Here is a 72,089-nt window from a genome sequence, read left to right as displayed (position 1 = left end):
GGGGGCTAACATTTTGTGGAAGATCCCTGATACAGATTCACTAGGTAGGAACGAAAGGGAAGATCCTGCACTGCAGTCTTATATATCAATTCCCCTGCTTTGGGGTATTTAATTTCAATATGAATTGCTACAAATATTCAGCATTTTTTCTGTTGAACCCCTAAGGATTATAAAGTTTTCTTTTTTTGAATTGATAGTTGAGGTTCATAAGAAGCTAATCATTTTAATACAGTACCATATTATGTGGCATGTCTGGACTTCTGGCCCTTTCCCAATTATTTAGTTAAAGTGCTATCCACCTGATCTTACACTGACATAGAATAAAGCTGGTACAAAGTTTGCTATTCCAGTTGCCAATCCCTGTCCTGCTTCTACTGTGTCTGTTCTGTCTCGCTGCTGATTTGTGAGTGTGCTACTTGTTATAGGCAAACTGAATAGGTTTCTGCTCTGGCTTTGCTGTTATCCTGTTTCAGCACATCACCAACCAGCAGGAAGGATACCGACCAATCAGGGCACTGTAGTGGTACCGAGGAAGACCTAACTTCAGGATTCTCATTGGGTTTCTCTAAGTGGTCTTGTCTGCCCCTTCTGTCCACACCTAATTTGGGCATCTTCAAAACTAAATAATGTGCAGAAGTAACCTCAGAGGGGAAGGAGGCAAACCCTACCATGATTATCCTACTAGTTAGATTTTGGAGAGTGGGAGAACTGAAACTATCTAGCTGCTGGACAACTACCTTTCCTGCTTCACATAAAGTGATTGCAGCAACAAATACAAAGAAACTGGCAAATACTGTAAGCACCAATATTCCCTGCTCTTCCTCAAAGGAAATAAGCCTGCCCCCCTCTCATTTATCTTGCTAGAGATTTGTCAAAAATAAGGGAGTGGGTATAAAAAGAGTTTAGAAACAGAAGTGCTAATGGAATGGGCAAACAGCAGGAAAGAAATGGCTTGGTGGCCAAAGGTAACAGATTTTGCACACCTTGAGGCTGTTGTTGGGCAGGGTTGGACTAAAAGAGAACATATTACTTTTATACCTGTACAGGTAGTGATGCATTAGGGCTCTCTTACTCGTGGGATGAGGATGAGATAAGGGGAAAATCATGGGGCATAAAAACCACACTGCAGTCTTAAGCGCAAGGGGAGATTTTGACAGAATCATGACAAAGAAACTTCATAGCTTGGCATTTGTGCAGCTGAACAGAACACAACTTCTTTCAAAGTTTTCCAGAAAGTATTATTTCTGCTCTTGGCTGGCAACCAGGTACCCTCCAGATGTTTTGTATAAATTCCCAAATCAAAAACTATAGTTGAAAGACTTTTGGAGGACATTATGTTGCCAGCACCATTTGCATTCTTCCATATAAAATATATATTTCCTATATAGAGGTTCATTCTCTTTCAGATAGTAAGCCTTCCTTTGAACTCCCCAGCTGACATATAAGATTTACATAATTGCCCTTGCATAGAAACAATCTCACCCCCCCGCACTGCCAGTTTTCTACAACAGAAAACAAGCATATCCAGGACATTACTAGGCTCAATTCCTTTTTCCCTGTTTACTTTTTGTTATTCCAGATTGCTTTGTAATGTAGTAGTACTGAGAAAATGCAGACTGTACATGATCAGAAATACTTCATTTACAATTATTTCATAGTTCCAGCTCTTACAATGAATTAGGTTGCTGCTGACCTTTTGAGTTTTGCATCTTATTTACCCTGAAAAATTTTAAAGGACAAAGTACAGCATATACATGCATAGTACACAATCTCATTTAAGACTAACTACTGTACACTTTTAGCATACTTCATGACAGTTCAGCCTAGCCCTCAGTGAAGACAGACAGAAGCACCAAGCCACTATTCAAAGCTGGCATTTGCCAACTGGGCTTCAATACAAGTTTCTGCCATCAGGCAGAGATTGGCTAAGGCACCTGCAGCCCCACTCCCCACCCTTTGCTAAATCCACTCACCACCCAGCAGGTATTTATGACTGCTTTAAAGAGGAGTGACAAGGCCTTTTAATAACCCTGACAGGCCTGTATGTTTTAATAGATTGGGGAGATGGAGAAGAGGGAGGCAAGCTGAATTGTCAAAGCCCACTTTCCTTTACAGTTCCCCCCATCGACAATATGACACGATAAAAGATGGGACATGATCCTTTCTTTTCTCCTTCACTTTGATGGACAGCCTGTCATCTTTCACTGCTAAATAAGCTCCTTGACCACCAAGTGCTACTTACCTCTTCTGGCCAAATGACAGATGCCCAAGGCTTAGAATGGGGGATTCCTTTTGCACGCAAATTCATTTCTTTCGTATGGGAGTTTCTAACCTTGGTCTAAAGCCTTGTAGGTAAGAGCTGGAATGTACCACAAACAAATAGGACATTTGGGATAAATAGCTCTACCTGTATCTTTCATGTGTTTTACATAAGGCTGTGTCAAAACTATCCTCAGAGGATCAGTTCATTTTTGTCTCTTAGTGAAACTGTTTTTTTCCAGTGGCTTTTCACTCACTCCTGTCAGCAGTTTTGGCAGGTTTTAAAAGACCCACCAACCATTACATAATGACATGGCTGTGCTCCCCAGCAATGTACAGCATAGGTTCTGACACATAGCATATGTCAACATACTGATAGCATTTGTGGAAGGAACACATGCTCCTTAGAAAAGTTCTCCTGTGCCCACCCCACTGAAACCAATGGAAGCACAGGAAAGTGCAAATTTGAGGCAGCTTCCTTAAACAAGAAAAGACAGGAGTTTTTTAGATTTTTTTTTAATCCCGCCTTTATTATTTTTATAAATAACTCAAGGTGGGGAACATACCTAATCCTCCTGCATCCTCCTATTTTCCCCACAACAACAACCATGTGAGGTGAGTTGGGCTGAGAGAGAGTGACTGGTCCAAGATCACCCAGCCGGCTTTCAGGCCTAAAGGAGGTCTAGTCCTCACAGTCGTCTGGTTTCTAGTCTGTTGCCTTAACCACTAGATCAAACTGGCTCTTTGGTTTGTTCTTTGGTTTATTGTCAGTGTGCCTAGTTCTCATAAAATTTAGTAAACTTGTATCTGTCTGGGCTATATCCTTTTAAGTTGCAGGCAGAACCTGTAGCTTTCTCCACTTAGAAAATGTAATGAACCTCCCAGAGAAAGGAGCCTGACATGCTATTTATTGTATTAAATTAGTGTTTTTCAAATTTGGCAACTTTAAGATGTGTGGACTTCAACTCCCAGAATTCCCCAGCCAGTCTTGCTGGCTGGGGAATTCTGGGAGTTGAAGTCCACACATCTTAAAGTTGCCAAGTTTGGAAAACACTGCATTAAATCCATCATACAATGTCAAAATTGGAGGGAAGCTCTGCACGTGGGTCCTGGGCAGCTGGGCTGGAGGCACTGCATATTGGCCTTGTACCCAGGACATAAACAATCCAGACTTCTTGTTTCCCAGTCAGTTGATTCCCCTTTGCACGTCAGCAGTACATCATACGCAATGGTTGGGTCTTTTGTAGGGCAGCCATTTTTACAGTGGTCCCTGCTGCCATTTCCTGAACCACTTCTCTTTCTCTTTTGTTTTTTCCTGCTAGAGTGAAAAGCAAACCCCCGGAGACAACATAATTGGGGTCTACCATGGATAGGTACACAGGGGAATACCCCACCCCATCCTTTCTGACATTTTTCACTACCATCCTCATGTGGCCATCAGGAGTGTACTGAAGAGTGGTGATAGGTAGTACATTCCCTACGTTTCTCCAGTCCTCTCTAGGATATTTTCTCAATCTCAGAGGGCAGTTAGTTAACTTCCTGGGCAGCTGTTTGCCCAACATTGCTGATGGGGGCATTATTTTAACATCCAAGATCAGATCTATTTGGAGATAAATCTAACTACCACAGGATTAAAAAGCTGGGTCAGTGAACTCTTTTTTTCCTGCTTGTATGATACATTAGCCATCTTCCTATGACACAGTTGACCTAATAGTACTTATTTGCCCATCTGTGGTTCCTCCTGAGGCTTGATTTAAAAATGATTCCTGAGAAGTTGAAAACACATATGCACACATCACAGTCTTGCCCATAGGGTTACCTAGGTTTTGTAATAACTTCCAGAAATATGCCATCAAATGAAAGCCAAGATAATACTTTTAGGTTACAGACGGTAGAACTCAGGGATTGAGCTCAGTGTGATTTGGATAGGATTGCCCTCCCCCTGAAGGAGCAAGATTGTAATCAAGGAGTATTCCTTAGTACTCAACTATCACTGGACTCGAAGTGGGTGGCTGTGACAAGGAGTACTTTTGCAGTTATGCTTAGTCTGTTAACTGAGGTTCTTTCAGAGCTGGTCAAGTTTTGTGATGGTTCTCCATGTCCTGGTTATATCCCATGAGGACTACTTCAACATGCTCAGCATGGGACTACCTTTGAAAAGTGTGTGGAAGTTGCAGATGCTACAAAATGCAGGGATTAGATTGCTAACTGAGGCAAGATAATGGATCTTTTTATGTCTGTAGTGAAAGAACTGCTCCACTTGCCATTTCATTGACAGAGACATTTTAAGGGGTTGATACCGATCTTTAAAGTCCTACATGGCTTAGGGTCAGACTATCTAAGGCAGGCTTTCTCATCCTTAGCAACTTTAAGATGTGTGAACTTCAACTCCATGCTGGCTGGGGAATTCTGGGAATTGAAGTCCACATATCTTAAAGTTGCCAGGGCTGAGAAACACTGATTACTTCTTCCATTTTAAACTTCTCCAGCTTGATAAAATCTGTAGGAGATTGGATATGCCTCCAGTATCAGGTGCTGTCTTTCTAGCATCTCTTATGTTGCTCCTAGTTTATGGAACATACTCCCTTAGTTCCCATTTTATCAGTTAAACATGAATCACTTCTGCCAGGTGTTTAATTGTCAGAATATTTTAAAAACGATTTTATCACTTATTGTTCATGTTCATTTGTCTTTTTTAACATGTCATGTTCTGATTTTGCTTTTTAAGTTTTCATGGCTGCCTTGAATACTAGCCAGCAAAATTATCAGCAATTACTGTATGTGGCATGGTTCATTTTGCTTACATTTAAGCTTTTGTCATCATAGATAGTATTTTTCTTATCTTTTGGCTATTTTACCCCACTATTCTTCTTTAAATAAACTGTGTATATAATTATATTTATCTGTATTAAACTCCTCCAAACTAGTGCCTCAAGGAGTGCTGAATTTCAGCTCCTGTAATTCCTATCCAGAACACTAACGCTGATTTATACTTGTATTTGTGAAATCTGGAGATACACATCATGCATCTAATGAAATAGGCTCTAGTCTACAAACGGTTATTTGTAACAGGCCTCAAGACTTCTTATTATGGGTGTGCATGATGTGACAATAAAAATGTGTGCTTTTCCATGCTGCCTTTAGCATGCTAAAAATTCAAGATCAGAAGTTTTCCTCTCTAGCATGCTACCAACAAAATAAAAACTGCTGCATCTTGCTACTGAATGGATTAATCTACGTTCCCCCTTATATAAATAGAAATAGAAATGTTATTTCTGTTATTCCAGGTTGACATAGGGCATGCTGGCTGAGGATTATGGAAGTGGAATCAAACACATTTTGAAGACACCACATAGGGGAAAACTTACCCTCACCACCACAAAGGATTTGGGGAAGAACTGAGACTGCAGCATGACAGGAAATATATATTTTATTTTTAACAGTTTAATTACAGCTCTGATTTTACAGTAGCTTTGTCTAAGAGAGAGAGAGAGAAACAGATTAAAGGAAACAGTAGGTAAAATGTAAACTAAATTAAATTTAAAAAGCAAAAAGAAATTAGCACTCATATAGCACATGTTTAAATATTTCATATTTAAACATTTCATATAGCTTATATCCCTATAAAGTGAACTGTTCTCTTTATGCTGCAAATGGAGAACTGATATGCTGGCCATGTATAAAGCTGGCCATGTATTTTACCTACAGACAGTCGTCTAAAGGCAATCTCTCTTTGAAAGTGGAAGTCCAAGTTCAAAGATAAATCATAAAAAACAGAGCAGAGGTCCGTGAGCATTTACCTGGACAGTAATTTATTTTCCTATTAACATTTGTTACATATAAATTAGCATATACACATTTTATGTAGATGTGTGCTTTCTATCATTCCTTCTTTACTGATGCATGAATAGCTACTCTGGTTGATAATCAGAGAGAGAACAGAAGCTCATTTCAGTAAAAATGTTGTTACTGAAGTTAAGAAGGACTTAAGGCAAAGTTTACCCCAGTTTAGCCCCTCAAGAAAATTGGCTTGAGCTGAAACAGGTCTTTGAATTTATTTGCTTGTTTGTTTGTTGGTTTGTTTGTATTTCAAGTTTCTATCACCGCCCCTCTCTCCTGAAAAGGGGACTCTGAATTCCCCTTTCATGGTTCTTTGAATTCCATTCTGAGGAGGCTGATGTCAATATTCATGGCACAATTTTTAATTATTCGAATTGTCACTGCATATCTGAGTGTTGTCACTGAATGCAATGTATTCATTTTATTTCTGTATCTGGTGTTCAGCATCAATTCTTTGTTTTTCTCCCATCTTTAAGCATTTGTAGTATTAGATCAGAATGGAAGTAGATGCTGCTCTGCTTGCTGACCTTTGAAAGCCATTGAGTGGCAACAGGATAACATTATGACTTTTGTGGGCCCTTGGCACTTTTGCCTTTGTGGGCCCTTCCCTCCATAAAAACAATAGTATTAAGGATTATATTTCAAATGATTTTCAATATTTTCAATATTTTTACAGAGAAATAGGGAATGTATGTATTTATTTTGTAATAATAATCAGTTGTTGCTGATTAATTATGTCTGACACATATCATCAGTTATTAAATTTTAGTATTCACACTACTCCTATGGGTTAAAAATAAGAGCATAGGTTTGATGTTCAAATTTTGTTCATTTCTTGCCAGCTTTTTATTAAAAGGCATGACAATACATAAATATATATTTAAAGGCAGGAAAATAAATAACTTCTATTTCATTTTTATTCTTTCTGATTTAAAACAAATTAAAACATTTTTGTGGGTCCTAGGCACTGAGCCTATTGTGCCTAATAAGTAAGTTCGTCCTGAGTGGAGATGGGAGTTTGGAGTGTGGGAAAGTGTCTTGAATCATTCCTATATAGTTGAGGAGCAGATCTTTTTAATGTTAAAGCTGCCCCCTCCTATCATTAAGCCATTAGGGCTTCAACAGGTTAAAGGATGTCTTCCTCCCTTCAAAAATCTGCTGGCTGGGGAATTCTGGGAGTTGAGGTCCACACATCTTAAAGTTACCAAGTTTGAAAAACACTGATACTGTATAAATCATTAAGGTGATGTGTCCAGTCCCACTCAGTGGCTGACTCAGCAGTCACTTGGAAGACGGTAGTCTTTCAGGGGAACAATTGGAGTCCAGCAGATCTCCTCTGTAGGATCTCCTCCTCCATGCACTCCAGAATGTCTTCATGGGAGATCTGTTGGCATAAGATGAAGAAAGCTTATGCAGAATGGGGGGCAAAATGTTAGCCCAATTTCATCAGGCTGGTGAGGCTCCGTTGTGAGGACATGCTGTTGGCAAACAATCAACAGGATGTCTTCAAGCAATGACAAGCAGGCTATGCGGATGAGCCCTTATAAGTGGAACTGCCACAAAATATGACAATTTATTTTTTCTATCCTGACCTTATTATTTTTATAAATAACTCAAGGCAGCAAACATACCTAATACTCCTTCCTCCTCCTGTTTTCCCCCACAACCACCACCCTGTGAGGTGAGTTGGGCTGACAGAGTGACTGGCCCAAGGTCACCCAGCTGGCTTTCATGCCTAGAGCGGGACTAGAATTCACAGACTCCTGGTTTCTAGCCCGTTGCCTTAACCACTAGACCAAACTGGGTCTATTATCTTTTAGCAGCAGTGCTCATGTTCAGGGATACTGACAGGCTGCCATGCTCCTCTTCAGCGTATCAGAGCAAAAGCAAACTAAATCAGCTTACCACATCACTTCCTCAGTTTTCCATTTTTATTTTCCAGTTGACATTCATCACTGTGTGTTTATAGAATATGCTCAATCCTCATTTCCCTGTTTATTAAAGTGAATTACCTTCCCTGTAGACAGTGGGAATGAAATTCACTTTAAAAAATAAGTATACTTCTGCAAAGCTAACTTTTCCTGCAAGCATATTTCCCCCTTTCTTCTCAGTGTCCTGTTTTGACCCCATTTCTGTGGGCATTTATTACCTGATCTTGCAGTTTGAGGGACAGATGATGAGGTGTGATGCTCATTCATCCACTTGAGCTGTTCCTCGATCGGGTGGTCATCAGGTAATAAACTGCGATATGTGACATTGCCTTTGATGGATGGCATCTGAACCTTCTCTTTGGGATACATTAGGCCAGGAATAGGCAATATTTTTGGACCAGTGGGTATATTTTGGAATTTTGAGAACATGTCATGGGCATTCTCACAAAATGACCAGTCACAAAACACACATTGACCAGGAGGCAAATTAGTAAGGTTGTTCCCTGCTACCCTCTTTTGCTCCTCAGAATGTTTTCTTCCACCCATGCTTAGCTTGGCCTTTTTTTGCTCTGGTGGACACATTTCCAAACAAAGCACTGCAGCCACCCACCATTTTATTTTCCAAGAATGCCTATGAGGCCTATGTGAATCACAGAAGCATTATTGTAAATAAAGATGATGCTTCAGCTTGGTGCTTTGCTTTGCACATACCAGCTTCCCATTGTTTTTTAAATTGAAATATTCTAAAAATAACTGAAGTCTGGCAGGGAGGCTGCAGGTACCAAAGAAGAAGGCTGTGGAATGTTGGTATCGACCTCCATTAGCTCAGTCAGGCACCTCTTATCCTTAAAGACAACAGGAATATAGAAAGGCTGTGCTTTTAGCTCCATTCCTGAATTTGTACATTTGTTCCTAGTTTCTCACATTTGTACAAGGCACTTCTGCAGCAGGAAATGTTTTACATTTATGGATGCCACCATGTGATTAAGAATATTGGAGAAATTAGGCTTTCTAAATTGTACAAGCAGAAAAATCTTGCAGGGGCAAAGTTAGACATTTAGCCATGCTACATCAGTGCTGACATTAAGGATAGAATCCCAGCATATATCCTTGATATGGAACGTCCTTACTTGAAGAGTTAGCTCTATGGTGGCCATTCACACATTCAAGTAACAATGTATAAAATCCATCACCTCTTCCTTATCCAATGGTTGGATTCATACAACATGCTGAACCTTAAGCCACTAGTTCATATAACATGCTATGCTGAAATGAATGAACTGTATTATAGGGTTTAACATGATGATCTGGTTCACATAACATGTCCCACAGCACACTGAAGCACAAACTATCCATCTCCAGTTCAGACTAGTTTTGTGCAGTGTATAAACCCTTGACAGCCTTAGTGAAAACCACATCCTACTCACAGCGGCAGGCTGGAAAAAGTGGTTCAACTCTTGCTTGAAGGCAGAATATGTGAGCCTTCCCTAAGCAGTGCTTGTGTCCAAAGCAGTGTGAGGACAGGCCTTTCGTAAAAGATGCATAGTTCTGTGTGGTGCATCTTGTGGCAAGTAAAGAAAGCGTTAAAGGTGCTGCTTAATTCATCCGTTAATCACAGTTAAGAGGAGTGATGAGTAGCTCTCTGGAGCCTGGGTGTTTCTCCACAGATTAAGCACCAATTTACATACTGCTTTTATTCATGTTCACCTTCCCCTGCAGCGGCACCGTGTCCTTTCAGACACAGCCAAGCAGAGCTCACGGGAATGTTTGACAAATGGCTTTGCGGTACTAAAGCTTTTTTTCTTTTTTTCTTTCTTTCCTTCTTTTCTTCTTCTTCTTCTTTTTCTTTTTTTTTTTTGCCAGGAAGCAGGGGGAAGTACAGAAGTGTGGGTGGTACATTTGCAAGAAATGGGACATTTCAGAGTTATTGTATGTTAATGAATAGCTGAAGGTGGTAAATTGGAATAACTTTTCCTCATTTTTTTTCTTTGGCTAAGTTATTCTGCATTCAAACGAAGTAGTGCTCCATCTCACATTACAATATAAACAGTGGAGAGGAGAAAACCCATTGCTTTGTTTATCAATATGAATGTGGCGATGACACACAGCTGCAGTGGGACTGACAAGGAAGAATATGAAGAGAAAGAGAAGTATCTGAATAACATTTCCATGTATTCTAATGATTTCAGTACTGCATTATCTAGTTATAGTCTTTACAACAATCTTATAAGTCAGAGGTGGGCACCCATAAGCCATATGGACACACAAAGCACCTTGTTTTGTATGTTTTGTCTTGTTAAAAAGTATGGGTTGGAACAAAAGGCCCCTGGATGGCAAATAGCTTACTTCCCTCCAAAAAAACCTTGAAAAAGCCTGACATTGTGCCACCCAAATTCAGCCATTCTGGCCAAATTGTTCTTGAATTTTGATGGCACAATTTCAGGCCATTTGGAGATGGTTTAGGAATAGAAATGGGAATCAATGTACTGTACCTTCCAGAGGATTTCCATACATATTCCCATCCTCCCATCCCATTCCCCCCAAATCAGTTAAAATTCAGCTCAGCCTCTTCAGATGATGCCACTATGTCTCCAGAAGGCTTCTTGGAAGGTTAGAGGCCTCTGACTCTTTGCAGATTTCCCTTCCTGCTTTGGGGACAAAAGGATTATTCCAGATGCAAAGCCTGCAAAAGTTGATCTGTCACATGGTCGTGAACAGGCAGAGTGACGGGGTACATTCATACACACATACACACACAGGATCCTTTGCAATTGCATGCATCCACAGCTACTTGAGAAGCATAACTGAATGTTATTAACACCTCAAACCCATATTTACACTTCACATTTTAGGTCTGCAAATGTATTAGAAATCCATCTATGTTTACTTAGAAGTCACAGTATGGTAATTTTTTAAATTAAGAGCAATCAAAACGATGCAAGCAAGCTGGTCCAGTGGAAGCAACTTTCTTGCTGCACTTTCTGGATTCTCCTGGGTTGGAAGACACAGTTATGTAAATGACAGAGCTGTCTGTGGTCCTCTTACTCATCTGCTGTCTTCAGATAAAATAAAGAATGTTACTTAGTTGTTGAAGCCCAGCCAACACTGCATAGGGATTGGGCACCACACTGAAGTTTGCCTGTGCTTCCAAGATGAGCATGATGTTATTGCCCCAAATGTGTAGTTTATGATAATCTGAAGATGAAGTGCTAGAGAAGATATGAAGACCTCACACATCCTCCAGCTTTTCATCTTGCTAGAAACTGACATGTCCAACATGCCCCATAGGTTTTTATTTTATTTTATTATTCCATTTCTTCTACTCTCTCCTCTATTTCCACTACCTCTTCCTGGTTTTCGCTTGACATCCATTTTGATGAAAAGTCTAAGTGAAATCAAACCCTTGCATAGTACTTTGGAGTGGGTAAGTGAGAAGGATATTTTTTTTTTCTTTTAAAGAACCTTTCTTTAAGTTAAAAAAACTGCTAAGGCAATCTGGGGTGAAGATTATAATTGCTTAGCAATGTCAAGATAATGAATAAGGCTATAATCCTGTATTCATTTACCTTGGAGTAAGCCTCATTAAACTCAGGGTTTCTGCTATATATGGGACTGCACTGCATATGGATAACAAGGAATATAACTCCACAGGAGAGTTCTCATGCAAAACCTAATTGAAATTAATGAATTAACTAAGTTAACTGGGGTGTACAAAAATATAAGATGAGGCTGATACAGGTGAATTACAACTAATAATTAAGTACAACAAAATAAAATATCAGAGTGTATTATTAATCTGGAAACAAGTTGTTATGAACATACCACAGGAAGTGTTTGATTTCCAGTTTGAATGATACAAAGTGTGGCTTTTTATGAAGTTTGTTTGTCTTCTCTTCATCTGGAGTCCTCAGTGTGATGGGTCTATGGGTGCTTCTTTTAACATCAGGCAGGTTCTGTGCTCCAACTCAGCTTTTTTCAAGCCTGTTTCTAGCATGCTGTTTAGCTCCCAATTTCAGTCTAGGGTTTTGTTTGGCACCTGTATCCATCATAAGAAAAAAAAGAGAAGGGAAGGGAAGGGATGGTTGCGGTGATCATATGGAGCATCCTCACAAGTTTGCCTGCTAGTAAAATGGATACTTTGTGACTGAGTCTTTCATGGCAGCCATTTTGTGAAAGTGCCCACAATACACTATCAAACTTCTATTTGTGCCTATTTGCCCAGAAAGATCAGGTGACCTCTGCTGCATATAATAATATAAAATAGTGGAGGGTCCCAACTTTGGCAGATAGTTCCTCTCACAAAATAGTTGCTATGGTGGACTTCACTAATTCTAAAACATCCAATCATCAAAAAGCACTGGTGAATTTGTTCTCTAAAATCCCCTCTCATCTCCCAGGACATTTGCTACTTCCTTAGTTTACCTTTGTCTTTTGTTTTTTCTGGACAGGTGGGCATAATTTTAAACCAAACAATAGGGTGCAACCACCACATCACAGTTTTTTTTTTAAATGCCTGAGTCTACATGGACCCAGAGAGACACTGTTGGAAATATTGTTATGTTTAAAGCTGTGCTTTGTTTTTCAATATATTAAATTCTGATTTTTTTAAAAAAAACTAAAAATACTGTGAACAAACTATCAGTGAAGACAGAGTGCTTCCTGGACATCTATAGAAATGTCTGTGGGGATATTGGTGCCCAAAGGCATCATTTGGAACACCAACTAATGTGAATATACATGTAGCTTTTATAAAACATAGTTTAAAATTGATTTTTTTGAAAAGAGCAAAGGTGGAGGGTAGTGTCTGTATCCTCTCTGTCTCAAAACACAGGAACTTAACAGTATGTTGATCCCATAAAACTTCCAGGAGCAATGGAAGGAGAAGCACAACTCATTGCCATCAAGATGAGGTCACGCTCTCTCGCTTGAAAAGGGTTAGACCAATTTACAGAGGATAAATAATACTTTATGTATACCTATATACCATTTGATTACTCTGCATCTGTGATTTTTATTCGGTGGGAAGGAAATTTAGCTCAGTGGTAGTCCAGATGTTCTTCCATGCAAAATATTTTGAGTTCAGTCTTTGATATCTTCAGTTAAAGCTTTGGCAAACTAGATTATACTAGGTTTGATGGACAAATAATTTATCCTGGAATAATAAAACTACCTAATTATGAGAACACTCTTCCTCACAGAAGTGTTTTGTGCTTGAATTATGTGAGGTCTATGTTCTATCTGTAAGGTGGTTAACCAGTAATAGGTCTTTCACACAAGCACACATACTTAGAAAATGAGGCAAACTTTTGCATCTTGCTATCTTCCTGAACTATTGGGCTGCAGTCCAGCTCCCACATCTTCCAACCAACAGGCTACCAAGTGGTTGGAGAATGATGGAAGATACAGCTCAACTTATCGGAGGGAACCAGGATGCAGAAAGCTGAACTGGAATTTTTGAGAGCCCTCAAATATTTTATCTATAAAAATAAAAACACCTCACATGTGTCATTTTATGTGGGGTATAAAGTGACAGATATGAATTCACACTTTTGAAATGGAAAAACTCAAAGAAGATTCCTTATTCTTTAAATCTTACTTTTATAATTAGGAAGAATTTTTAAAATATCATACTTGGGTGAATCTCCTACCATGCCTTATTAGCAATTCTGAATATTAGTCCAGAGGGTGCTAATTACTCTAGATTAATTAATTCTGAATAAAGGTATGGTAATTAATACATTTCCTCAGGTCACTGCTTTTGTTCAAGCAGGGCAACAGATGTCTGTTGAGCATATGAATGTGAGAATAGGATAGATGTGTGAATGTGCTTTGGAAATTATCACAGCTTCTGCTCATTCTTAACATTTTCCACTTAGTAGTATCAGGGCATATGAAGTCCTGCCAATAATTCTATGTAGAAGCATGTTCAGTAGATGCTCTATTTTTGGAAATACCCTTCCTATGGACACCTTCCTCCAAAACAGCAGTGGGATATCTTTCCAAAATTGCACTAGGCACACAAACACACACACAATCAATCAATCAATCAGTGCACCATATTTCATCGTGAACAATTTCCAAAAGGCAGCTTCCATAAGCCATTAAAAAGAGATCTTGAGAAAAAGCAAGTCAAATAATGGCAAAAACAAAAATATAAAATACAATGAAATCTGTAAAAATGACTGCCGCTTTTTGATATCTAAAGTAAAATAGAACATTGATATACTCATGTAGTTTTCCTGGTAATAATATAGAAGAGGTTTTCTATTGTCTTTTTCCAGGATGTTTTTGAAATTCTCAGATTTGCCTGATACTCTTTGGCAGTCTTCCATCCAAATATCAACCGGGCCTGGCACTGCCTAACTTCTGAATTCTAGAGAAGATCAGCCAGATTTTGCCACCTTCTAAGACACCTAAATCATGGAGAAAATCTATCTATGTGGTTGCTAAGAGATGACAATGACTTGATGGCACATAATCGATCGATCGATCGGTCAATCAAGACACCTAAAATAAGCAAAGCAACTAGGCAAAGCTACAAACCAAAGGACTTGTGGGCATTCATACTGTCTGCTGTACAAGTGGGAGAGACTGGCAAAATGGTGGCCTAGGTGGGGGATCTGTTCATTCAATCCATGCACCCAATTGGGCCTTCTGTTGATTCTGTAGCAGTTCCCATTGTTTGCACTGAATCCTGCCCTACTTTCCCTTATGACACATTCTCAGACGGCATCTTAAAGGATAGTACAAAATTAAATTAAGTAACGAAAGAGTGATGGAAATGGGGTCCCACTCTGACATAACATGTTAGCTAAGAGATTGATTTACAAAACTTCCAAGTATTTTGTAAGTAACATGGGAAAGAGCCTTATTGTTGGCACCTTAATGGCATTTATTATGGCATAAGCCCCTATGGATTACTGTCTTTTATCACTTGAAGGGATTTCAGGTCATGAAAGTTTATATCACACAAAAAAGTCACAAAAATGTCCATCTTCACTGTGTTTTTTTTTCAGTAAACTAACATGCCTCCAGGGATCTTTGCAAATAAAGCACATTTCAAGTATTTCTTGAGTTCCTCAGGATGCATCTGATTTACTGACATCTGAATTAACTGAGGACCAGAAGACTCTGCAGATTATTGAAAGGGCTACTTTTGTGGGGTATTCTCTAGTATTACCCAGTCTGAGTCTATAAGCAGCTCATCTCACACACTCTCTCCCCTCAAGAGGTTCTGGAACTAGACTTGCCAGATGGCAAGGACCTGAAGAAAACTACTATACCTACTATATAGAACAGTATCCGTACATGCATTTTATCTGGATACCATCTGAGAGAGAGAGGGAGGAGGAAGACCTGTACTTTCTTTGACTGTAAGCTTACCAACAGAGACTGTGTCATTTTTTTAACCTCTGTACAGATACTTGGAAGTTGTGAATGCTAAATAGGTATTTAGCTCATAACTCCTCCCCCTAGTGTTCTAGCTATTGCCCCAACCACCCACTTCATTCACCTCCAGTAGCTCAGCAGATGTTGATGATGAGCCAGACAGATTCTATTCAGTGGAAAAGAGTGCACAGGAACAATTTTTTTTTTACCATCTAGGATTGGGAAATGTGAAAAGAGCCTTGGATAATGACACCATCCATGCCACAAAAAAACTTTCCATCCTTAGAATTCTATCAGAATCCTGGAGTCTCTATGTGATGGACTATTTTAAATTGCTTTATTCCCCCTACAGAGGGACAATGTCACTCTAGAGCACAGTAATTATGACCCAATTTAAAAGGTTGTCAAAAGAAATGTAAGACATTGTGTGTGAAATACTCTGAAAGTGTGATATAAAAATATACAAAGTGTTAAGCAATTATCATTGATCTGGTTTTCCAGCACAACCATTTATCAAGGTTTTCCCTTGACTCTTCCTCTTTTTCAGATCACTTTGCATTTGATAAGTAATACAGGTTTATAGAATTACTACTGGTGTACTTCTATATCTGTCCCTGATTACAGGAGTAAGAACAAAATATAGTAATAGGATTAAAGCAAGAGTATTGTGATATATTTTAGAAGGGAAAACAGCCACTGTGTAAATTTGCAGGTAAAGGTAGTTTCATTTGGAATCTCCACATCAGTTTAGAATAAGCTCTGAACCCATACAATTTAACATTAGCTGTGTTCAACACAAGCATGAATATTTCACAGCACAGCAAAGGAGGCCTTTATGTTTATATCACTGCACCTTTATAAAACCTGTAGGTAGGCTGATTGCTGGTTGATGGGAAATATTATTTCAGCCACCTCCTGGCTGTATTTCACAGGGCCTTTTCAATGCAACAGGGTACTGGTGGGTTAGCAGCTCCCTTCGTTGCAACTGCTCAGATTTTCTGTGTATAACCAGAGAAATGCATATGACATGAACGAAAATGTGGAGAAAGAGTGGGAGCAATAACAATGTACTGTCTTTCACTTTTGTTTGAAATGTGCATAAGAGAAGTTTTGTTACTCCGGGACTGCAGTAATTCATTAGCAAAGCACTAACTGAATGCTGTTCTTTGCACTTTCCTATTGATCAGCTGGAGGGAGCAGTGATTACCTCTTGATGTTCTAAACATTTTAAGGCTGGCACACATGAAGGTGAACACAGGTTGGCTTCTGAAAGATTTGGGAGTAAATTGGGGGTGGTGTGGAACTGGTCAAAAGAGGGAGAAGAATTAAAGATTTTTAAAAAAAACATCCTACTATTTGTTAAAATAAAGCATTCTGGACCAGAGCTAAGAGAAATTACAGGATCAATATTGATAAATTAATACATCTGGTGAAAATAAGAGCACTGATGGAACAACTCTGAAATCACAGGATTACTGTTTAATGTTTGGAATAATTTTTTTGCCTTCCACAAACAATAACAATTTGTAGAAACAGAAGAAACTGAATAATAGTATTAGTGACGCCCATACAATATTTTGTTATATATGGTTAATAAATATATATTTTAATAATAACAGTGACACATTTCAAATTGTGACATGTTTTAAGGCAGCTGCCCTTGTTAGACACACAAGAACTTGGTGATACAATTTAAATTTTGGAGCTCTGTTGCACTGGAGATTGAACAGGGTTTTTCTATCTCTGCCTGAACACTTAGGAAATATATTTTTGTTAAGTCTTAAATGCATAGCCCTATTTGGACTTCTAAGTCTGTTGTCTGCTGAAGGCTTTAGTTTTTGTAATGGTGTCATTTTAGAACCAAATTAGATGTGACTTTAAACATTTTGCTGTCTACTACATTCCAATTAATTTCAATGCACTCCACCAAATATGTAATTATTGAATGATGCAATTTTAGTGTCTCTCCCTTAATCTGGGATTTTTGAGTGATGCATTTAGGGTTATGTCTGTGGTATTACCTACCACCTTTTTAACAGCTTTTACAGTTTATATTATTCTCTGCGTCTCCACATCAAGACATTAAGCCACTGACATGTGTCACAAAACCCCAAAGTATAAATAGTAAATTCAATTAAAATTCCAGGAGCATTAAAAAAAAAAAGTATAGCAAGTCTTTTGCAGGAATGTGGGTACACAAAAGCACCCTAGGCCTAGCTAATGCAAGCCAGAGAGCCACGTTGTGTTCAATAGGCTTCCATCTTAAATACAATATATACCAATACAGTGAAATATGTATATAAGAAGGTATATAGGAATATATATAAGATATAGGAATCATTCCATCTTATGCAGGAAATCCATTTGTAGCTGGGAATTCTGGGAGTTGTCCTCGAACATATTTGGAGGTCAGCAGATTGGGCAAGGCTGAAATACATGAACCAGGAGGTGAATCATAAACGTTCCTTACAATCTCCCAAGAGGTAGAAAGTGTCTGCAGTGGCCAATGGATTTAGAGAGGAGGTGTGTCAGCAAAGAGAGGGCTTGGACCCCCAATAAGGAGGGAAAACAGAACCTTTTCCTTTTGGGTGGCCATAGCTGTGGCAATCCGATTATAAGGTTTGGCTAAACAACCCAGAAGGCAACTGAGCTTTGATAGAAGACAGCTAGGGCTTTGCTCAGTTTCCAGCTGATGGTCCAAAAGGGTAGAGCCCCCGTTTGCTTTTCCTCTCTCACTCCCCCCCCACCGCCCTAAGACAGCCACCTCTGTAACCATAAGAGGGTGAAAGCAGAGAATGAAGGAGGGGCCAGAGAATCCCACTTGACGTTAATGGATTGTAGCGGCTGTTGGTGCCTTATCTCTCTCTCCTTCTCTGCTGGGTAGCGTGTGTCCACCAGAGTCCGCAGGGTCGGTGATTAATAGGGCCCATCACTCACTGTCCAGGATGGCTGAAAGGCGGCGTGGGGGGGAGGGGCCAGCCCTCCCCCCCGCTGCTGAGATAACAAGCAGCAGGAATAATGAACGCTGTCATTCCACTTTTCATTTTGATGGGAAGTCATTACGAGAGTCAACACCACCGACAAAGAGCAATGAATCAACTGCTCTCCTATGAAATTAAAATCGAATCACCTCCCCCCCACACCCCAAAACGATCTCACTCTCTTCACCCCCACCCCTACCAAATAAGAGGGAAAAAGGGGTGGTACTGGTACTCTTCTCCTATCATCTGCCAGGAGAAGAGACAATGGGCACAGATTTGAGGCCACTCACACAGCTACTTGCTGGCACCACAGCTACTTGCTGGCATCCACAGCTTAGGGATGACTTGATTTAGCCTCTTCTAGGATGCCAACTTTGAGTGGAAGGGAGGGAAGGGCTGATTCACTATGTGTCTGGCTACTGTACCATTTAGTTATCATTCAAAGCTGAATCACAGATGGACAACACGGAAATGGGAGGCTTAAGAGAAATACATCCATTGATCTCCCTCTCTGATGCAAATATTTCAGAGAAAAAGCAGGAATAGAAGGAATGCAACTAGGGCTTCTCTTGTCCCACAGTTTAGGGCAGACTCTGTATTCCAGGTGCATTATGTATGAACAGGTGCTATTTGGAGTTAGGTGTGCACCCAGAAACATGAAGTATAAAATGCAGCAAATCAAACTGGCCATGTAAAAGGTTTGCTTCCTAGGCAGAAGTGGAAGTCTCTTGAAAAGTGGACGTGGCTTGCATAGTAGCCAGAATCTTTTCCACAGTCAAAACCGGAACCATAAAATTAGAAGTTACAGCTGAAAGCAGGCTGAATCCAAGCTCCTTCATACCTTCTGTGAAGCCACTGAAATAAGTGGCAGATCCGTTAGTTATAACAGTGTAGAGGACAATGACAGTAGCATTACTAGCAGATGTTTCTTCCTTAGGAAGGCTGCAAGTTGAATAAGTATCACACAGATAGAGACAGGCAGACTTATTTCCTCGAGATATTATGCAAGAGAAATAGCAGATGACTCAATAAACATGGGTACAGCATTCCCCCTTGGTTCTTTGGTCAGGCCAAAACTAATCACTCACCGGCATTCACAGAATATTCCCCGCTACCAAGTAGCGGGTGGAGAGAATTTCCTCAGGAAGCAGGGAAAAATTAAAGATGCGATTAGTACTCCAGAGAAACAACAAGAGGGAGCCCCTTTTTGCCTGCCTCAACCAAAGGATATGTATGATGAACAAGGAATTTAGCATGGCAGCAGCAGCTTTATTGACCCATCAGAAATCTATTAAGAAGTGCTTACAGCTCATGCAGAATGGGATCACAGGATCTTTTCCACTAGCGGTCCCAAACTCCTGGAGCTTGGCCAGTGGCAACCCTTGTCCTTGGTTCTTACTCTCTTTAATAGTACTCCTTTTTCCTCACTTTTCCTTCTTCTGGCTGAGGAGATGGTTAACACTTTGCTGCTCGAAAGGCTGTCTCTGGCATGTTTGAGGGGGAGGAATCAAAGGGAGGCACCCATCAAGTTTACAGGCCGGCCGCTATACCTCTTAGAGATGTCGGCTTCTATCTGAAACACAGAATGTTTACTGTCAGGTCTATTCGGAATCCAAACAACAAAGGCTTCTACCACTTATGATCTATAAATATCCTACTTTTCAAAAAATGCAAATTGTATACTTATTTTTACTGAACTAAACAAGGCCAATCCTTCATAAAATTATGGCAGCCATAATGAGATTAGTGAAGTAGCGCAAGTTTTCTTTCACCAATCATCACCTTTTAGTCTCTAACTTGTATGTTCCACCCTTGCTTTCAACCATGCAACATTTTTCTGTAGCAGTTCCCATTGTCTGCACTGAATCCTGCCCTATGTTGCTCTAAACCAGAGGTCTCAAACTCAAATAATCATAAGAGCCATATGAGATTTGGCAAGCAGAGCTAAATGGAAGATGGGCTTCAGAATCGGAACAGAGCTGCCTGCAGTTGCACAATCCTGGAAAACAACATGGCTGCTTTAATGGGTCTCAAAGAGGCACTGCCTTAACACTCCCACACGTTCTGATTCACCTCTTATGAATCAAATCCAAACACTGCACAGCCCTAATGGCCACCATAATCCTACATATATTAATAATTATCTTCAGCAATAATGGACAAGTTTGCATAACCAAAATCAGCAAAATCTATACAGAGAAGGGAAATATTAGCAGACTTAGTGGAGTCTTGAATATTGCCATAATTAAAATACTTATATGTTCAGTAAAAACTCAGGAAGGGGGAAAAAGCAACATAAGAATGAATATCCAAATGACAACTTACAAACTCTTATTTTTGTGGAAAATGGATTAGTACAAGTATACATCAGTAACTCTCAGACATGCTACTAATGTAAACGTTTATCATTTCAAGTTTGTATATTAAATAGGCCCAGAAGAGGCTGGTCAGTGTGATGATTTAAATTGTTCACTGCAGTACAAGCATTCATTTGTAGTTTCTGAAAATCTTAGCCTTGATATTTAATAAATAAGGTGAGCTTCTAGCTATTGTGGCTTGGAACGTAAGGTTGAAAATGTATGGATAATATCTGCTTAACGTCTCAGAAGTTGAGTATTTACCTTTATCAGTAATTTATTAAGGTTTTGTAATGTCAGTACTGGTGTGGCTCCCTTTTTGTGTATACTGTTGTGACATCAACAATTTGAATAGGACTTTTTTCTTCCCCAGGGACTAACTGAAGCAGAATGAATTGTGTAACATAAAATACTGTGCACACTTATAGCAGTATTACAGGGATACACATGGCACTCATGGTGCAGTTTTATAGTGGTCAGTATTCCCACTTTGATTTCAGACCACACTATTTCGTTTCCTTCTTTTTTCCCTCCAATCAGCCATCTCTAGCCACCGAGCAGATTTGATCCTCCTGGGAATACTTTGTTTACTCCTTATGTTGGGTTTTTCCCTAAGGCTATTCTTGTACTTCTGAAAGCCCAGGATTCTCCCAAGCCTGCATAATCTACCTCTTGCGCTTAGGTAGTGCTGTTTGGGCTGCACAGTTGGAGAACTGATTTCAGCCTAAGGATTTTCACTGTATCTTGTCTCCCAAAATTGTCCTTCCCCTCCTGAGAACTCTGCTGAAGGAAAAACAAACGTTTGCTACAGATGAGGGTCATGAAAATGTCTGGCAGAACTTGTGTGCAAAAGGGGAGATCAGAGGAGTAAATGAACATGTGGTCTTGCAGCCTGCCATCAATTCCTTAACCATGATTAAATACATTTTCTCCAGAGGCAACAGCAGTTGCTCAGAGGGGGTCAATCTTCAGTAATAAATATGTACATAAATAAACGAATAAATTATGAAGGGAAGGAGGATTAAGGTATCCTAATTCAAATTAACCCAGTTAATTTCTTCAGAGAAAAAGAAATAAAAAACTATTTTAATTTTCTTAATGTCATTTCATCCCAATTATTTCGTCTTTTAGATTTAAGGCAAAACTGCCCTCAGACTGATATTACACTTCCCAGATTCTTAGCTTCACATTTACTGACTTGCTAGTCTAACACTAGCATCCCCAATTATTGCATTCCAAACTTCTGTTCTTCATGGCCTAACAGAACACCTTTTGTTTGCAGAGCTTTCCTGAAAATGTCATGTGATGTTGATTTATATTTTCTTTCACATTTCTCATGGGTATTACGCCACAGGAGGAAGATGCAATTTATGGCAGAAATGTAAGATACGCTGAGTCAAGAAATAAGCCATATGCTGGAGTACACACAAAATACGAACTATCTAAAGATCTTAACACTTGAAAGACTGGGCAAGTGACTTCCTTGGTACTCACCAGTTTCTGCAAATCTCTGGTTTTCTCCACAAGCAAGTCAAGCTTTGGTTCCAGGTTAGCCTGCTCTTCCAATGCCTCCTTCTGCTTCTGCACCATCACCTCCTTCTTCAGGAGCAATAGATCTGCTTGCTTCAATTTTTGGTGGAGGAGCTCAGTCACACGGTCCACATACCTGAACCATAAGGGCATCCATGTAATACCTACAAACCAATTCTTATCTGCTGTATCCCTAACCACTTATACAATGAAATGCCAATTTAACAGACCCTTATTTAGCAGACTTTGGATTCAGTGGACCAAATGTCTGTCCTGACATCATCCAGATTACAGACAACTTTTAATCTGAAATGGTCTGAATAAAGCAGTTAAATTTACACTATTTTTATATTAATACAATATTCACATGATGATATTACATATATAACATACAATAATGCAGCTGACACAGTGTGCAATTAATGGACATTTGGGAGTAGTAGACAACCCCCCTCCCAATGAAATCAAGGTTCCATTGTATCATTCTGGTATCTCATAATCATAGCATTAGACAAGACCGGCTGATCTGTCCCACAATAAGACTCTCTATCACTAGTAATTAAAGCATTCAGTTTAACTGTGGGAACCATATCATGTTTTTGTTTTCTTCCATAGAAGCTGCGAAAATAAATAATTTGATAGCTGAAAAAAAGGCAGGAGATGGCCTTAGAAGTGAACTACTCTGGAATAATCTCTTTTGAAGACAAAGTAGCTATGGGAGCATAAGAGGAGGAGAAGGACAGGAGATGCATTAAATGTTTGGCTTAGTATTTGAAATGGAGTCACATGTTTTAATCTATTGATTGAGGTAATCCAGTTAACTAATAGCTTGACCTTAAAAATGTTTACACCAAAATGAGATCTACTTGGTTCAACAGAACGAATTTCTAGCCAAGTATATTTTAATGCTGAATAACTGGCAGCACAGGTTGCTTCCAGTTTGTGACTTGGCACAGGCTCCAGATGCAGGCAGCTCTCCCAAGAAAAAGAGAGTACATATGGTGAAAGGATTGTCGCACATGTACTGCGGTTTGTTATCTCAAACAAAACACACAGCAATGCACACAACTAGAAGATTGCGGCCGACTGTTTACTAATGCTTTATTTGTCTAAGTGGCACTTTGGTGTTCCACACCCACCAGAAAAAAATCCCCCTGCCATAAAGAGGACATTAAAAAATCTAAGTCTGAAGCATTAAGCCATGTAAGTCACAACTCAGCTCCATAACACAGGACTCTTCTAAGTACCCTTGTATGCTTTTCCAATAATATCAATGGATACTAGAAAGTTGTTTTTTTCCCTCCTATCAGAACAATAATTCTCCAGAAATCCAAATTTCAGATTCTAGAAATCTCTGATCTGCAATAATCCATTATGTCAACTCAAGTTTAACTGAGAGAATATTAATTTGGCCAAGCGCAGTTAACTAATACCAACCATTATCATCAGGACTGGAGAGAAAACATTAGTTTACCCACCTTGGAGAGGCAAGGATCATAAAAAGATGTTGCATTCTCAGGTTGGTTAGCCGTCCTATAAGATTCTGGATGTCCGCCATCATGGCTTCTAACTTCTCTTTGGTCTGGTCTTGCAAGATAGGTGGTGCTCGTTGGAACTGACTCACAGATAGGATATCTGCCTCCTCACTCATCTCAGCAATGCGCTGGGAAAGGAAGATCTCCAGCTGGGGAAAGCAAAAGAGAAGCAGGAAATTAAAAATGACACTGCCACTATAAGGAGCTTCTCACATTTGGTTCAGTACTCAGAAATAGGGGCACACAGTGTGACTGAGGTGGACAGAAGTGGAGGATGACACTCTCTTTCACTGCTGTCCCCATTTCTTTCCCCGTCTCTGGAGGTGGCAAGGGCAGAGAAAGAATGCTCTTGCCAGATGTTAGAACTGATGGTCTCCAAGGACATCTGATATTAAGCAAACATGTGGCTTGCCTTAAGTGGCCACCCCCAAATCATGTTCTATGAGGGTGGGCATTGCTTTGTTCAAAAGAATTGAACCACTGCAGACACCCTCACAAAGACTGATGGGAAAAGGAAAAGGTAAAGGTGAACCTTTAATTTTGTCAGTCTGCCTATTGGCAAACTGGGAATTTAACTGAGATGTCAAGTACCTGACTGCATGTTCAAATCAATTCATTTGGACTTTAAAAGTCAAGATTTTATGCATGGATTCCCAAGGCCTCATTTACACTGACTGGCAGGTAAAAACATATCTCAGCTGTTTTTGTATATGTCACTGTAGGTCGAAACACAAATGCTCTTCTGCATTAGGTGAAACACAGGTCTTCACTTCAGTGACAACTACAGCCACATTTAAAACAAGAAAAAACAAAAACAAAATGAAACAAAAATGAAAGGATTTTTCAGCGGCTAACACAGAAGGAATTGGGAAACAGGATTTCTGAATTTCCTTCAAAACTCTGAACCAAAGGGGACCTTCATGCTCCGTGCTTTACCCAAGGATCAACAACATTTTCAGATATCCTCAGCTATTGTGCAACATCACACAGTGCATCAAAATATCACAACGGGTGACATCTTGCAAGAAATCAGCCCCCTGGCTTTTCATAACTTACGTGGTCTTTTTGGAAATCCAGTGAGATATTGTATGAAAACCATAGATTTCACTGGATTTGGACATATTGTGAGATTGCAGCTACTTTTAAAAAAATTAATTGGGGGTCTCAGAAATACTATCTTGGGGCATCTTGGACATCACATATGTTATCTTGAAAGGCAAGGAAGTCTAAGAAACTGACAGAGTGAACTTCTCAGATCTCTGCCGATGGAAAAGAAAAGCACAGAATGATTTTAGGGCATTAGAAGAACGGAGACAAAAGGATTAAAGTAAAAGTAGCAACCATCACCTCCATGAGCTCATCAATGAACTGATTACGGGTCTCTGGTGTTTCCAGAAGGGTGAGAGCATCAGGACCTTGTGCAACTCCCTCAGGGGCTAGAGAGGAATAACAGGGGACACGGGTAAAAGAGAAAAACACCATTTGGGGTTTTTTTTACAAAATTCTAAAAGCTATGAGGCAAAGGCTTAGTTTCCTTATCTTTCAACTTTCCCACAATCAAACAAATCCAGAAGGAATTCATTCTAAAAGGCTCTGAATAACTTCAGTATTCTACCTGGCTCCATGCCTCTATATTGTCAATGGAAGTAGCAGACAGGAAGTGCTGTACAAAGATGGGAGTTAATATGAGCACAGAATTATTCTGTCTGAGCTTACTGGTATATATAAAACCAAGTGTCTAACTCCCATGAGAGTAAGCCCTAACTTATACATCTGCTTAAAGACTCTAGTGAATATCAGAAACCACAATGGTAAGAGTCAGTGGATTATGAAGCTTTTCCCATTCTCATTAGCAAAGAGAAATGCAGCAAACACATAACATTTGCTTAATTCTGTATCATAAGGGTTACAGATTCCAGCTTTTCTTGGTGTGGGGCCTGAATTAACAATTCCCAATTTTAATATTGTGTATTCTTTAAGGAACACAATTTCAGATTATCATAAAGAGAATGCACAAGGAAATCCAATTTCTACATAGTAACTGGGAAGGATTTTGTACAGATTTGAGATTTTCTCTGCAAGCTGTTATTAACTCAGATAGAAACGTACATAAATACCTTTCGCAATGGGTATGAGAGCTGATACCAATAGGGTATCTGTTGTCATTTCCAACCTACAGAGCTTTTCTCCCTCCCTCCCTCCCTCCCATGTTGCCTATGTCAGGGGTCCATCTGCGAAATTCTGGCCTAGAAAAACAGAAAGTGTTCCATTCTCAGAGTGTGAGAAAAAGCTGATGCCAACTCAGCTTGGCTCCAAGTAGTAGGCTTGGGCATCTCTTCCACATTTTCTTTGGGGAAAGCCAGTATCTTAATAAAAAGTTATGCATTTTTTGGCAAGTCTTCTGTGACTGCAAATTAGCTAGTATAAGGAACATTGACCCCTATTTGATTTCTTGGTTTCAAATGACGTTTTGAATTCATTTGAATTCAAATTTATTTCTCAGGCTGCTGTCTTAAGAGGCAAATTAGCAGCCCAACAGAAAATCAATCTACATATGACTGGGAACCTACCCTGTTCTTACTGAATCAGCAGTCTCCACATGCTGCCCTTCAGATGTGTTGGACTCTGAATCTATCATCCCCAGCCACCACAGTCAAAGGCAAGTAGAATTATATCATAGCCCCGTATACTATGAGTGATGGCTTCCATGTAATAAATCCAGCATTGAAACAAGCAGCCCCCAAACAACTCCATTTCCTTAAAAAAATAGATGTTTCTAGCTCATACGTTGGCAACAGAAAATCCACTTTTGATGAGTCAAGGTGCTACCACCTGCAATTTCAAAGCCACTAGCAAGAATCCTAGTGCTGACAGTTTCATTTATGCATCACCAATGGACAAAGCAAGGAATGACCAACACAACTTGAAAGGAAACAGGAGAAATCCAAAAAGGGAGTAATATCAAATACAGCCTGATCTCTGGATAGGGATCCCACTATAGGAACAAGAATCACATATCCAACACCGCCCTCTGGTGTCTAATTTCTCCACCTCTCTTTCAAATCAGGCCATTGTTAATTTGACCTGGAGTAAAACTTCATGGTATATTTGCTGGAATAGTTTTTCTGTGAAAGCCGAAGTGCCTCAAGAAAGGACAAATTGTTCAAGGAAGCAGCTCTAAATCCCCCCCATGTCTGCCAATTCTCACTTCAAATGCCCGGGGTTTTGAACTATTTTTTCCTCATTGAGGCCAATTCTGGCCGGGGGAAGACTTTTTCAGCTTATTCCCCAATGAGTTTCACTCCAGCTCATACTGTGAACACATATTGCTCTCCTCCTGGCAGTGGCGAAACAGCACTTACCCTCACTTACGATTTGAGCCACATCATCCTTCCTGTCTCCCCAGTCAATGCCTGAAGAGCTGCTCTCCTATGGGAAGGAAGGCATAGACTATTTCAGTGGACTGGGGTCTGCAAAGATGGCAGAAGCAGGTGATGGTGACATGTGGCAACAATACACAAGGCTAACAGATTCATAATCCAAAATGTTAGTTAACGTTCCATGCACATTAGTGTATGGATTCATACACTGTCTTTAGTTATAAAGTGCATGAAATGTGGGCTGGTTCACACATAATAACAAGGCCTATTGGGATCATTTATATTTCACTAAACAAGAAGTGTGAACTTAGTTCAACGAAGAAATGATGGTTTGTTTTTGGCAACAAACCACTTGAAATCTATTGTCTTTTATCAGTTTACAAATCTTGATCCAATTTTAAATATGGCTTATGTTTGTTACATTCTGGCTTAATTCTGGCTTGTTTTTATATTTCACCCATTTCTTCTGGGTCCCAGCAAAAGAAATTGAGTAAATATATTGGTAGTCACAATTAATTTGACTGTCCCAAAGGATATTTTCAGCTTGTTTAAAAAACATGTTTAAAATAAATCCCAGCCTAGTGTTATATTTGAATACACTCCCTCTTAAAATTGTCTGGCTATGAACCAACAGCACTCACGTATAATGCAAAGTCAGCACATTTTGACATATTTTTCAGATTTAGTGTACTATGTGAACCCAGCTATGGTTTATTACTAAGTGTGGGACAGTATGTCCAGGCAGTGGTTTATTCAGTGAGCCGTGATTAAGCAAACTATGACTTAGCTTGATGAATGAACCAGATGAGAACCCTTTTTTATTAAACCAAGAGATTCCACAAAGGAAAGTTGCACATATACCAACTGAATATACAAGCAGGCAGATATGGAAGACACCCACTTGAACTTCTGGCTCCAAAGAAATTCCCCAATCTATTTCCTCACTTGCTCCTTCAACTGAGATACCATAATCAGTTGCCTCAGAGAAAGATGCCGACTCTGTTCTGAAGTCACCCCAGTCAATCTGCAATGAGAAAACAAAGCACAGGCCCCCTAACTAAGTAATTCTGGAGATATCACATGACTTTAAGGTATTTTTTTCCCTTTCAAATCAATTCTCATGTTTTAAACTCTTACGTGTCTTCTATTTTTACAGTTACATGGTCATGAATTTCATGCTTTCTTATGGTTGGTTGTTTAAAGAATATGAAAGTACAAAATACATTCCCTTAACATTTGAAAACTTGAGACCTTCTGCACTGACCACTTAGAATGTTGATTATTTGGGCACCTATCTGGCCAATAAAATGAGACAAATTTCAGATATATGAGGACAATGTGGGAGTATTTTAGGATAATTATTTCTACAGATGCTGCATTTCTGTCACAGTAAGGACTCTTCTTTGTAAAATACCTTCCCCTTAGAGATTAAACTCTGTACCAACTTTATTACAATTCTGGCACATATTTTTATTCACTTCAGCATCTGATACCTCATGATGGTAATCCTCTGTTAGTCATAACTACTGATTTATATTGTTTGTGTATTTTAATATATTTTAATCTCTCTAATGCTTTATGAGTTTTATGACATTTTAAATTATGTAACAGTTAGTATAAATACCTTTTTTTTGTACAAAAATGTTTTAATATTTAATAGTGCCTGGAATTGTACGGCTGGCCATATCATATATAACCGTGGCTGGGATGAAGTCCTGCATTTTCCTTCTTTTCTCCATTAGTGGATGTATATAAATCAATACAAATGTGCAAAAGTTTCCATTTATATTTCATCCAAGCATAGATCTGAAACATGCAGGCATTACGGGATGGGGAGACCAGGAATAAAGGGCAGGTCAGCAGAGATCGCAGCTAAAGGGGCAGAGGGAGAATTGGAAGATGGGAGTTGGGGCAGCCAATGGGGCATGCAACATCTGACTTCAAGTGCTGGGGTGGGGGGGGCAGACAAGGGCCCTGTGGAGGAGAGGGGGGGGGGCGAGGTGTACCAGCTTTCTTCTACTCAACTCTAAGACCCTTCCGGATTTGTCATCACCAAAGCCCAGAACAACAAAGATGTGTCAGGTTTAAGTTTGGCCAGACTGCCACCCCGCTCAGAATGGTCTGGCCAAACTTCTGAGCCCCATTACATTTATTCTGTCCTATGGACAGACCCCCTTTTCATATTTATTTATTTTATTTATCAAATTTGTCACCGCCCATCCCCTCTCACCAGGGGGACTTGCAGGCACACCCCCACAAATCATACACTGTATTTAGTGAAAAGGAAGAGAACCTTGCATTTGAGATAGACCCTCAAAATGGAACAGAAAATAATTGTATGTTTCCATTACCGTATTCTTAGAGAATCTAAGATAAGGCTCTTGAAAGAGAAAAAAAACAGTCCTTTTTCTCAGATAGATTCAATATATTCTGTTGTACCCCTTTGGGTCCCCTTCAGACGTACCGCCTCCTCATTGACTGTTTCCTTCCCTTCCTCTGTCTTTGGCCGTTCCACCAATACTGGTTTGACTCCTCGCCTCCACTCGTACACAGTGGTGTTGCTCTGAGCCTGCACATGTCTCAGCAATGGGACTACTTGTTCTGTAGAACTAGAATGCACCAAAGAAGCCTCAGAATGCACTTTGTTGCAGTTTGTAGAAGCAAAGACGATCTGCACCCTCTTGGAAATATATCTAAGTTTACAAACTGAAAGTAGCTGTAAAAAGAATTGGTGGGGGGGGAGGGGGGCTTGCAAACTTCATTCCAGGATCTTTAACTGGGTTCAAATAAATGGAGCAGCACAATCTCTTTAAGGAAAAAAAACCTCCAACTAATCCATATTTATCCATCTAGTTAGTAATATGTCAACCCATGTCAGCATCTCCCAGGGTTTCAGACAAGGGCTTTTCTAGCCCAACTTGAAGATGCACATATTCTTCTTCTGAGATATGGCTTCTCTCTTCAACCACATACATCACATCATACAACCTGACCTATTTGCGTTGGACCATTTGGCTACCTAAACCTATGTGGTCTTTTCTAGCCAGCAGTGGCTCTAGATAAGGATCTTTTGCAGTTCTCTTAATTCAGGTTACTTTTCACATGGAGACTGTAAAAACAGTACTTCCCACCTTTGGCATATGAACTCCATGTTGCAGCACAAAGCTACTGTCCCTCTCCAGTTGCATCAGCAGATTTTAAATAGTGGGGAGGAATATATACACCCCCAAAATTAATTCTAGACCATTTTTAGCTTACAAGCACCTACCCATCACACACAAATTGCACACAAGCTTGGTACAGGTCGATGGCTTCCAAAAGTCCCTTGGCACCAGCTCCAATCTCATCCAGTTGTGATGGCAAGTCTTTCACTAAGGCCAGGAGCTCCCGGCGTATATCGTCCCCCTGGGAAGGGAGAAATGGAACACATAAGAATGAATGCACAATGTTCAGGAGAAGGTCTGCCAAGACCTTGCAGGTTTAGGAGCTTAATTTTGAAGCTGTGTGTGATTAACCCCCTGACCATTATTCTCTGGAGAGGGATAAATGCAATGCATGAACTTTCCTTCATTATCTCTGATTTTTTATGGGAAGGGCACCTGAAGAAAGGTGACTGTGTGATCATGGCACATGTGTCTGCAGTGAGTTCTGAGTTTCCAATCAGTCCCATATTCTAAGTATAATTTACTTATTTTTTAAACTGTAATCTGTCCCACCTTCAACACACCTAGATGCATCACAAATCCCAGAAGATGCAATCAAATGAAAAAATCCATCAAGAGCCATTTTTCTCTACTGCAGAAAAACAACCACAAGATTAGCTGAGGTGGGGACACTTCCAGGATCTTAAACAGCCTCCGCCTTCTGCCAAAATGTTCAAGGGAGACTATTTGTACCGCAATTCCGTACTGCTTGCAGGAGCTGCAGAAGCGCTCCCTCATCTCGGCAGCTGCCAGCTGACACTCCTCCTCCTTACGGCTGTATTCTTGCTGCAGTTGCTGGCATTTGCTGATCTGCTTCTTGAGGGAGGGGATCTCATAGCTGACATTTCGCACCAGAAGGCTGGCCAGTTCCACTGCAGGAGAAAAGAAACAGGAGTGGGGCTGTGTGTTTTACCTTGTTTCTGCGTCTGAGCAAAGGCCTCATGACGTTGTGGTAGACAAGCTGTACACACCCTTCAAAGCAATATACCATATGCAGGGATGGGCAACTTTTCATTGGCAAGGAAACATACTTGTGAAAAGCACAATGTTTTTCACCTGAGGGCCACAGCAGGTGGAGTGCAGACATACCATATTCACCAAAAAGGAAGACCACTCTGATGTTAAGACCACCACCACTCCAAAAAAGGAAGAGTGTAGGAAAAAAAAGATAAACAGGAAAAAGTGCAGGCCAATGCCCAGCTTCCCTACCCTGTCAAAGTTGGATTGCCAATGCTAAAGGGAACTAATAGTAGAGATTTCCTCTTTCTAATAAAAGTGTGCATTTGTATACAGATATTCATATATGCATGCGTGTACATGCCAAAAGTCACGTTCCAAAAAAGGGCAAAGCCAGACCAACCTGCACACGTACCTTCCCACGCACATGAATTAATAACTACCAATTAAAATTAATTGCCTATAAATAACATACTCCCTTTATAGAACTAACTGCTCTCCATCTGTATATCCCAACCTGCTCTCACAGTGCACTCACATAGCTATGCACAAGGACACCCCCTCCTTCTAGCATAAGGAGCAATAAAAGGAATGGATAGTCGCACCAAGACAGGAAAGAAAGAGGTTGTGGGAATGGAGATGAGGCAAGGGAAGCGTAACTGGACTGGGAGAAAGGAACAGGGAGAAAAGCCCTGTCTTGAATTTCTTTTGTACCATAAATTCAAATTCACAGCATAATCATTCCCTGCCAAGCAAGGACTGATCTTCAAGGGAGTCATGCTTTTCAGTACTGGTCACTTGAACCTCCTATCCACAACAGTCGGCTAATATAAGCAACTTTTTGCATATATCACTTAACACTAATATGGAAGTAGCCTTTTGGTAAGAGTCAATCATAGGCTGCTTTAACTTCCAGGACAAGGCGTACCGATGTCAGAGTAAGAATTGAGGTGGGATAATCTAAGTCTGCCTATCTTTTCTTCCAGGAGGAAACAAACTTGCCAATGAGAATTGGGGGGAGGGAGCTAGCCTTTCATAATGCCTAGTTTTAACCAACATCTTAAACGACAAATTCCCAACTATACCTCTAGAAAGGAAAAGTCACCTTCTAGACACAAGAGAGCATTTGATACATACCATGATACCCAAAGTATAGCTCTTGTAAATTTACACTGAGTTGTTTCTAAGGCTTTTAAGTCCTTGTACACACACAACTGTGTGCCATAAAGCAAAAAGCTCAGTACCTTGGCCTTCAAAGAGCTTTACTGCTGCAGGGAGAAAATTATTGCCTCTGCAAACTGCTGGACGTCTCTGAGGCTTGAATGATGATATATCATCATTCCTCATCCTATGGGGTGGATATATCATCATTCCTCATATGATCATACCTCACCCTACGGGGTGAGGTATCATCAATATGCAGATGATACCCAATTATACATCTCCATCCCGGGTGAAGTAAGTGATGCTGTGGCCACCCTTTCCGAGTGCCTGGGGGCTGTGGGGGCCTGGATGGGGGACAACAGGGTGCGGGAAGATGGAGTGGCTGTGGATTAATGGCTCCTCAATTTCTGGGAAATTGTCTTTAATTCTGGATGGGGTTGCACTGCCCCAAACAGACCCGGTGCGTAACTTGGGGGTCCTCCTGGAGTCACGGCTCCTGCTCGAAGAGCAGGTGGCAGCCGTGGCTAGGAAGGCCTTTCTGCAACTTCGTGTTGTGCGCCAGTTACGCCCCTTCCTGGAGCGAGAGTCCCTTCGAACGGTCACTCATGCCCTGGTTATCTCCCATATAGACTACTGCAATGCGCTCTACATGGGGCTATCCTTGAAGAGTATCCGGAAGCTACAGCTGGTGCAAAATGCAGCTGCGCAGGCGATCTTGGGTTTCCCAAGATCAGCACACGTCACTCCTTTGCTCTGCGAGCTGCATTGGTTGCCAGTATGCTTCCGGGTCCAATTCAAGGTGTTGGTTATCACCTTTAAAGCCCTGCATGGCACTGGTCCAGGTTACCTAAGGGACCGTCTCCTCCCCATCACATCAGCCCGTCCCACCCGTCGTGTAGAGAGGGCATGCTATGGACCCCGTCTGCAAGAGAATTCCATCTGGCGGGGTCCAGGAGGCAGGCCTTCTCTGCAATAGCACCTGCCCTTTGGAATATCCTTCCCCCGGAAGTGAGATTAGCTCCCTCCCTCCTGGACTTTAGGAAACAGCTAAAGACCTGGCTCTGTAATTATGCCTGGGGCGGGAGGGAGAGTAGCCATTTTGGGGGATGGTTAGTTTCTTAAAAGGACCCAGTTCTGCCTGCAAATCATAAAGAACTTTTAACCATCGAGGTTTTTATTATATTTATTCTATCTGTATTATAGGGTTTTATAGTTTTATATTTTTATCTATCTTTTATTGTAAACCGCCCAGAGTCCCTTTTGGGAGATGGGCGGTGATAAATTTGATTAATAAATAATAAATAAATAAATTTTGTTTGGTTCTTCCATATTAAGGAAGGTTGGAAGATAACTCCCAAATATTTGAATCTTTTACTCATTAAATACTGATACAATTATCTTCCAATTATGTTTACAATTATCCTTGGCAGCAGAATTGTGAACAACTTTTTTAGTTCTGGCATAATTAATGTCCAATTTTCCTTTGCTGCAATAAGCTGGTAGTGCTGGCAAACTCTGGCTTAGGCCTATCTGAGTCAGAAATAAAACAGCTGCATTATCAGGATATAAAAATACTGAAAGGGTTAGAAGTTGGTTTTTTGATAGTCTGTGTCAGTTTTTCTCAACCTTGGCAGCTTGAAGATGTGTGGACTTCAACTCCCAGAATCCCCCAGCCAGCCATACTGACTACCCATACTGGCTAGGGAATTCTGGAAGTTGAAGTCCACACATCTTCAAGCTGCCAAGGTTGAGAAACGCTGGTCTGTGTGATGGAATTAGTATAGCAATTAGTGCTAATTACTGTACTAATTAGTACAGTAATAAGGAGCAAGTATCCATCCTTATTTAAATTTTTTGGGATGAGTACTGGATTGGACAAGCTTCCAGGAGAGCCACATCTAATGGCAGCTGGGATATGTTTGAGGATTAGCTACTGGATTTGATGTCAAGAAATCTAAATTCCAAATTAATCCCTACTGGTGAATTTAACACCAGAATTATGCTCTTCACTCCTTCTATTATAATAAGTTGCCTCTCTTGATCAACCCATCCCTTAGGCAAAGACAATGAAATTAACAAAGAGTGGAATTTGGCCTAGATGACTGTGAAATTTGGCCTCCATATCTTAAATAGGTAGGTTGCTTGTGGTGCTGAAGGGGAACACGCAGAGCAAATCAGTGAGAAGAGGGCACAAAGGACTGACAGAGGGAAATGAATTTTCTATATATTTTATGCACCACCTCCATATCATGACTGAAACATCAACTACAACTTCCCATGTAGGGCTTACCATGTATAAAATCTTTTCATATTAATTAACACATGCCTCCAGCTACATTTGGTGTTGCTTAGAAAATCTCCAGCCTTTTTCAACTGCTACCCCACCAGAGGTATTGGAGCAGTACTCATAGTTCTCAATCAATATGGCTGAAGGCTGTTCCAGATGATCCAACATACCTAGGGAACACCACGTTGGGGAAAGCTTCCTCAGAAATCAAAAGAATCCATCTAACAGCGATGCAGCTAGGCTACTGAATAGTTCACTTAAGGAAGATATTCCCTATGGAGAAACCATCTTTCACATGTAAACTGCACAACTTGTAGAATCCCAGCCCCTGCCAGTATGACAAATGGTGAAGGAAGTTAAAACATGTAGTTCAGCGACATAAAGAATGCCACAGAATTGCCCTACTCCGATGCAGAACTTTAGCAATAAGAATCAGAGGCTTGAAGCTAAGGAAAATATTCTGGAGATATGCAGATTTACAACATTATAGAAATCCAGTTATCCCTATCAAAGATACATTCCTACTCTGGCTAGGGAACCCAAGGAAGCCACTTAGGACTGGTTACTAACAAAGCATATAAGACATGCAAACAGATCTCAAGCCTGGGAAATTTAGTGCAGGAAGTTTATAGGCTGAGTTAACAACACTCAAGAAAAAGCTATTGGTCCAGCATGGGTCTGTGATCCAGGGAAGCTTTCAATTAGGGTAGAAGGGTTCCTGCCTGCTGCTGACTCTAGAACAGCCTTGTCCAGTCTGGGCTCCTTCCAGACATGTGGATTCCCAATCCAGGGTAAACATGGGTGAGAATTTGGAGAGCTGAAGTCTAATAGCTGGCAGGCACCCAGACAGGGAAGGGCTGCTCTACAGCCCTTGCACCTTTCTGAAGCCTCAAACTCCTTTGTGCTCGGAGACTGCAGACAATAAGGAAAACCCTACTAAGGGAGAGGGTATATCTAGGCTAAGAAAGGACACCTTGGGTGCTGAAGGCTTTTCCTAAGTTGGAGTGATCTGGCTTATTCATAGTTTAAACCTTCTGATCTATGAAGATGCTTCTGGAAAGGGGAAATGTGATTTCCACTGCTGGTATGTGGTGGGACAAGCAGTGTAAACACTGAATTTATATAGCCCTAATTGCAGAATACTGTCCGGAGAAATAAGTCCTCTTAGTCTCATTATGAGAATTGTGTAGTGTTTCTTTGTGACACCGGGAGGCAGCCTTACCCAAGTAAGTGTTATCCTTTTCATACAGGGCTACAATTTCCTGCCAATCCTGTAAAAAAGCAACAGGAAAAAGAATGAGTGGAGGAGAACGCTGCTGGGCTAACCAGTCTGCAACACTTTTTCCAATCATTCCAAGGATCAGAATGCCATCTCTCAGAGATGAGGAGGTCTTGCACGTTACCTTTATTTTTAAAACTACAGAAACAAAAAAAGCAGAAGATGCTTAAATAGAAAATAAACCAGGAAGAAAAACTTAATTTACTGAATGAATAAATGAAAATCCATCAAAATTATTTTTATTATTATTATTTTTTATTTATCGTATTTCTTTACCGCCCACCTCGTACTGCGATGACTCTGGGGGTTTACAAGTAAAGTTAGACATAAAATATTAAAATATCATTAAAACAAATACAGTATAAAATACCAATACACATAAATATAAGAAATAGGAAATAGGAAGTCCAGGATGGTAGAATAACGGTATCACCACTGGCCCCCTCAAAGTGCCGACCACCCCCGTGATTGACTATCCCCCCTCCCTCCCCAGGCGAGGTGGCACCACCAGGTCTTGACCCCCTTTCGGAAGGCCGGGAGAAGCGGGGCCTGCCTTAGCTCTGGGGGTAACTTATTCCAGAGGGTGGGGGTCACAGCAGAGAAGGCCATCTTCCTGGACCCTGCCAACTGACAATCTCTCCTGGACTAGGATCCATAACATGCCCTCTCTGCCTGACTGGGTGGGACAAGTCGATGTAACGGGGATGACTTCTTAAAATTGTAAGAAGAAGATTGGGCTAGCCCTTCAAAGATTTCCCAGAGAAGCAATACTGAACCAAGCAATCACTGTTCCATCTCAGCAGGCTGAGACTCATCTGAACTACTTTACTTCCTCCTCTTCCAAGATCATTCAAATGTTTTAAGCTTGTCTGTTATCTATGGCACAGAGGGCACTACGCCAGTCCACATCCATCTCAGCGTAACTTGGTTATACACAGCACTCATCCATGATTCACCTAATAACGGTTTGTTGAACCAAACGTAGTGATCTGATTCACATACAAAGCTTAACTATAACCCATGTTTTACACACTATACTGACTGTATGTTCACACTATTCTACACAAAAACTATGTAACTGGGTGTGGGTTTTAGCCCCCCCCCCCCATTTAGAGGTGTGCCATCTTTAAGTCTGGTAGGAGTTACACTCTCCCAGTCAGAGATGGTGCACAATGTGGGGGTTCTCCTGGACTCACAGCTCCTGCCAAAAGAGCAGGTGGTAGTTGTGGCTAGAGGGCCTTCGCACAAATACACTTTGAGCACCAGTTGCGCTCTTTCTTGGTTGGGAGGTACTGCTCAGTCATTCATGCTTTGGTCACCTCTGGACTAGGCTAATGCTCTACATGGGGCTGCCATCGAAGAGCATTCAGAAGCTGCAGCTGGGCCAGAATGCAGTGGCACAGGCAATAGTGGGCACATTGCAGCATGCCCACATAACACCACTGTTGCATGAGCTGTAGTGGCTCCCAGTATGTTTCCAGGTGCAATTCAAGGTGTTGATCATCACCTTTAAAGCCTTACATGGTATGAGGCCAGGTTAACTGTGAGACTGCTTATCCCTAGTGGTTTATGCTTGTCCCACTAAATCTGGCAGGGTTGGCATGCTCCAAGTCCCCTTGGTGACACAGCATCATCTGATGGGGCCTTGCAAGCACGCCTTCTCTGTCACAGCACGTGCCTCATGGAACAGCCTCCCTGCAAAGCCACAGATGGCTCCAACCCTGTTGGCCTTTAGGAAAGCAGCGAAGACCTGGCTTTTTTCCCAGACACTGGGGCCAGGATATTGGTGGAGCCAAGACAGTATGGTTAATGAATAGATGCAAATTTTATTGGGGCCCCAGTGTTGTTTTCGTTTGTTTCAAATGTTCTTTTGTTCTAATTATATTGGGTTTCTTTCTCTTTTTCACCACCCAGAGTAGATGGGTAGCCATATAAGTTGGCTTTATGTTTATACAATGCAACAATGTTTATACAATACAAAAGTTCTCCACGCTGTGTTCTGAAAGGCAAGAGATTTAGGAGATGTCCAGTTTTGGTGTGCTATCTTCTGGGACAGTCTTCTACAGGGTGGTTCTATCTGGATTTACTGGATTACAATGCCTCTCATCTCCTATTCAGCATAACCAACATTTTTTCTGGAAGTGGGCAGGAACTTGGAAACTTGGTGTTCTTGATTCAACTGTTGGAAACCCAGGGATTAGTGAATTGCTCATTTATCGAGGGACCCTTTGGGAGGCTTCTTGTAGCCCCCAGCAATGCCTGAGATATGCCTGAAGCAGCCAGGGACAGGGGCTTTTGGGTGGTTGTGTCTAAGTAGTGCAATTTCCTTCTAATGGAAGCCTTTCTTATTTCATCATTAACAACTTTATAATCATCATGAAAAATGTAATTTTTAGGAAGGCCCTCACTGAATAACGTTACTTGCTGTTTAAATCAGTCACTGTTTTCTAACATTTTAAATATTTTTGATACTGTATGTTTTCTGCTTTTTCTTATGTTTCAGGTTATTGAGCAGGACAAACAACTCTTTCTGACCTCTGGGCCACACTTGGCCTTTGAGTGATATGCCAGATGCCACATGCTTAATAGCAATGTGTAGAGCCAGGATAAAAGCTAAATTTGATTTAATCTTAACTTAAATATAAATTTATTTATAATTAAATATAGTTTACACAATTACTCTCCTGTATTTAATAATTTGTCTCTTCTACTGCTTTAACCATTTTGTGACAATTTTTAAAAGTTTCCAGGGCCACGTCCAAGACTTTCAGGAACTGCAGTCCTGGGGCCCTGGTTGTACACCTATTTTGGATTTTACACTGTTATATTCATTACAAGCCCTTTAAACAGGATAAAACAGTTTTGGTCAATAGAATAAAAGAATTCTAAAAAGGAAGGAAGGAAAGAGAACAAACTGCTCTGGATCTTCACATGTAAATTCAGCATCAAATGTCAACATTTTCATGTTCACCCCACAATTTCTGTTTGCTAAGATCATCCAAGTCCTCAAATCTGTGCTTCACAGAACATCTATGCTAGCCTTGAGTTCCATTACACCAACCTAATATATGGATCTCAACTCTCCAGCTAGCGTGGCCATTCCTAGAACTGAATTTGAAGGCACCCAGGCTGAGGAAGATTGTTCTATGCTGTAATTTTTAGCAAAAGCCATATGCTGCAGGAAAGGCAACAACTCCGCCAAGGTTACTTATCAGTATAACCCACACAGTATTTTGTTTCTGATTGTCAACTATGGTGATCATTAAGTTTTATGGTGAGCAAAAACCTGGCTCCATTTACTGAGCCAAGGACAATTTATAAAGCAAAGACTATACAATATACTGTAATAGAGATAGATAGAAAGTAAATGTTGATCTTTTGGTAGCTTTCTGGGCAATCTGAAGTAGATCAGCAAAGATATCTGATTCCCAAATGTTTTACAATAGCAACCAACCAAGCAATAGCTCACATTTTACCTTAAAATCTACAGACTATGGACTCTATTCAGTTTGTTTAGTGATCACTCAGTTTTTTTATATAACTGAGCTCAAAATTCTTTAATTTGAAATTGGCTCTAATTAAATTTTCTCTCATATACATATGGACATCTTACAAGCTTCAAGTCTGCTATATTATACATTCATTAAAACGTAATGTGGAATGTTGGGTTTTTGCTTAGCATTTTGTCTTAGCTCACCCAATTGTGGGGTATGCAATAAGCCATGGCCCAAAACCCCACAGTGTGTGTGATGTGTGTGTGGTGAAGCCAACTGGTATCTTGTGTCTTAATACAATGAACTCTTAGAGGAGTGGAAAGGGCAACATCCAGCCCTTGGAAAAGGAATCATGCTAAATGTGGAGTTCATTGAGCAGCGTGGAATGCAACAGATGCTGTTCTTCTCCTCCGTTTCACTCACCTTCATTCGTTGAGAAGAATAGCGACCAAATATGTTTTTAGTAGAGGCTTCTGTCCTTTTGAGGATCTCCACAATTCTGAGGCAATGAAAATAGTGAATATCTGGAACCAGAGAAGAAGGACTGTGAGATTTTGATTAAGCCCATTTTGAATCTCTTCTAATTTTCCTTAAAAAAAATAAACAGCAAAAATCCCAAACACTAGGTAAACAAGACATCTAAATACAAGGTTAATTATACATTCATTTAACAGCTTCCCTAAATACTCACAGGAACCAGAAAGAAGACATTTGATCTCTTCATTTTCTGGCATGTCCTGGATAGCCAAAGAAATTTTTTCACGGATGCTGCGGACCTGAGCCTGCCATTTCAGGCTGCAGTGTCGCCTATCCACCAGCCAATCTTCGAAAAGAAAAAGTACACATCAAAACAAAAGCCAGAAAGAGTGCTTTCCTATCCCAAGTCATACTTATGCATGTAGCACTTTTAAAGCAGCCACCTGTTTCAACAGGACAAGTAAAGAAAACAAAGAGACCTACCAAGTAACTTGCTAGTCTGTATATCAATTGGCAAGTTCTGATAGTCCTGTTGAAGGAGAAACAAAGGTGAGAAGTCTCAAGGAGATTTAACTCAGTGAAATCACTATGTCAATGACATGTTAAACCCTCAACATATGAACCCACTGAAGACCTAGAGGACATAATATGTCCATTAATACTGGCAAATGAAATATCTATTAAAATACTAAAATATCGTATTGAACAAAAATGACCATTATATAGTTAATTCTTGCTCCAATTACAAGACAACAACTGGGTTCACATATCATACTATGCCATAGTTTCTTAGCAAGGTTGACTTGAATAGGTTACAATTAGTTGAGCTTACACATCATGCAAACCTGTATACCCTATGAGTTACAAAACATAATATTAAGGTGCTAAACCAAAACAACCTCATATAGTTTAACATGACATGTGAACTCTTTTGATGGTTAAAGAGCTTTCACTAAACATATAAAATCTGAAATATTTAAAACAGCACTTTGGTGGAGTTAAGTCATTGCAATAGGATGCAGGAAGTGAATTTAGCAAAATTGTGCCCAGCTCTTCAGTTCTGGGCTTAATTTGTCAAAATCAGCACCCTAAATTAGACCTCCAAAGTTTAGGTGACAGAAACATCTTCAGTTAGATAGGTGTATACATAGAGTAGACTTTTAGTATCTGGAAATTTGTATGTGCTAAGGGAAGCTGTAGCCACTACATATGTAGATTATGTCTTTCCTCCAAACGTGTCTTAGATTTCTTTGTGACCATGTTCACAACCTACACGCTACACCAGTGTTTCTCAACGTCAGCAACTTTTAAGATGTGTGGACTTCAACTGCCAGAATTCCCCAGCCAGAATTTCCTACCCAGCAATTCTGGAAGTTGAAGTCTACACTTCTTAAAAGTTCCTGAGGTTGAGAAACACTGTGCTACACAAAGGTTGTGAATCAAACCTTTAAGAGTACGCAGCTCCCAGGGTATAGTTTTTTTAAAATAAACAAATAAAAGCAAGATGTCTCTCTCACAGATTGGGAAATCCTGAGGAATAAAGGAAGACGGGTAACCTGGGCTAGAAATTTTAAAAGGTAAAATGGCTTGGAACAGAAATAGGAAAGGCTTTGAGGCCTCGATGTGGACAGTTCCTCCAGAGACCCCTGGCTGAAATCACAGGCAAGACTTCGTTTGAGCGACAGCCTACTTGAGACCCTCTGAAAGACTTGTTTTAAGAATCAATGTTTCCAAAAGTGTTAGATTCACTCCTGCTAATTGCATCCAGGGTGGTCACGAAGGTAGGATTAGAAGACTTAACGGAGGAAACTACGAGGCATTCATTTTTGAGATTAAATAGGGGGAGTTACAGTGTGCGTGCAAAACAGGGAGAGGAAATTTCATGCCTGGAAACAGAGATTACTCCCCAATAGCCAGAGTGCTGTCTCCTACCAATTCCCCTTTATCATTAAATGGTCTTTCCCACCTGCATGATTTCTATTGCGTCCGCCACCAAAAGGACTCGCTTCTCGTCGCGACGGTACTCTTCCGCCTCAACAGCCAATCGGCTCAGACGAAGGACAAAGTTCTTCCGCCGTAGCCAATAATGAACGCAAGTTCCAGTACGCGGAGCCCGCCCTCTGTGGGAAGTGAAATGAGGGAGCCACACAAGGCCACGCATCCTTTTTGTGATTGGCTAACAGAAACTCACTAATACCGTAATAGAGAAGGCGAAGCGGGGGGCAGAGGAAAGCAGTTAGGGATTGATACTGGTCGGCAGGTGGCGCTCAAAATTTGCGGCGAGGTTCAGATTTTTCGGAGAGGCTGCTTTTGTATGTGCGTATGGTGCACGTGCAAATTTGCACCTTAATGTAGATGAAGCGAAAATGCTAAACCGTTTCAGCTAAGGGCGCGATCAGTGATAAAAGGGTTGCATGCAGATGGAAAGTTTAAGTCAACCCGAAAATTCTCTAAGGTTAAACAATTACATTTTTTTTTCTAGAAATCCTGTCGGAGAATAGTATACAGAAATTCAACAAGTCGAGATAAAACGATAGTCGAACTCCTTCGTGTTGTATAGTATTCCAGCCCAAGGCCGCTCAGCTCATCAGCTATTTACTACTTGGATGCTGAGAAATGATAAGATAATGCGACTGCCTTTAAGCATCTATCTTTTTACAACTTCACAAAATTCCTACATTAAAAGATTACAGGAGTGTAAGGTCACATTGGAATATAGTTTCTAGTATTTTTCTTTTTCAAAATTAGCCATTTCCTCCAACCAGATGTTAATGTTAAGAGTTGCATAACCTGGTAATAATAACAACAGCAACAATAATTCAAAAAATATCCCCCAAGTCAAATTGTCCAGGAATTCCAATGTTTTATAGAAGAGACATGAAAGAGAAAGTGTTTAGCAAATTTCCATCTCTGAATTGCGAATATTTTCAGCTTTTGTTTTAGTAACATGAAACTGCCTTTGACAGAAAAGGTGAAATTACAGAGCTTCACAATAGTTAAGCATCTACCTGTGATTCAGTTCATGTGTATGCTTTTATCAAAGGTCATAAACCATTCATAAATGGCTTACTAGATCACATACAAGAAGTTTTCATTATAAACACTGATTTTATATTTCACATAGTCTCCCAATCTCACCACTGTTACTCTATAACTTCCAGGCCGTTGCTGGGAAGATGGGTATCTCTTATATGTCTTTGTGTCAGTTTTCTCCATCCATGCTCCACTGCAAATGTATTGGACTACTGTATAGAAGAGTGTTTCTCAACCTTGGCAACTTTAAGCTGTATGGACTTCAACTCCCAGAATTCCCCAGCCAGCATGCTGGCTAGGGAATTCTGGGAGTTGAAGCCCATACAGCTTAAAGTTGCCAAGGTTGAGAAACACTGGTATAGAATCTTTGCCTCTTGAGAGCTCTAATCCAACCCATCTCTAGGGCACCAGATTGTGGAAAGCAAATTTACAGTTAAAAAAAAAAATCACCATCAAGTATTATGGGATACTTATTGATATACATCAGTTTGATTGTGTTGAGTTTGGACTTAGACATGCCTGGAAAAGACACCTTAAAGTCAGCGGAACTTCCTTGTCTGATAGATTTGAAAGGGTCTTCTCTAATGGGTTTGGATTTAGCCCATTAAACATACTTACTGTCCAAGGTTCAGGGAGTTTTGGTGATACTTGTATTTAACTTGCGTCCTATTATTTTTAATGGAACATAAATGAAATAAAATTTCTCTGGAATGAGGGTAGATTCAAGTGGCAGACAAAATTAACAATATTTAAATAAAATCCAGGCTGGAAATACAATAAATTAGCATGTGAGCTATAGATGAATAGAGGAAGTCCAACCTTCCTCACCGTACCTTCACCCTGTCTTTAGTTGTAGAAGTTATAAGGGTCATGATTTTATTATGACTGGGAGTGGGTAACTAAGTGGGTTTGGAATTTCATTAAGACTCCATCCATATATTGAACACTGATATAAATTTGAATTCTTGCAAATAGGTTCAGTTCTGGACAATTTCACCTACACAGATGCATGAATCCAAATTCCTTTCAGCTCTGAATAGGATGTTAGTTTCCATCTCTTGGAAAGATCTGCTGTTTTTGGACAATGATTTGCCTGGGAAAACAACTGAATGGTCTCTAACCTGGAATATTGGGAGCTATTAGCAGCTAAGCAGGAAAGGGAACAAATTGTTCCTCCTTGCCCCAAAAATAGAAAGAGAAAAGAAAAGAAACAAGAAAAGAAAAGAGAAGTCTAAACCGGTCTGGTGAGTGGCTGAGCCAGTCTAGTTTGACTAATCCTCCAAAGAAAAGAATAGATGTAAAACAGTCAGACAAGTGGGAGCTAGAGATGTTAACCCTTTCGTTTCAATGAAGGGTAAAGAAGTAGACACTAGAAGATTGTTTGGCACTGGTAAGAACTAGGACCAGGAAGTTCCACCTGTTAATATCAAATCAAATGTCAGTTTAAGAGTTACTTTGTTTTATTTTTAACAAGTAGCTCTTTGTTAGGTCGGTTAAGCTGAGAATTAGTGAGTAGCTGCTAGTTTCCAAGTGGGTATATGAACTCTACTGTCCCCATGCTGGTCTGACATTTAGAAATCTATATTTTGTGTCTCAGAAAGTTGGATCTGGAGGTTTACATAGATGAATCAGTTGGATGGTGGAGTGCCCATTTACCAGGACATTTTTGCTGGGCTTACCTGTCCTGGGAATTTCAGCCAGGAAAGGATTGGTGGGTTTTTTTTCCTTCTGTTGTCCAGTTTAGATTAGAAGCATTTTGGAGACCCAAATCTTTTTTTTTTTTAATTTGCTTATTTAAAATGCTCCATAAAGGACCAAGTATATTGGAGACACTGTATAAATAACAAATAGTCACAATTGCTGAAAGCTTTGCAAACATCACGGTAGTACTTCCCCATTTAAAAAAAAACCAACCACCTCCAGTCAACTTTGCCCAATGTTACAGAGGTCCCAGCATGAACTGAAGCATAGCACTTGGCATTCCAGATGTATCTCTGTGGAGGGAAAACTTTTCTCTCTTTCGTAAAATCTGGAGAAGAAGAAATTATGTTTAGGAACTAGCCCTTCGTGTGGTCTAATCAGATTAATATTTATTTATTTAAAAATGAATTAACGCAAAATTAGAAGACATGCCAATGGGACCGTGCTGGAGCAATCTGCTTTGAAGTTTCATTATAAAAGCTTAAAACTGCAGTAAGACTTTTTGGGATACCCTATATATTAAAGGCAAGGTCTCACATAGGTATTTCTTACTCCATTTCACCAATTCATGAGTAGAACTATGTGACTCAACTCCAAATTCTGCCCACAAAGGTTTTGTTTATCGTAAAAAAATTTGACATTTAAACAAGAGAGGAGGTTTACACACTATGCTGCAGAAATAGAGCGTTGGATGTCTCTGATCAACTCTCAGCCTAAAAGAGTCCTGTAACATGAAATAGTGCTTGGGGTTGATGGGCTTCCAATCCCACCAGCTCTCTATTTATACAGCAAGATAGGCTGTTTTGATTTTCAGAAGGGATCACATCAACATGTTTGTTAGTCCAGAGGAATTCAGCAGGGATGTATTATAGTACTATGATGATGACAAACCAGGATGAAAATGATAAAACTGTGATAGTACAAAAGAAAAAAATACCCCTAGGATTTGGCTACCTAACACATTGCCTTTCATTTCCTTGCCTACCCTATTTTGTTGGGTTATTAAAAGGATAAAGGAAGTGTCTAATAATAAATACAGTAACTGGAACTAGAAGGCACACAACAAGCATTTATAAAACACTAGTTCACATGTGTCATTTATCATTGATTACTGTAATATAAAATCATATGTATATGTGACTCCGAGAATTAAATCCCATGGAAGAATTTTTGTGAATTTTCAATTAACTTCTTAGCTGCTGTGATTTTTAGTAGTTGGTTCCCACATTTGGCAGAAGAAATGAACTGGCCAGATTATCAAAAGTGGACCTGGACCGGGAAAACTATCTTCAATAAGTATTGTGAATGAGGATGGTCTTACTTTCCTGCAGAATAATACTGTCCCCCATGTGAGAGTTTGCACCCTGCAGGACCAGCCACTTATCAGGGTGCTTTTTTTTTTTTTACACAGTCGTGGTGGTTTAGATTTTATCTTGTTAACTCAGTTTGTATTCCAAAGTGTCTAAGCCTCTGTAGGCATGTGCATAATACATATATTGCCCATGGTTGTCAACATAATCCACCTGAGGAAGTAAAGTGTTTACCTGTTTAAGGCTTTGACTCAGTAAATAAATCTCTAAAGCTTCATGGGACACATTCCCAATATCTAACAGGGCTGCAATTCTGGAATTTAACCCCTCTAGACTTAAACAACAACAACTCCTACTCCTCCGGTAAAATCAAATGGAATTGCTTTTAAGGCAGCAAAACGTCTCAGCTTAGATTTCTCTCACCATGAATATTCAGATCTCTCCCTGCTCAGCCTCTGTTCGCTCCTGTTTACTTTAGGCAGGAGTGGCTCAGTCCCTGGTTAACCTTGACATACAGAGGGAGGGAGAGAGAAGTGAAGCACAAATAGGTATGTGGCACCTCTGCACACCTGAGATGTGAGAACCACATTTTTACTGGTTGCCAAAGCCAACTCTGCCAGTTTTCCCACAAAAGTAACTCAACATCCAGCTCGGTGTCTCCTTCTACCTCACGTCTTCTCCATGTTGGTTTTTGCCCACAAGAGTTGAAAACACTCTTCAGTGACGGACAAATCAGACACCAGAGGAAGCAGGTATGTTGTCTATGGCATTTTTAAGGGAGGAGGGGAAGGAAACTCAGACACACCTGGGAACACTGTCTCGCAGCCTCCACAAATGTTTAATTGATCATTGCAACAGATGTAAAGCATAAAACCAGTGGAACTATAGTGGATGGAGTTTTGAATCTAGATGGGGCAAACACATGTTGTAATCCATGCTTATTCCTAATCTTCTCTGGATGATCTCAAACCAAGATACAATCTCTTGCTCTAATCTATTTGCAAGGTAATTGTGAGGATAGAATGAGGGAAAAACAACTTTTATTTGGCTTTCAGATAAGATGGGGAAACAAAAACATCGCAGATGACATACTGAGTTGCTGTCTGTTTTGCATATTTCACTTTTGTAAACCTGAGTTACTGCTAAAAATACACTTAACAGAGAGCTAGAGCCTGACTCCTTAATTCAGGTGTTAGGCAAACTGATAAAGTTTTGGATTTCACTTCTCGTTCACCTCTAACCAAGATGGCAAATTACAAGGGATTGTAAGAACTGTAGTCCAAAACATGTGGAAGGCACTGGTTTCCTCATTTCTGTCCTAATGCATGTCTTGATACATTTATTTACTTCACTGCCTATTTCAAAAGTGTCCATCAATTTGTGACTTTTAAAAAGGCCCAGTTTTCTACAATAATACTGTTCTGGCTTACATACAAATTCAACTTAAGAACAGACCTTGGGAACAGAACTCATTCTTAAACTGGGGACTATATGTAAAGCATTGGGTTAGAGTTGAGTGTTACTTCTCCCATGCCACTCCAGCAGAAGAGGGTTTCCTTTCTTGCAAATGGATCCTTCTTACTCCCTTTTTTACATAGGGAAAAGGAAAGAGAAAAATGAAAATATATATCTGTGCAGATTACTTCAAACAGTTTCCAATCTGTTTAAACCACCTTGCTCCCAACCAGCTAGATTCCTCTCAAGGACGGATGAATTCAAATGCAAAATGGCAACCAGGACTGGCTAGTCTAGTACTCCTGAACCATGGTTTATTTCCAATGTAAAGAAGGCCCTAGAACATTTTCCACATAGGGGCACCCTCCAGATGCGTTGAGACTACAATTCCAATCTCAGGGCATCTGAGGAGTACCAGGTTGGGGGGAAAAACTGCATTAGAACCCTCTTCCTTGAATGCTTTGAAGCAACAGTTGGCCATCATGAACCATAAGGTGACTGGATTTTGTAAGTGGTTTTCTACTCTCCTAAATGCACTCCTTGAGTCCAGATATGTCTAAGAGCAGAGTGTGTCTGGTAGAAAATCTCTAGGTTCCATAGAAGACTGTGGGAGTGCATATTCAGTACCAGCAGTGCACTGGCTGGGCTTGTTGGATCCCATTGTTGCTCCATTTGGACTAAGATGGCACCTTAAAATATATTGACTTTCCCACATGTTTCATTTTGCTGGGTAAGCTATTGTTCCAGTGTGCTTGTCCCCTATTGCTAGATTTCCCACAGAGGAAGGCCTGATAAGATTCAGAGGATCAAAAATTCAAAAACGCTGGGCTTCCAATTCCTGAAACACAGATATGGCTTAGTACCTACAGGAGGTGATAGTGAGCCATGCTGCACCAAGTCAAGAGCCAAGAAAAGTTATGGTATCTTCTGTAGATGGGGAAAAAAAATCCAGCATATGTATACAAGGGTGGCTTGCAGAGTTTAAAAATAGTCCAACGCATCTGGAGGGCACTTGGTTGGAGAAGGCTGGTACTGAGAGCTGTGTGGTATAGTAGCTAAGGTGTTGGACTAGGGTTTACCATCCATTTTTATTTCTAATATCTCTCTCTCTCTCTAGTTGTTATAGCAGTTCCTAAGTTTCCACCTCTGAAATGGAGGATCAGCTTGGATCCACTGAATTCTGTGGGCACAGTAAAAGGCGTACAACACAGGACATAGCTGAGATGGGAGAAAGTCTGCCTCTCACCCTTTTTGCTTGGCTCACAGGGAATAGACAGGCCTTCAGACAGAGGGTTGAATGCTATCTGCTTTTCAAATAGAGACTTTGTCTATTTGTAAACTAGGACAAATGATCACTGTATCTCAAGCTACAGCATCCTTGGATCACACACAGGAAAAATATTATGTTTTAATTTGGAATAAACAAATTCACTTACATATATTTCCCGCCCCTGCTCTTGATATGAACAGATTCAAAGCAAGAAGTGACACCTTGAGTAAATATGAAATCCTGAGAGGAGCTGGAAGCTGAAAAATAATAATTACAGCATAATAATAATTAAAAAGTAAAGCATCTTCCAAGTTGAGCTCTCCTGCTGACTTAATAAGCATATCCATGTTGTTTTCTTGGAAACAATACAAAATGGTTTACTATTCCCTTTTTTTAGGATTTTTTTTTTCAATTTCCCAGTCTAGCCTTGAGGTATCCTGGTAGTCTCCCATCCATCTCATCTAACTAGGCCTGACTGCTTAATTTTTCAAGATTAGATTAGCTAGGTGCTGCCACCTAGACGGAAAGAGTAAACATTCTTGTAGTTATTTATGGACACGCTGAGCTTCTCTATTCAGCAAGAAGATATGACTTATAGCCAACTCTTCTATTATCCTTTCTCCATCTAGGTACTTCAGGGCTGGCCCACATGGATGATTTAAGAGGAATCATAAGATATATGATTATATAAGATTACAGTAACAGAATCTTGTAAGTCTGAATGTGCTTCCTCCCTTCATCTTTGTGAGAACTAGGGGGGTCTTGTCTGAGATGCTTTCTCGGGTTACAGTTCTGGCCCAGACTCAGATTTCTTTTATCTGACCATTGTGTTGGTTGTGGCTCATCCTCCTGTTCCTTAAGGTTATTCCTTCTGCCCATTACAACTGGCTTGAATTGCTTGGCTTAGCATGATACATGAATTCAAATGTGCTTCTTGGGAACACTGTAGATTGTTCCCAAACCAAGTTAAAACAATCATGGCTTAGCAAAATGTATGGATCCAGCCCAAAAACAGGAATTTGAGAAGCACATTCAGCAGTGTCTAAGCACCACAATGTGCTTCTTTCCTGTACCCACAATGTAGCATTTATATAGTGCATTTCAATTTTTCAGAATGATTACAGTAAGTGAAGTTGACCAGTATAATTATGTTCTATCACAAACAGATGAAAGAATTTGAATTGGCTGAGCTAAGATCATCCAGCAGTATACAAATAAGATGAGCTTCATCCAATATCTTCCTGGCTTAACACTGCTTTTTAATAGTATATATGCTGTGTCTCCACCACATCAGTGGGAGATAAACAAAACTAGGGTGTGAAGCAACATGAGATGAAAACAGTCAAAGGGAAAAAAGATGGTGCTCCAAGATTTAAGGGGGAAGGCTTAAATGCAGTATTCAGTTTTCCTAACATTCTGGAAGAACAAGGACATGCAAACCAAGTATTCTTTTAGGCAGCATCTCATCATTTTGGGTACTCACTGCAAAGAACATATGCCAGTACTGTGGTGGTTGTGGGCCTACTGTTAAGGTTGGGGGTCTGACAAATGCCCAAAGTTACCATTCTCTGCAGGTAGCCCTGGTTAAGAAACTATTCCCAACCCCAATTTCAACCTCTCCCTTCAAATTGAAGCTTCAACACCTGCACTTTAGAAAACAGAGACATCTGAAAATGAATAATAGCCATGTACATGAAATTTGATTTTGTTCTTATCATCTGCATTGCAAATTTTCTCCTCCAAAGCCCCAAGGGCATAGGCACAAATCAAGAGAGAAAGTTCATAGGGCCTTGCTTCTGTTGCCCATCTAACTTGAGTAATTTATTTTTCGTAATGGAAATAGAGATTTGAGGTGAGGTGTTTTTTATGTGTACATGAAGAATGTGCAGCACAGAATTCAAAATGTGCCTTACTGACCATTTTTGGAGGAAGAAGAACCAACCAATATCATAAGAACTTGATCATAACAGATCTGTGCTTTTTTCCCTCTCCCAAGGGTGACTAATCCTGTTGGCTCAATGGCAGAAAATAATTATAGCTGGTGGAAGTTAACCTTCCTCCGAAAGAAAAAATCCACTCCAAAGGTATTGTATGAAAGCCCAGATATTTACGCAGTGGCCAATGATGAGAACCTACAAGGGGGCATGCCAGGAGATGGGAGCAGCGAAAGCCGCAACGAGCAGGAATTCAATGCCCGGCTAGAGAAAATTGTGGACAAGAGCACCAAAGGGAAACACGTCAAAGTTTCCAATTCGGGACGCTTCAAGGAAAAGAAGAAAATCCGGGCTACTTTGCCAGAAAACCCCAACTTCTTTTCCGATGGGGAGCGGGACGAAAAATAAGAGCCATGTGAAGGAGATGCTCTTCACAAGCCCATCTTTGAGGACATTTCTTGGCTGAAGAGAAGCTGATGATGCATCAGGTTCATTATGTTTGCTAATGAAGTTAACGAGGGAGCTATCTGGGGCTCCAGGATCAGGTCCTGATTTTCATGTGAAGGTTCCAAACAGGATGAACATTATCCATATTTTGTTTTGTTTTGTTTTCCTTTTTTTTTAATTTAAGAAATAAAGTCAATAATATTTGCATTAAACACAAGCTTGTGAGGGAGTCAACAGTGAGAAAGGAAAATTGAGAGGTGGAGCAGAACAGGGAACATATGCAGTACTGCTAAACTCAGATCAATTATCCCTGGTTAGCAACCCTGTCAACCTTCTAATCAGAGTAAATAGAGAATGTTTGTCTTTGCCTCTCAGGCCTTCTCAGCTCCTGGCACTCTTGGGCAGCTGCTCTGATAGGCCTCATCGGTACTGGCACCTGCTTTCGTCTTCCTACCCTGCTGTTCTCTCAGCTGCAAGCTTTTGAGTCTGCAGACCTGACCATCATTGAAAATTATCCACACACTCACCCCGATTCACCCTATGTAGATTTGGTCTAAGTCACTGTAGAAAATATAAATGGGAAATGTTTTTACAGATTAAGTTGCTTCTTCTAGGTAAGCTCATGGCTAGGGAAAGGGGCCTTTGGTGGCCTCTTAGATATTGATCTACATGTCTGATGTTAGTACCTAGAAAGATTCTACAGCAGTTCATAGAAACCTTTATTTTGGGGAGGTTGAAAACAATGTAGTAATTACCAGCAGTCAGCATGACTTGTCAAAAACAAGTCTTGTCAAATGAACCTTAGCAAATGTTTTGTTTGGATATTATCCTTAAATTGAGGGAATGCTGGAGATGTACTTTAACTTAACTGCAGGAAAGCACTTGACAAAATAGCCATTACATTCTGCTTAGCATGCTACCTGAGTGTGAGCTGGATAGGTGGTTTCATACCTAGCAGAGAAATTGAGCTCAGAGTGCTCACTGGTGGTTCCTTACCAAACTGGAGTAAGGTATTAGGGGAGGAGGGGAATCATAAGGGCTGATCCTAGGTCCTGTATTCTCAAAAATTTTTATTCCTTGGGTGAAGAGGTGGAGGGAACGCTATACTGAATTTGTAGATGATATAAAACTGGGTAGGATAACTTTAAAAACAGAAATAAAATTCTGTAGTTTTTATGTTAGAGAAATGGGATAAAAATATCAATAAAATTTAATAGAGACAATTGCGAAGTTATTTTCTAGGGAAGCAAAAGGAAGCAAAAATTAGTGCACAAATATGGCATGGTAATAGCACTAGTGAAAAAGATCTTGGAGTACTAATAAATTGCAAACTGAATATGGGTTATGGGTCAACCATGTGACGTTAAAAACCCCCCCAAAAGATACAATTTTAGGTAGCATAAAGAGAAATATAGCTTCCGGATGGAAAGGATAGTTGCACTTCGTTCTGCACTTGACAGATCCCCTCCACCATGAATACTGTCCAATTTTGGGCTCTAGTTCTGGCAGTCTGGAACATGCTTAGAGTATAGTAAAGAGGATGACCAGGGGGCTAGGAAGAGAGATTAAATCAGTGTTTTTCAAACTTGGCAACTTTACGATATGTGGAGTTCAACGATGGCCAGGTTCATATAACCCACTATGTGATGTGGTTGTTTGGTTTGTTTTATGGATTCCTTGGTGCTCTCTGAACTTGGTTGTTTGCTTGCAGACATTTCATTACTTGACTAGGCAACATCATCAGTGCAACCAAGCTCAGAGTGCACCAAGGACTCCACAATTCAACACTGAACTACATATATTCTCTTCTATTGGGTGTTGTTTTAGCACAATATGTGAACTGAGACACAGTGACTTATTGTTTAGCGTACAATACAGAATCAACTTTATTGTTTAGCATACAATACAAAACCAACCAATAATGATTTATTTATTAAACTATGGCTTAACAAAATATGTGAACCCAGGCACTAAGAGATTGGGATTAGTAGCAGGGTGTCTTACAGTGCAGTTGTATGGTTTTATTTTATTTATTAATCACATTTACAACCTGTCAAATCAATCAGAGAAAATGAGATGCCACTTTGGGATCCCGCTAACATATCTGCTGTCCTGTAGTATGATGAATCTTGCTATCCTTTCTCTAATTTTGAAGTAAAAATTCAACTGCAAAGCCTGTTGGATCTACTCTATAGTCTGGGAAGAGGCAGCATCTTGTCTTCTGCATCAGGTGGCAGAATATCCTGAGTTTGCTCTGCAGAATTACATGGGCCAGATAGAAACCACCATCTTGATACCAATGTGAAAATAATATTCATTTGTAAGCAAAATTAGCTTCCATATATCATTTTTTTGCTCAGAAAATATTACTATTTATCAAATTTCTCTGCCACCCATCTCGTACACAACAACTCTGGGTGGCTCAGAGAATAATATTGGACCAGATCCAAATATGACCCAACAGATTAGCAGTGGTGTGTATGCAAACCACATAAAAAGGAGCAACTAAAGAGGGAAGTATAGCATGTGAATTGGCACCCCATGAAAATTCCATTGATTTCGACTACAAATGTCCTTTTTTTTTCACTTCTCCATTTATGACCTTCAATTTCCTCCCTAATTTCTTCTTGTGCAGCATTACATTGTTTTAAGGTGTGTTAACATCTCTTTTGATTTGCTGGCTGGGGAATTCTGAGAGTTGAAGTCCACCCATCTTAAAGTTGCCAAGGTTGAGAAACACTGGTTGATACCAAGGATTCTTGAAACAGAAGTATTGTGATTTCTTTCCAACTCAAACTGAACAGTAATCTGATTTCCTCCTCCTCTAAAGTATAAGGTACTGTATTTTACTAGCTTCAGTCATCAAAGACTATTTATTCTTTTGCAAACCTTCCCTCTCTTTGTATCACAGTATGAGTGAGTTCTAAAGCTTGCTTTTTTTCCCCCTAATGGGGGAGTAAAAATAGTACGGGGGTTGGTGCTGGATGGATGTTCCTTATCAAAAGGAATTGGACAGAAATTTAATTAGGAACTTTATAATTCATTTCCTAAACTCCAGAGAGGGCATTATTAGATACACAAAGTATTTAACTCAAGAGTAGCTTACGTCTTGTTTCTGTCTCTTTCACTCTGTAACTTAGAACTTTCTAACACTGCTTAGAATAACTTCTGAATTTCCCACAAATCTCTTGCTAGGTAGCAGCAGGGATGGCATTTGAAAAGGAGATTTGAATATTTTTCTATGCATCTATAAATTTGGCCTCAAGCATTGTTTTCTTTCCCGGTCCTGATGTCCACATCTGAAATTCTATTCCCTATGAGTCACTTCAATAATGACTAACATTAATTTACCCCTGATTTTGTAATTTCAATCCACTAAATCAGCAGAAATACCTCTAAAGTATTTGCTTGCTACATAACTTCAGTTCAAGGTTGTCCTTTTCCCACATTCACTGCAACTGCCTTCAGGCTAGTCCCTTTCAAATTTGCCTAGCAGCCAAGTGAACTTTAGCTGCAAAGAACTATATTAATAACTCATCCATCAAGCTCATTTTGCACTTGTAAAAAGTAGAATTTTGATGAACTTTGAACATCAGTTTTGTTGAGCTCTGTAGCAGTTTGTCTTATGATCTGGCAAAAATCACCTGCTGTGCAATTTGGTCCAATTATCTTTAATTGATTTATTAAGCAAACAATTAAAAAGTTACCCATTTCATCAGAATTGTTAAAGCAAACTCTAAAGTTAGCTATTCCTGCCTCAACAAATCCAGGTCCTTCTCACCTGAATAAAGTTTTACTTAGCAGTATAGAATTGGTGAGCCTCCAGAAATTGTTAAACTGCATTAGCTACCATCAGCAGGTGCAATGGTTAGGTTAGGAATGATCATGGTTGCAGTCTAACATCTGGAGGGTCAGATTCCCTTCATCTATTTAGAGATTCAGATGTAAAAGTCATCCATTTAGATACTGCAGTTTGTTCTATGTCCCACTCTTGTAAGTTTATGCTGGCTGGAACCTGGCAGTCCATAGCTTAAAATGTGAAGACATTTTCAACTTTCTTTTTCAGAGTATCAAACTAGACGTTAAGTGGAAGACCCAGTATCGTTCCACTTAATTTTCTTCTAAAAGCAGCCACGAGATGGTCACATTTAGAGTTGTAGAGGAACTTCCCCCCCCAACATCTTGGCCCTAATCCAATCTTCTTTGAAACATAGATGGAAGAATTATCACTAAACTCTAGGGTGGAACAGGAGCTTATTTGGATTGTGGTTATAGTACATTTCAAAATGTTAGAGATTGTTCCTCCAGTGGCACAACTCCTATTCACACTGGAGGTGGGGAGAGGGAAGAACTACTTTAAGATTTAAGAAAATTATGTGGAGAGACTGGGTACGAGAGGCAGTTTGATGTGATGCTTAAGGTGCTGGACTAGGAGTGGAGAAACCCAGATTTTAATTCTCTCTTAGTCTGGAAGCTAGCTGGGTGACCTTGGGCCAGCCACTCCTCTCAGCCCAAAACAGCGTCAGGCTGTTTGACAAGCTGGCTGAAAAACAAAACACCTACTCACATCATGCATTGATGACTTTGCTGGGCAAGTGCAGTGCAAACAAGTAGACCTGCACCAAGTAGGACAAATGTAAAAGAGGAGGAAGGGAAATGTAGTCAAGGATGCCTGCACTTAATATCAAGTTCTGCCTTAAGTTAAACACCACACTGGAGATGTTCTACTTGTCAGTTTTGTATTCATCTACAGCAGGTGGTAATACTTAACCAACCTTATCTGATCTCAAAAAAGTAAGCCATGTTTGGTCTGGTTAGTATCTTGAAAGGATACCACCAGGAAATCCCAGGCTGTAGGCTAGATTGAGGTCTCAAATAATTCCTGGAAGAAGGCAGGAGCATCATGTCCTTATTGTCCTCAAGAAAAAACATGAACCAGGCTTCAATTAAGCTTGACTTAAGGGCCTTTATACATTTACCTTAGCTCACAGAGGTTAGCCAATCGATCAAAATAAATGTTCTCTCCAAGGTCTACAAAAAGATAATAATTGACCCCTCCCAAATAATCGTATTTATAAAATACCTGCCTTTAAATTATTATGTATTTAATTATTTCATTCCATAACCTTACTTAACCTTCCCCAACTGTGTTAGACTTCAGCTTGGCTATGATGGCTGGAATTGTAAGAGTTGGAGTGCACCAAGTTTAGCAAGTTTAGCCAAAGTTAGAATAATCAAGACTTGAATTAAGTTTGCTTCCTAAGTGCTGTGTTCCAGTATCAGCATGTGAATGCAAAGATACAGGGAGTAATAGAGAGGATAGCAATTAATAAGCCACCTTACAAGCATCTGAGATAATGGGAAAGGGTTTTTTAGGTCACGAAAAGGTTGTGCTACTTCTGCTCCTCTTTTGATTTCAACAGACTAAACCAGTGTTTCTCAGCCTTGGCAACTTTAAGCTGTGTGGACTTCAACTTTAAAATGTCTTCACATTTTAAGCATTGCTAGCTGGGGAACTCTGGGAGTTGAAGTTCACACAGCTTAAAGTTGAGAAACACTGGACTAAACCTTGCCATGGTAAGGTGCTTCTCCAGAAATTAGCTATACCACCACAGCTGCTTTGATCCTTATAGCAGTAAAGGAAAGAAAATGTCAGTCTAATTAAGCATGTGTAGAGTGTTTTTCTATGAACACAGGTCTTAACATTTCTGATGTCTATGAGCAACATTTGTGAGAAAAGGCTGTGTTGAGTCAGGCTTTCTATTTTCAGAATTTCTGCACTGAGAAATAGCAAGGGCTGTATGTTTCTCACTGAGGATAGCAGGGGGTGGCATGGCATGGCATGGCGGGGCAGTGCTGATCCTAAAAAAATAATGGAATAGATTGTATTTCTTTGGGTATATCTGTATGGCCAGCAGATGCCAGCAGAGATGATGTTCTGTAAATTTTGCTGCAGTCTGGTGGTTGTCTGGATTTTGGCAGCCCAGTTGTGATAGCCCAAACTATAATCATAAACTAACCTTGGCACATCTGCCAAGTTCACACAACAGATTAAGCCACGTGTGTTTTAGGAGCACAGTTTATAGCTTAGCACAATCTAGGAACCAAGTCTTCCCTCCTGAGCGATAATCTGCTTGCATCATTTCTGTATCACCATAATACAGGAGACATTGGATAACACAGGAGAATCAAGCTACAGCCATTTCTTATGCTTTGTAAAATATATTATAATGTTTTAATTTTCTCACCCATCCTACTCTAACCAAAAAAGGCTACATTTCCAAGTAGTAAGAATGCAGATGGACTCATTCTAGGACAAAGCAATCTCTTATTTTGGTAGCAGATAAGAGGGAGAGTGGGAACTGCAGGAAATACATTCTCCTTGGGGCAAATTTGGGTAGAGTTTATGTCTGTGTGAGAATTTCACACAAATGTAGTTTCTTCATACCAAAATGTCTGTACAATGTAGTTTCTTCATACCAAAATGTCCCTGCATTATTTCTCTTTCATTTCAGAACTGGGTGCACCGAGGTGTTTAAAAATAGGTTCTTTATGAAGCTATTCCTGTTTTGGATCAGCACTTCCAAAGGAGTTTATTCATTTGCAGCTGAAACTATCTTTCTGCTAATTTTCTCTCTCTGTTTTGGTCAAAAAACATTTAGGCTATGAGTAATATGGTGCTCAACATAGTGCCGTTGAGTGGCCATGTTGGGTGAGGATAATGACAACTGTAATCCAGCCCATGCAGAAGGCAGTGGGTTGAGCAAGTCAGTTCACAGCCAACTCTCATCCTGCTTTATTTTTTTTTTAATCGTATGGCATAGCAGTTCAGTGTTCATGCTGCTTTTTCTTGCTGGGAAATCCTTGTGAGGTCCAGCAGCCAGATGTGTAGACTATTTAGCTGTGACAAGTCATGTTGCCCAGGGTGCACTACAAGGAGGCTAGTCTACATTGTACCAAGTTGGGCTGAGAGAGAGTGACTGGCCCAAGGTCACCCAGCCAGCTTTCATGCCTAAGGTGGGACTAGAACTCACAGACTCCTGGTTTCTAGCCCAGCACCTTAACCACTAGACCAAACTGGCTCTCTCTCATCCTGATGAGACAAGACAACTCTTAAGTTTCTGGAAGGTTTTCTAAAAAAACAACAACACCCTAAACAAACCACCAAATCTCTCCCTTAGAATCAAGCTATAACCCCAAGGTCTGACAATCTGGTTTAACCATGTATTTACTTGAAAGGAAATGTACAGCGTCCCCACCACCACCGTGCCCCGTCATTTACCCTTGTAATAGGAGGATTCTTACATTTTCTGAGAATATGTCAGTACATATAGGTTAGCTTTTTCTGCATTTCCTTTTTGAAGAGTGGGAGGGACTGTCTTAAATTAACTATGGAGTCATCTTTCTTTCCATTCAGTACAACACATAGATGAGTCCTGTACAAATTCAAGCCTGGTTCTTTGTTCTTTGCAATGGATTCAGCCACTTACATTCCAGGCACCTCGCCTGTTTGCAGGTATCTCCCCACACGAATGTAAAATGACGCCTTTGTTTCTGCTTCAGAGACCCAGTTACGCAGGAAATACAATTAATAACTTTCCATGTGCACTCAAGGGCAAATATCATCTGCATACCACACTTCACTGTTCTTTTACTGTGATTTTACAGTTTTTAACCTTATTAAGCCCTTAGCCAATCTTGTGAAGGTTAGTTTAGATTCAAAGTTGTTTTGTTTAGCAGAACTCTGTGATGAGAAATCCTACAGTCAGATCCAAGATGGACTGAATTTCCAACTGGCATAAATTAGAACAAGGTCCCCCCATTCCCAAAAACAATCAAAATAAGGTTTTTAAAAATCTGTCAAATTCCCTGACAAGGTGATTGGTTGGGCCTTTGGAGATTGCTTTCTGTTCTGCATTGTATCTAATCCTATCTGTCAAGAAGGGGAAAAAAGCATTTAATAGAACTCCCCAAGTTACAGAATCCAATTCGAAGAGCCCATTCATGCCATGCAATCTAGTCTACACCCCTGCCCAAAACGTGGTGCTACCTCCCAACCACATAATCAAAATCTATCTTTCCAACCTAGGACTCCCTTGATATAGAGCAGTGTTTCTCAGTCTCTGAGCCTTTAAGATGTGTGGACTCCAACCCCCAGAATTCCACAGCCAGCATGGCTGGCCAGGGAATTCTGGGAATCGAAGTCTACACAAAGGCTCTGAGATTGAGAAAACACTGATCTAGAGGGACTACAGCTTTCAAAATTCCAAGCTGAAGGTCACCAGACTGGGGAAGGCAGATTGATCCCACCTTTCTCAATACATCTTGTTACCTTAACAATCCCCTAATTCCTTGGCAGTGCTGGGAAGAGACAAAAGATTTGTTATAGCCCAACATCTGGGGACTCAAGCTTGAAAAAAAGATTCCCCACTGAGCTTCTAATATGCTCAGGGTAAGAAAAAAGGTTGACCTTTGGAAAAGCTGGCATCACAGCAGATGACTCAAGGTTCACACCCCTCTCTGAGCCGTAACCAACCACACAGGCTGCATTTGCACAAGTAGGCTAACGTGTGATTGGCTTGTTTGTGTTTCCACATGTTAGAGAAGTACAGCCAATATGTTCCTTTCTAAAATCAATAGCAGCAGCTCAATTAATTTGGAAGCCTTACTTCCCAACTTGGGGCCTCTTCTGCAATCTCCAGTGTATGTCGGAGGAAGTGAGAACTGCTTCCAGTTGCTCAGCCACTGTAGTTTTCTGCACACGGGCAGAGGCAGGGTTTCCTTCATTATTCTGAATACGGGACTGGCTTGTAAGTTTCAGGCATGCTAATGATGTCAAGAAGCCACAGGCTAAACAAGGAAATTGGGTGTCCAGGGAGCATTCCGCAAAGCAGGGGACTCGCCTAGCCTTTAGGGAATCCCATCATTCAAATGACTTGCCGCAAGAGATCCTGATCCACGATTAGAAAACAAAAGAGCAGTGACTGAGAAGGCAAATACATGCCGGAAGCTGAGCGAGGGCAAAAGGTTATCACAGCGGCAGTTTCACTGGGATGCAACCCAAGAGAAAGGATACTTGCACTGTACACCAGAGGTCTCCCTCTAGCTCCTCCTGGTGGAAAGCAGATGCATAGCACTCTTTTACCCTTTCCTCTAAGGAAGACGCTCTTAAAACAAATGTTTACTGCATTTTTCTTTTCAGACTTTGGTTGCAGAATGTTCTGCAAGGACACAAAAGCATTCCAATTGTTCCATTTAAGCCCTTCTCAGGTTCCAAATCCCAAATTCTTGGGGTGGGTTCTTGGAAGAAGGTTTAAAGGGCCAGAAGTAACAACTTGATTTTAGCCCTTTGTACTTTGCCAAATAGTTTTCAGCAATTGTGGGAGAGGTGGTTGCATCCTTCAGGAGTTAGAACTGGTAACTATTTAATTTTTACCAGCTGCCTGGCAGTTTGGAACTATTGTGCTGGTGAGGATGCTGAGAGAGCTCCTTAGATTAGATCAAATTTTGGGTTTCTTTGGCATGTAAGTAGCTGACTTATATCAGGTCAAACCATTTATCCTTCTGGTCCGGTGTTGTCTTATTCTGCCTAGCAGCATTTTTGCAGGGGTCTGTAACAGAAGCATTAGTATCACCAGCTGCTATGTCTTCTTTTCTTGGGAGAAACCTGGGATTGGATTTCTCCCAAGATTTGGAGCCTTCTGCAGAGAAGGCACCCACACACTGTCCCTGAGCCTTTCTCCAGAGAAAGGTGGGTGAAAAGTGATACTAGTTATAAATGGTAAGAAAGGCAGATGTTTTTAGAATATGCATATCCAAAAGTATTCTGGCTGGGGAATTCTGGGAGTTAAAGACCAGACATCTTAAAGATGCCAAGGCTGAGAAACACTGTTAATAGCAGCTGATCCAGTTGAGTTTGATTTTGGAGCTCAGTTGATTTAAAGTCTTAGAGCTTTACTGTGAAATACAGAAGAAATATTCTCATGCTAATATCTGAGAAAATTAAGGAAGCAAGAAAACAGGACAAAAGTTAATATTAAACTATGATTACCTTCAACTACCATTCACTAACTTTTATTGTCCAAATGTACATAGTTGCAAAATCAAACTAAGTGCATAAGTGTACAAAGATAGGTCGGTCAGACAGAACAACAATTACTAAGATAATACATACCACTTAAATATGTTTTTACAAATAACAACACAAAGTGCACACAACCCCCCATGTCTGATCCATAGTGGCTGCTTGCATGTAGAACTGCACTCCCAGTTCTAGCATGAAAGAACCACATTTCTGGAAACAAAAGCATATACAATGCTTATCATAGTGGACAATGCATCTGAAGACAAAATCAGAGGGTTTCCTTGTTAACTGTTACTCCGGGCTGGATTCAGTAATTCTGACCCTAACTTTTCCTACACGAATTGAACAGTACTGTTCAGAGAATGAGGCTTTCCAGCCCCCACCTTTCTTGCTGTAATTTCTGGCACCATTGAAAAATCTGCTTTTGGGCTTGGAAAGCACTTCGAATGATGCAACACGGAGGCCGCAGATGGAGGGAGTTGGGCCGCATTTCCTCTCCCACTATGCAAGCAGAGATGCAGGATCTAACTGCATATTCTTTGTTTCCAGGAACAGTTAGGCAATTATAGAATTGGATATCACTGTTGCTTTTCAGTGCACATGTTTGCTTTTTTAAGCAAGCATCTCCCCTCTAAAGCATAGTTGGTTGAATAAACTTTCAGTGGCCAGTAGCCACATCTAATAATGCTGAAGACCGTGGTAGGCAGGCTGATGATGCAAAACACAAAGAAATATGCCACGTATATTGTCAGAGCTGGAAATTCCTGCTTTTCCTGCGTTTGAGAGGACTTGCTTTTTTAAAACTATGTCATACCTATTTTAGGGTTTACACTACAGGGCTTGTGTGTTTCCTACTTCAGAGTGGTAGGAAACTGTGATCAATCTTCAGGAATCATAGTGAGAGAGGACTTGGGTACCTCAGACCTCTCATTGTACAGGCTGAAAAGTTTAAAACATGGGCAGGGTTCAGTGAAATCAGAAGCAAAAAGACTGACCTTTCAGTTGTTATTCCTTCCCCTGATATTCTTCTGAAGTTTACAGCCCATGTTATCCTCTTGTTTATTATATATAAATGCCAATTGTTGCATTTGGCACTGATGATCTAATTTTGTTCTTTTTTCCATTAGTTCTAATTATGGCTCCAGAGTCCACATAGCTTGCAATGCATGTTAACTGCTGGGTTGAGCCAAAGGGCACTATGTGCCCATGTACTTTAGAACTGATTTTTCTTTTTCTTTGGTTCCTTCCAGTCAGCCTTGACTCCCAGGGACTGCCAGGACAAGTCCATGCCATTTTCTGGGCAATATTTTCAGAAATGGTTTGCCATTGCCTTCTTCCTACGGCTGAGTGAGAGTGACTGGCACCAAGTCACCCAGCTGGTTTCATGCCAGTCTCCTAGTTTCTGGCCCAGTGCCTTTAACCACTACACCAAACTGCCTCTCTAGAGCAGAAGCCTGTTAATATCATGGATAATGTAATGAAGTTTTGGAAAACCAAATTCAATCTAGCTATTCCAACTGAATGCAAAATTATACAGATTTAACTGCTAAGTTAAACTACAAAATTAGGCCAGTCTATCATGCTCACCCACTAATGTCATTCCCCAACTCTGACAAGTATTGTTTCAGCAGGGGTGTGGCTGTTGAGAACACAATCCTTTTCATATAAATCCTTAAAATAACATGATTTTATATGAATAAATACTGTAGATTTGAATCATTTAAAATGTGTAGCAGTCCATCTTTAAGCACCAGAAGTGCTTATTGTGTTTGCATCCCTCCATTCCTACATGAGCTCAGGACAGCTGAGGAAACCCTCAGTTTATCCTCCCAAAAACTGTGATGTAGATTAGGCTGATAGTTAATGACTGGTCCAAAGTTACTCGTGGCTGGCAGAGATTTGAATCCACGTCTTCCTAGTGCAGATCCAGGATTTTATCCTCTGGTTCTTCATCTGCTCTGTCTCAGGGGAGGGTTGGGATCAGAGATGTTGCCATGTATATTCAAAAACAAATCCTGCAAGCTGTTTTAAGGAGAGAGTCTCTCATATACCCAGTTGCCCTCCCCTCTGTGAGTCATAGGCTCCAAGGATTTGCTGCCGCCCTGGAGGTGTCGGAAGACGATGCGGTCATGCAAGCGGTTGGTCTGGCCCTGCCAGAACTCAATGACTTCTGGCTTTAAGATGTAGCCTCCCCTGGAAGAAAGATACCAGCACCAAGTTGTTTGACAGTGAGGTTCAGTGAGTTGACTGATCCCTGATCTACAAGCTACAAGTCCAGGCTAGGCTGAACTATTTGAGTCAGAAGGCCACATCCAACGAGATGATGGGTTGAGGGTCATATGAACATGCCCTCAAAGGCTTCCTCTGTTCAAGTAGAGAAGACCCATCTTCTTCTAGCAGAGAAGGGCCAAGGGATGGGACATTAGGAGGGAGGAAATGGCTATCTTACTCAGGATCTCTGGATAAGGTACTTTAACATTCCCCCCTTGGCAATCCTAAGGAAAATATGTTGTAGTCTCTTACTCAGTGTAACTATAATAGCTAAAGCAACAAGGAAAGGAATGGTGGGGGGAGGGGAGACATAAAAAAGGTCCAAAGGCTGCATTCAGTCAGCAGACTGTCCATCTGCCATAAAGGGACAAGCCTCATAAGGTAGTCAGTCATAACTTAATAAAAGCTAGCCATGTCAATGTGACTTTCTCACTCATCATCAATACAGAAATAGGGGCATTGCTCACAAAAACAGTTTTCAATAACACTGATGAACACTGGAAAAAAGCAGCCTGTCTATCCAAGAATCACAGTGCCGTTGGACGCAGAATATTGCACTAAGCCTAGGACTCAGTTATTCATTAACCTCAAGTTCCTATTTGGAAATAAAGAAGTGTTCTAGTCCCTAGGGTGAAAAAGAAACCAACCATGTTTGAAAGTGGTAAGAGTAAGTGCTGTGCTTAAATAAGAGTTAGAATAAATGGGAGTCTGAGCCCTGTTTTTATGCTCCTTTCATGGCTAGCATAAAACTATGCTAGAGAAATGACAGAATTATACAAATAAGCTACGTAAATTTAACTATAAAAATTTATAGCTTCCCCTGAAGTGGAATCTGGATTGCAAAAAATATGGCTCTACCTAGGAAATACATGTGTACCCAGTAGAGAATCCAAGACAATGGCTATGGTACAATTACTCATATTAGCTTAGAAAGAAGAGAGATATCTGGATGGTGTTACCATCAGAAAGCCATTTCAGTTTGTTCCACTCCACATTGTCTTGCCACAGGCCACATTTGCCAGGTACCCATATATCCATTGCTATAAACATTTCCAGTTTCAGAGACCACAATGAATTCTTCCTGTCAGTGAAAGAAAGGGTGAAATTTCACAGTAGAAATACCCAATGCCAAAACGCACCCAAAAGTCCAACTCACCAGTATGCTGGCTTAGGCACTTGGGCCTCCTGGTACATCTCTTCTAGCTCTGCATTCTTCTTCCTCAAATACTAAGAGAGGGGACAGTGTTAAGAAGGCCTCAAACAGATAACCACAACAAGCAAATAAGAAGAAGCTTGGTATCATCTCTAAGTTGCTAACAGAGCCTTCTACATATGTCCTCAGAGATTACTAAAATACAGTTTTACTTTTTTTTAATAAGAATTAAGTTTCAAGCAAAGATAAAAGCTACAGAAACTACAAAAAAAAAGAGAAAAAACTAAAAAAGTGTAGAAACACAAGAGAATTTTTTTTCAAAATTACAAAAAGAGGTGACTGCTGACTTTTAACAGCAAGGATATACAAAAATTTCCATAATCATTCCCTTACTCTATATTAAACCAAAATCACATTCTGTCTATAAATCATTCCATTGATACATTATAAAAATCACTAAATACAGTTACTCCCTCCCCTTATATTAAAAGAAAAAAAATATATATATAAAGGACTTTAAACAGATACTTTCTCTGACTTCCACCAAGATTTTAAACAGATTCTTTCTGATTCCTACCAAATTTTTATGCAAGGCATTCAGGACATTGTGGAAAATGTGAGGTCTAAAATGTGTCATCTGGTTGGGGATGTCGTGGGTGAAATTGAGGAATTTAACAGCGACAGAAATGTCTCTCCTAAGCGTGAGATCGGGACTTCTGTTGAAATGCTGGATGAAGATTGGATAGTCGAGTTGAAGAAATTTGAGGGAGAGATCAAGTTGCAAACTACAAGTGAAATTGATCCTCTGGTGGAACGCCATGGAAAAGAAGGGGTTATTATGTATGGGAGGTCTCCTGAAGAGAAGTCAGAATTTTTGAGGGGGGCAGTTGGGCTGTTCGATTTTTTTTAAAGAAAAAAGCTCTGTGCGCATTGTGGGGATGTGTAAATGCTCCGGTTTATTTTGAAGTGGGATAAGGTTTAAGAATATTTATCTGGATTGCTTGTAGGGTTTGGCTGATTTCATTTATCTTTAACGATTTGGATTAAGATTATTAAGGTATAATAAAAAATAATAAATGTCTGGTTTTGATTAAATATGATTAAAATTATTAAAGTTGTTGTATTATCAAATACAATGGCAGACAATTTATATGTTTTTTAGTTTGAGCTTTATTATAGTAGACAGAAATGTATAGAATAGTAGTAGGAAGGAAATAAATAAATGTTATCTTGGGGGGGGGAGTTGATTAGGAGGTTTAAGGATTTACTTTTCAAGGCTATTTATATGATCCATCACAGAGGAACATAAGCCTACTCTGCAAAAACACATATGTGCTCATTCACTTACATGGAAGCAGCTTATGCTTACTTATGGTAAGCAGGCATGTTGCGCTATCAACATAAGTATATTTAAGAGTGAAAAAGATGTCTTGGCATATTTTTAACTTTGAGAGGATGACTAACACACATAAAATCTGTTTATATTAAATTCAACATTCTGACCTTTCTACTTTTGGGGGAAGCCATGTGCATGCAAAATCATACCTCTCAGTGGTTAGTGGAAGGTTTCATGGTTAGCCTGTCCTTCCAATGTACCACATTACCTATAACAGAACTACACTGGCTATCTAAAAAGCACAGGTAGGCAACCTAGTGTGGTTCACGCTTTGGATTATAACTCCCATCAGACCAACCAACAAATGACTACAGAGGGTATAACACCTGAAGGGCGTCAGGTTACCAACTGTATCAGACAGTGATTAAGCTTTCATCATTTTCCCATAGACTGATGTTTAAAAGTGTTATTTAATGGTTCCGATGAAGAATATTCAGTCTGAACAACTAAACATTTAGAACGATTTGATGTTCACCCATCCTGCAGTCACGTGATTGCCATTTGCAACTTTCCCTGCCGGGTTCCCACAAGCGAAGTCAACAGGGAAGCCAGCAGGGAAGGTTGCAAGATGCTCAGGTAAGTCTCCCCCACCCCCAGCCTTTCTTCACTCACACACACTACGTCCTCCTCTCCCTTTCACTCACACGCACCCCACACCCTCTTTCCCCAGCCTCTCTGTGCTCACACGTACCCCTCACACTGTTTCCCTGGCCTTCCTGAGCTTGCACTTTCTCCGCAGCACCCCCTCCCGCAACTTGTGTGCAGCCTGTGCTGGGCATCCCAAGGCCTCCCCCACCCCTCTGCAGCACCCTTGCACCCTTTACCTGGGACTCTCTCTGCTTCCCGCTTAACAACCCACACATCTGGGGTTACAGCAACAACTGGGACTGCCTGGATTGCTGTTGCTAAGCGATGCGGTCACGTGACATCACACTTTACGACTGCATCACTTAGCAACAGCAACTCCGGTGCCAATTGCAGTTGTAACTCAAGGACTACCTGTATGTATTGGGTCAACTCAAGGTGGTGAACATACTTAATATTCCTGCCTCCTATTTTCCCCACAACAATAACCCTCTGAGGTGGGTTGGGCTGAGAGAGAGAGAGAGACTGGCTCAAAATCACCCAACTGGCTTTCATGCCCAGGGAGGCCTAGGACTCACAGTCTCCTGGTTTCTAGGCTAGCATCTTAACCACTACACCAAACTGGTTCTCTTATCATGAAAGTTTATTATGAAAAGAATCATGGTAAGCAAATTCAAAGAGACTGACTGAATATGTGGTTGGGGGAAAAAAATATAATCCTAAATATAAAAGGCAGAAATATTTCAGTGTCAGTTGTCCTTTTTGTGCTCAAAGATGTGTAGCCAAGAAATCCCAAAGACAGCACTACAGTTCCTCACCTCTCTGTCTGCAATCACTGTGCTTTGCCGGCTCACAACAGCCCCAATTTGACTGCTCTTTGGACGCGAATGAAAGTATTTCTCTGATTCCTGCTCTGGAAGCCTCTCTACAAAGCCTTCAATCCGCACCTGCAACAAATTCAGTTCAATGGGTGAAAGAGAAGGCCAAAGGACGGATGTGCTCCTGTTAAAGGAAAGGGAGATTTCTATGTAGTGCAAATTCATCTCAAGCTTTCCCAGTACTGCAAATTAAAGGGGGGGGGGAGAATTAAGCCCCCCCCAAATTAGTGTTTTTAAAAGTTCACAGTATTATTAGAACTATTCTGATTTGGTTCATTGGGGTTCACTTGCTCATAGAAGGCCCTATCCATTCAAAGACTGTCATCAAATGAGTCTTCCCCTGCTTTGGAAACATAAGGAGCGGTCATACTAAATCAGATAATAAAGATCAATGTACCAGGTAGTATTGTCAACATGTAATACTGCCAACACTGACTGGCAGCTGCTCTGTAGTGTTTCAGATCAGAGTGTTTATAGCCTTACTTGCAGATGCCAAGAATGAAGTAGGGGAAACCATTGAGGCTAAGCTATAATCTAGAGGGAGTCCTTGAGTTACGATGGCAGTTGGGACTGCAATTTTCCATCACTAAGTGATGCAGCTGTAAAGGTCAACATCACATGACCACATTGCTTAGCAACAGCAATCTGACACTCCCCATTGCTGTCATTAACTGAATCCCACTGGTTGTTAGCTGAGGACCTAACCCGATCCAAGCCATTCTTCCCAGCTCCAAGCCTTGGTTCTTCCAAACTAAGGGACTGCTTACCTTTCAACTCCCCTGAACCCCCTATTCATCCCCATCTCTGCCCTTTTGGCCACCCTGCACACTGTCTTGCAGGATGGCAAGCCAGTCCCAGAACCACGCAGCAGGACGGCAAGAAGCCCCTGAGCCACAGCGCAGCACAAAGTCGTAGCCGCCCCTGGAAACTCCAGCCTGGCCCAGCGGTGCAGCACAGTCCCAGCCACCTTAGCCCAGCTATGCGGCACGAAGCCCCAGCCCCCCTCACTGCCCTATGCTCTGCTGCCCCAGCTGACCTTCTGTCATGAGTACTGATGGTGAGCAGGAGGGGGCCCCTATCCAGGGGGGAAAACGCATGCATAGTACTGCGGAGTTAAGCAGCCATTCAAAAAGACACAGATCAGACCCGCCTTAACTTTTGGGGTTTATCTGTCTGGGTTTTCCCACGCTGCTTCAGTTTGTTAGGATTTTCTGTCTAATGCAGCAGTAATAAACACTAGAGACCTATTCCTTGTCTCATCGTGGTCCCTGGCTGTTAGGACACCTTCACTGTCTTCTTGCTGCCGCTGCTGATGAGGCGTGCCTGGCCTGGCCCTTGGCAAGGCAGCTGCTGGCCACTCGAGGCCTTCTTCCCCAGATCTAGTGAGGAAACTGCCACGCATGACCTTGGGGAGAAAGCCTCATGAGGCCAGCAGCTGCCTCACAAAGGGCCAGGCCAGGCATGCTTGGTCAGCAGCAGGAGCAAGAAGAAGGGAAGGTCAGCTGAGGGCAGTGGAGCACAGGGTGGCAAGGCCTGCAGAGCGCAGGGGGCCAAAAGGGCAGAGATGGGGCGGAGATAGGTGGGTGAGAGGTGTTGAAGCGCCTCTGTGGTCATAAGTGCAGGCAGGCTGCCAAGTGCCCAAATTATCACATGACCGCAGAGGTGCTGCAGTGGCCATTAACTTTGGGGCCGGGTGTAAGTACCATTCATTCAGCGCTGCTGTAACTTTGAACAGTCGCTGAACAAATGGTCGTAACTCGAGCACTACGTGTAGTTCCACAAAAAAATATCCCTTGTTTCTAAACCGATTCCCTAGAGGAACTAACAATATATTCATCCTCCAAAGCTCCAGCCCATCAATTATGAATACTATCTCTTGGCTTGTTATGTTTTCAGCCCCAAGGAAGATAAATTAAAAGTCCTTTATTCCCATAAACTTTCTGAAGAGCTGACACTAGATCTGATCAGCAGAATCACTATCCAGAATTTTTTGGATTCCCCCAATCAGATCAAGAAGAGCAAGAAGAGGCTTCTTCCCACACTTCTCTTAAAGGGTGATTTCACTGGCACCAGGCTGAGAAATTCTGAAGCAAGCTCCAGTACCAGTACCTCATTCCCATATACTGTGCTCTCCACATCCACTATCTCCAGCTCAGGAAACGCAAATGCAATTCTTTAATGGGACTAGAACTCAGCTTCCCACACTGAATAAACCAGAGGGAACAGGCAAATGGCTTGGCTGCAGCAAGATGTTGCTCTGTTCCTCTGCTGAAGTCTCCCCTTATACAGTGAGACTGGCAACAAGTCAGTGAGGGAATTCCATCTGGCGGAGTCCAGGAGGTGGGCCTTCTCTGCAGTGGTGCCCGCCCTCTGGAACATTCTGCCCCAGGAGGTGAGGCAGGCCCCTTTGCTCCTGGCCTTCCAGAAGAATTTGAAGACCTGGTTCTGCCGCCTTGCCTGCTGTAGTGCCCTCTCTACTGAATGAGATTTTATTGCCACTTGGATTTTATATTTATTTATTTATTTATTCTTTATTTGTAATGATTGTGTGGATTGTAATTTATGTTTTTATGGTTTTAATTGTCAATTTTATTGTAAACCGCCCAGAGTTCCCCTTCTGGGGGAGATGGGTGGTGATAGAAATTTGAAAAATAAATAAATAATAAATAAATAAACATACAAACAAAGGAAAGATTGAAAGGACAATCTGTGATGATAACCTTTCCTGAAGCACTTAGCCTCCAAAGAGTTCAAGCATGACTACCAGCTTCTTCTCTCTCCCCCACCTATATTAGAAGTTTACCTGGCGATTGAGAGGCTCCCAGTAGAAGACCATTGAAGCAAAAGGGTTGGAATCCTGTAAATAATGTGGGAAAGAGCAACACAAAACAATTGGGAAGGAAACTATTACTGTCCATTGATTAAAAGACACCTCTGAACTCTCTAAGAGTGAGACTGAGAAGGTGATAATTGGACTGAGGTTTTTTTTTTGCTGGGGGTTGTGCTAATAAATATAAGAAGGAACACTAGAGTATACTCTTCAATATCTGCTTTTCTTCAGCTAGTGTTCCTTGTTGCTTGAACTGTCTGTTTTATAGTAATAGGAAGATCCTAACAATTAGAAAACAATGTTCTCCTGGGTCAGCCCTATTTAGCTTAGGAATACCCAGAACACCAGTTGTTATAAACTGGAAGGAGCTCAAAAGACAGAAACGGCTTCAGTGATACCTACAATAGCACTGCAGCCCCTTTGTTCCTGTCTTTAAGACCCAGAGAGGAACAGGAGATGCTGGGTCTGGCCTCAGCACCTGTATGGGCATGTCAGGTAGGGTGTAGTTCACTGAAGCCTCCTTCCTCTCAGCATTTCACAGTTAAAGGCCAGCTTTTACATCCATGCTCCTTTTATTATGTTTAAATGTTTCCCTCCCCCAAGTTAACTAAGTTTAGCATCAGTGCAACACAAGCAAACATCCACAGAAGTTATTTAAACTGTTAACGTTGTAGGTACCCAACAGCACGCAGCCTCCTCACTGTGTGCCCTCCAGATACATTTGGACAACAACTCCCATTACCACTAGCCAGGATGGGAATAAGAAGAGTTATAGTCCAATGCATTTGTAGGCCAGCAGGCCCCAGAAAGGCTGCTGCAGTATATGTGGAATGTCAAACCATGGAAGGAAGAGAAATATGCCTCACAACTTCAGTAATAACAAACGGGATAGCTCTGATAAGACCAGCACATCCAGGTTCTAAAATGTCTTCATGGAATCATGGCTAACAAAAGCAGAATTATGCAAAATAAGTGTTCACATTTCCATAAACAGCGTAACTGGAACAAAATTCCAACTGATTTGTTGCTTCCTTTCCTTGCCCCCACCCCCAATGCATAGATCAGCTCCACACATAAAATAGACTTTTGGTATATGAGCTTCAGTCTCTCTCCAGTAACTGTTCTTCATAAGGTAATGCTCACCAGTTCCCTTCCTTTCCGGCTCTCATGGTTGGTAAAGAAACTAAAGCCTTCCTGGTTAAATCCCTTCAAAAGTAGCATCCGAGCAGAAGGTCTCCCCTCCCTGGGAAGAGATAAAACTAGATTACAGAAAGACAGATAAAATACAAACAGATAATATAGCAGGAAGACAAGCCATGAAGATCCGAACCCTACCTGGTACAAGTGGCTAAACACATAGCATTGACTTCCCCAATAGACGGACACCTCATGGCTTCTTCAAACCATGTGGAGAATTGTTTAATGGGATCAAGGGAGGTGAGATGCTTCTCCTCAAAGGCCTAGAGGGGTGGAAGTAGAAAGCATGCATGTGTTTAGCAATCCCTTTCAATCTCAGATGCTAATTTCCTTCTCTTTGAAATGATGCTGGAAATGAGGCTTATTCCTTTCATCCATTCCCACGGCTTTTCCTGTTTTGATACGGTACATGCTTTCCAGTGATGTCTAGATATTCAAAATCTGAACAGCCCCCAACTACAAAAGTTCCTATCATTTAATGT

At 40.6% G+C, this 72,089-nt stretch overlaps 3 protein-coding genes across 5 annotated transcripts in view; 1 reads left to right on the top strand and 2 right to left on the bottom strand.

Moving 5' to 3' along the window:
* Positions 1–19,648: 19,648 nt before the first annotated feature.
* Positions 19,649–42,239, bottom strand: CDK5RAP3 (CDK5 regulatory subunit associated protein 3). Of its 2 annotated transcripts, XM_063300796.1 has the most exons (14): positions 42,030–42,239; positions 40,547–40,592; positions 40,278–40,409; positions 40,010–40,110; positions 36,036–36,084; positions 31,099–31,277; positions 30,471–30,607; positions 29,667–29,811; positions 28,104–28,226; positions 27,185–27,251; positions 25,170–25,258; positions 23,766–23,971; positions 22,252–22,423; positions 19,649–19,973 (listed from the first exon to the last, which is right to left on the bottom strand). In XM_063300796.1, exons 1-14 carry the CDS (start codon positions 42,222–42,224, stop codon positions 19,908–19,910), a joined length of 1,707 nt encoding a protein of 568 aa, XP_063156866.1. In that variant the 5' UTR covers positions 42,225–42,239; the 3' UTR covers positions 19,649–19,907. The 2 variants fall into 2 exon arrangements, with proteins under 2 accessions (XP_063156866.1, XP_063156867.1); XM_063300797.1 differs by lacking the exon at positions 40,278–40,409.
* Positions 42,240–46,508: 4,269 nt separating this feature from the next.
* PRR15L (proline rich 15 like) lies at positions 46,509–52,436 on the top strand. Its single transcript, XM_063300782.1, has 2 exons — positions 46,509–46,859; positions 50,829–52,436. Exon 2 carries the CDS (start codon positions 50,851–50,853, stop codon positions 51,172–51,174), a length of 324 nt encoding a protein of 107 aa, XP_063156852.1. The 5' UTR covers positions 46,509–46,859; positions 50,829–50,850; the 3' UTR covers positions 51,175–52,436.
* An 8,829-nt stretch (positions 52,437–61,265) lies between these two features.
* The window catches only part of PNPO (pyridoxamine 5'-phosphate oxidase), a 12,009-nt gene continuing 1,185 nt past the window's right edge, over positions 61,266–72,089 (bottom strand). Inside the window, exons 2-7 of one of the 2 annotated variants that reach the window (XM_063300779.1) lie at positions 71,746–71,870; positions 71,554–71,653; positions 70,384–70,437; positions 67,521–67,649; positions 64,725–64,795; positions 61,266–63,490 (exon numbers count right to left, since the gene is read on the bottom strand). In XM_063300779.1, the coding sequence (XP_063156849.1) occupies positions 63,325–63,490; positions 64,725–64,795; positions 67,521–67,649; positions 70,384–70,437; positions 71,554–71,653; positions 71,746–71,870 (645 nt within the window). In that variant the 3' untranslated portion in view covers positions 61,266–63,324. The remainder of the gene's footprint in view (positions 63,491–64,724; positions 64,796–67,520; positions 67,650–70,383; positions 70,438–71,553; positions 71,654–71,745; positions 71,871–72,089) is intronic. The other variant, XM_063300781.1, reaches the window with a different exon arrangement.

Source organism: Candoia aspera, chromosome 4 (genome assembly GCF_035149785.1).
Source record: "Candoia aspera isolate rCanAsp1 chromosome 4, rCanAsp1.hap2, whole genome shotgun sequence".
Lineage (NCBI taxonomy): Eukaryota > Metazoa > Chordata > Lepidosauria > Squamata > Boidae > Candoia > Candoia aspera.
This window is presented reverse-complemented; position numbering and strand designations above follow the sequence as displayed.

What these genes read in the sequence shown, in the direction of transcription:
- CDK5RAP3 (XM_063300796.1), bottom strand. Translation starts at nt 42,224, where the DNA reads ATGCGTGGCCTTGTGTGGCTCCCTCATTTCACTTCCCACAGAGGGCGG. An exon ending in AAAGGATAACACTTACTTGG is followed by an intron (nt 31,278 to 36,035) that starts GTAAGGCTGCCT and finishes TTTCTCCTGCAG; the next exon opens with TGGAACTGGCCAGCCTTCTG. An exon ending in TCATTGATGAGCTCATGGAG is followed by an intron (nt 23,972 to 25,169) that starts GTGATGGTTGCT and finishes TGCTTTCCCCAG; the next exon opens with CTGGAGATCTTCCTTTCCCA.
- PRR15L (XM_063300782.1), top strand. Translation starts at nt 50,851, where the DNA reads ATGGCAGAAAATAATTATAGCTGGTGGAAGTTAACCTTCCTCCGAAAG.